The 72,089-nt window shown below is 46.0% G+C and overlaps 1 pseudogene; it reads left to right on the top strand.

Annotated features, from left to right (window-relative positions):
• The first annotated feature begins 1,631 nt into the window (after nucleotides 1-1,631).
• On the top strand, nucleotides 1,632-56,852 carry LOC135918716 (regulator of chromosome condensation-like; annotated as a pseudogene).
• Nucleotides 56,853-72,089: the final 15,237 nt, after the last annotated feature.

A 72,089-nucleotide genomic window follows, 5' to 3' on the forward strand; every position in this document is an offset into this window, starting at 1 on the left:
GCCACCGGTTGGCGACCAGGTGCTCCAGCACCTTGCCCACGCAGGACGTCAGCGAGATGGGACGCAGGTTGCCGATGTCGAGTGGTTTGCCCGGTTTCGGAATCAGGATCGTTCTTGCCGTTTTCCACTGTCGTGGGATCTTGCCCGAATGCCAGCATTCATTGAAGTAATCGGTTAGGGCCTCTATCGAAGCGTCGTCCAGGTTGCGTAGCATCTTGTTTGTAACGAGATCTGGGCTGACTGCTGAGCGGGTGTTGAGCTCGTGCAGCGCTACCCGTACCTCTGATATGGTAATGTCTCGGTCGAGCCACGCGTTGGGCAGCCCGCCGTATGGCTGGTAGGTTTCCGTTGGCGTGTCTGGCAGATACTTGGCTTCCAGGCTCCTGATAACAGCGTCATTTCCTTGTTGTTGTGTGATGGTGTGCATGAGGCGGGCCAGGCGGTCGCGCTGGTTTAACTTGGTCTTTGTTTCGTCTAGGAGGTGCCGAAATTGATTCCATGTACTACTGCGATGCAATTCCCTGTCAGCTCGGTTACACATCTCGTTCCACTGTTGACGGCACAGGAGCATGCAATGTTGTTCGATGGCCCTATTTAAGTCAGCCACCTTCTTCCTCAATTTGGGATTGAGCCGGTGCTGCTTCCAACGCGCCTGTATCGAACGTTTGGCCTCTATCAGATGGGCCAGGCGGCCGTCCATGATGATGACGTCCTCGTCTGTTTCTATAGTCTTTGTGGCAGAGCGCACTGTATCGCGGAGTTCCGCCGTCCAGGTTTCGATCTCTGTGATGTCTTGTGCTGTGGTGAGGCGCCCCTTACGGAGTTCGTCCCAGTCTGTCCACTTATGCATAATGGTATTGCTCCGTAATTGGTTGGGTATGGTAATTTTGAGGATGTAGTGGTCACTGCCCAGGTCGACGCCCGTGTTGTGCCATGTTACTTTGCCCATGTGGTCATTTTTTATGAATGTAAGGTCTGGTGTGGTGGCTCATGCTACGGAGTTGCCGATGCGGGTAGGATGTGCGGGGTCCGTGATTAGGACACATTTGTGGTCCAGGGTATCCTGTAATAAGTCCCGTCCCTTGGCCGTGTCCTTCACATAACTCCACGCTCCATGGGTGGCGTTGAAGTCCCCTCCGATCAGCAACGTATTGTCTCTGGCTTGGGTGCTGGCTGTGTGTAGTAGGGTCTTGAATTTCTGTGTTTGGTGCTTGGGGTTACTGTAGATGTTGGCGATGAACAGGCTGCCTTTCCGTTGTTTGCTAGGGATGATTTCGGTGAAGGCGTTTTCCACCCTGCTGCGGCCGTGTTTGAGTTGGTGCTCGATGAACGTGAGCCCTTTGCGGACGAACGTGCAGACCCTCCGCTTGGCTAACGTGAGCGCGATACCCAGGGAGGGTGGGGGTCACCATCGCTGTTTCTTGCAGCAGGATAATGTCGGGTTTCTTGTTTACTGTGGTAATATGTTGTTGCAGCACTGCTTTCTTGTTGTAACTGTGGCAGTTCCACTGCCAGAACGTAAGGCCAGGTGGCGATCCTATTGTGGATTGGTGTTGGGACATAGTTGTGGCGAGGGTGGGGCTTGCGTCTGTTCTTGGAGGTATGGGTGTTTGGCGAATTCCGCTGAAAAGATGGGGCTGGAGGAACTGATCACCACGTCCTTCCGTACCATACAAGAGTGACCCAAAGCATGTCCACCCCTGTAAAAGAGATAGATTACCCAAGTTAATGAATCATTAGTGATTGACCTAAGGTGGATTATGGAGGGTTAAGGTTGATCAGAGTGTATTAAAAAAGCTTAAGGTGGATTAGAGTGCATGGGAAGGATGAAGATGCATGAATAAAGATTAAGGTGGGTGGAGGAGGATTAAGGCGTATTATGGTGGTTTAAGGTGAAGGGTTTTAGAAAGGATATAAGACCAATTAAGGTGGAGTAGGGTGCATGAACCAGGATTAGGGAGCATTAGGGTGGATAAAGGAAGATTAAAGTCAATTAATGCGGATTAAGCGGAATTAGGGTTGATAAAGGAGGATTAAGACCGATTAGGATGGATTAGGGTAGATCAATATGGATTAGGGACCATGGAGGTGGACTAGGGTGTATTAAGATAAATTGGGACTATTGTCACGTGGTGGTGACGTTGAAGAACACAGTAGCAATACTGTGAACGACAAAACTAACTTTTATTGTGTGAACCTGTGCCCACAAAACAGGCTACACTTATAGCACAACGAAAGCGGCGAACACTGTCGGCGATCGTCGAAAATCTGATCAGCGGGTCAAGCGCGTCGGCTTTTATACAGCAGCCGTCGAATGTTGCAGACTAATCGCTGGGACCCGCGTGCCTTCCACAAAGTTCTACACCATTCGTGTCAGGCGATGAAATCAGATAACACAAGGTTCGGCGACAAGAGACAGCGGATAGAAGCATCGATAACTTTCCAGAAACTTCGGATACTTGCAAGCGCGTCCCGCGCTGTGCGATAACATTTATTAGGCGGCGAAACGTGGTCGCCCGATAAAAATAAGTATTTCCACCATGAACATCGCGGTTGTCTCATTAGGTAGCTGCACCCGGGATTCTAATAGCGCTTGGGCGCGTTCTCGGCGTACGACGCTTGCGAATGTCTGCAGGAAGCCGCTTCGAAAGAGGTCCCAGGTCGTTAAGGTGGTTTCTCGGTTCTCGAACCACGTCCTGGCAGCGTCTTCCAATGCGAAATGGACATGCCGCAGCTTGTCGTCGCTTTCCCAGCTGTTAAACGTAGCGACCCTTTCATACGTTTCCAGCCAACTTTCCGGGTCCTCAAATGTGGAACCGCCGAACGTCGGTGGTTCCCTGTGCTGCTGAAGAATTATTGGGGCCGCTGCGGCTGCCATTGGGGATGTCTTCTTGGTCGTCTATGGACGATCTTCTTGGACTGTCTTCTTGGTCGTATCTGGTAGAAGGCCGTGTTCCGGGGGCAGCTGCTGTAGCCGGCGGCTTGCTCGGTGTTCTGGGACGACGTTGGTTTTGTCTTTGCGGTCCGGGCTTGGATTACAGCTTGTCGGGGGCGTCCGCTAAATGAACGTAAAGCACCTGCACCAGATGTCATGTGGGGGTGACGTTGAAGAGCACAGTAGCAATACTGTGAACGACAAAACTAACATTTATTGGGCGAACCTGTGCCCACAAAACAGGCTACACTTATAGCACAACGATAGTGGCGAACACGGTCGGCGATCGTCGAAAATCTGATCAGCGGGTCAAGCGCGTTGGCTTTTATACAGCAGCCGTCGAACGTTTCAGACTAATCGCTGGGACCCGCGTGCCTTCCACAAAGTTCTACACCATTGGTGTCATGGCGGTGAAATCAGATAACACAAGGTTCGGCGACAAGAGACAGCGGATAGAAGCATCGATAACTTTCCAGAAACTTGGGATACATGCAGGCGCGTCGCGCGCTGTACGATAACATTTGTTAGGCGACCAAACGTCGTCGCCCGATAAAGATAAGTACACGTGTCACTATTAAACAGGATTAAGTTGGATTAAGGTGCATGAATAACGATTAAGGTGGATGAAGGAGGTCTAAGGTGGATTATGATAGATTAGGGTTGGTAAAGGAGGATTAAGACCGTATAGGATAGGCTAAGGTGCATGAGGGGCGATGTTGGTCGATTATGTTGTATTAAGGTGGGTTAGGGTCGACTAAGGTGAATTAGAGCTCATTGAGTACTAAGACCGATGCGTCTACTATAATCCTCCTAATGCACATTAATCCACCGAATCCACCTTCATCGACCTTATTCTACTCTAACCCTCCTTAATGCACTTTAATCGTCCTTAATCAACCCTAATGCTTCCTCATTCATTTTAAGCACCCTAATCCACTATAATAGTCCTTACTTACTTCATCTTTATCCACCTGAATCCTCATTTATCTACCTTAGTCCACCCTAATCCTCCTTAATCTACCCTAACCCTCCTTCATTCACTTTAGTTCATCCTAGCCCACCATAACCCTCCTTAATGCACCTTAATCCCCTTTAATCCACCCTAATGCACTATAATCGTCCTTAATGCGCCTCAACGCACCTTCATCCACCCTAATCCACCTTCATCAACCTTAATTCAACCTAGACCTCCTTTATGCACCTTAATCCACCTTCATTCACCCTAATGCACCTTCATCGGCTTTAATCCACCTTCTCCTTAATACATCCGAATTCATCTTAATCCAATCACTAATCAATCATTACTTTGCTAATCATTAATCATCTGTTATACGCAGCTGCATGTGATTTGGTTCGCTTCCAGCCTTCCTTCGGTCACATGATATTTTCTGTAGCTCACAACGGGGCCTTGAAACAGAGGTCTAAGGCTTTCGCTTAATAAGCCACACAGAAAGGGATGTGTCACAAGCAATACTAGATCAGACGCACGAGTAAAGCATCTGATGATGTGGCAGAAAAATTGTCTGGAGTATAGAACTCGCCTCAAAGTTCCCTTTACATCGGTATACCCTGTTCATACGGCTTTAAGAAAAAGCGAACCTCCTCATAAACGTTGCCTCCAGCATTATCGATGCTGCTGTTAGCATTTCTCAAAATTTTCAACCCCACTGGGGCGCGCGACTGGCCCAAAATAACACGCCTCCATAGAATCCTGCGGCCCGTCCGCGGGAGCCCAGGAGGAAAAGCGCACCGTGCGCAGCTGGCGGGCGAGGAGAACCAAGGAGGAAAGCGCCGTGAGGAGGAGAGTGTGGCTACTTTCAAATTATCAAGGGGTTTTACTACCACCTAAAGCCCCTAAATGATCTAAATGTAACGACATCTCCTCTCTCCTCCTGTGCCGGCGCTCCTTCTCTCGGCTACATCCGGGCGCCGACAGTGGCGGCACCTCGCCCGGGCGCAGTGAGCAGACGCTCCTAACCTTTGTCCGTTTGGTGCACAGTGCACTACGCGCCTGAGGATTTGGTTGTTGCAGTTATAATAGGACAGGTGCATAAATGAGGTATTCCAATGAGTGCCGGTATACATGTTGCACTGCTTTATCGAAACTCCTTTTACTGCGATCACTTCCGTTGCGGTGTCAACGGTGGAGGTGGTGTGCTCAAGCGAGCTAATGGAGTGTTTTGTTTCGATCGGTGCCTTTTGATCAGCTTCATTTGAACTTCAACGCCACCAAGAGAAATTGGAACAACATACGCTTTGTATGTGGATACTGGATATTTACCTGTTACTTTTTAAAACACAGGCGTGGATTCTAGGCTCTATAGGAACCGATGGTGGTCAGGGGCGTAGCCAGGGGGGAGGGCGCTTATGGGGCTTCAGCCCCCCCCTCCTCCCCCCGAAATTTTTTTGTGCTGTCCATGCACCGCCCACCCAAGCAACCTCCGGTATCGGAAATCATTCAGAATTTTCTCGAGAATGTGTTTTTCACGCTCGAAAAGACATTTCAGCGCGAACCTTGCGAACTTGGGCTGGATTTCGCGGCAGCACCCATGCACCGGGAGTCACATAACACCAAGCAGCCCCACCCGAGCACAAAGTTTCAAGGGCGTTTTGATGGTGAACGGGCTCGCCACGGCATCATGCGGAGGCCGCGGAATCGACGCAGCGCATGGATGTCAATTCCGAAATTTATGGGTTTAAAGTTCTCATAAACTTTTGAAGTCGCCCATCAGTATAGTGTATTTTGTTTTGACTTTACCCATCGCCGATTTCACGTCTTCATAAAAGCTTTCGACTTCCTGGTCAGAATGACTGCATGTAGGGGCATAGACTTGTACCACCTTCAATTTGTACCTCTTATTAAGTTTCACAACAAGACCTGCCACCCTCTCGTTAATGCTATACAATTCCTGTATGTTACCAGCTATTTCCTTATTAATCAGGAATCCGACTCCTAGTTCTCGTCTCTCCGCTAAGCCCCGGTAGCACAGTACGTGCCCGCTTTTTAGCACTGTATATGCTTCTTTTGTCCTCCTAACCTCACTGAGCCCTATTATATCCCATTTACTACCCTCTAATTCCTCCAATAACACTGCTAGACTCGCCTCAATAGATAACGTTCTAACGTTAAACGTTGCCAGGTTCAGATTCCAATGCCGGCCTGTCCGGAGCCAGGTATTCTTAGCACCCTCTGCAGCGTCACAGATCTGACCGCCGCCGGGGTCAGTTGCTTCGCGGCTGCTGGGGACTGAAGGCCGGGGTTTGATTGTTGTATTCATATGGGAGGTTGTGGCCAAGTACTGCACCAGGGTGGCCAATCCTGCTCTGGTGAGAGAGTGCGTTACCGGTTCTGGTCGCCGGGATCAGGCCGCACTCCAGGCCTGTTTGTGCAATTTTCTCAACACACGTTTTTTTTGTATTTTCCGATGCGACCTGCACACCCGTACTTAAATGTAATATGTACGTAATAAACAAGGTTAAGATGGCCAAGGCTTCATGTGTGCTGTCTTCCCGCAGGTTTAATGCTAGAGGTCACGTAATCTCTAATTTCGGAGATACATTAATTAAAGGGAGAGGCAGACAAAACATTTTCTTCTCTCTCCTTGCTCTTTCATGATAGTGTCGTCCCACTGCAGGCGACACTATCAGATGCGGCGATGAAGTAGATGCAGAAGCTTCGCAGATTTTACCTTGTACCACTGATGTGAAGATACCGTTCACAAGGCATGAAACCATCTTTAGTTGCTAACTCTCATTTTCAACAAAGCACCTTGTTCTCATTGAATGTTTTGCCCAATAATTTGAAAACATTTCACTACCCTTTCGGTGTAAAATCCATCTGTGACATTACCTGTTTGCGTAAAAAGTTGAATTTCTATAGAGTCGAAACCCCCAATAGCGAAATTGCCAGGGAATGCAAAAAGTTTCACTTTCGCTGGAATTTCCTTGGTGTGTGAATGACACAGAAAAGACATGGAAAGGGCTTGAAAAACAAATATATTGCCAAAAGTCGGTAAGCTTACTTTGCCAAGTCTCACCTTGCAGCAACTTGGAAGCTGCGCCTTCACACTGCAAAAAGTAGTCCATTGCCCGGTCATCATTGTTCTTGCTGAAAGACGGAACAAATTGTGTCGAAGGTGTGTCGCACATCTTGCAGGATCGTCTTGATGCTTTGGTTCTTGGTCGTCCTCTGCGTCGTCAGCTTCACACATGTTACGTATGATGGCCTTGTCACTAATCTCCTTGTGCACAGCGTCTTCATCCGCACAGACGAACTCAATAGAAGAATCTCGTAGAATAACCCAGTCTCATCCACATTGTAGATGTCAGAGGGCTTGTACTGGTCCAGTACTTCTGTTGGTCAGATGCCACGATGTCACCGGGTTGACAGCTGCTGCGTCCTTGGAACTGACTTTGGGTGCTAGGTCGTGGCGAGCTTGAAATGCTTCAAACAGCCAGCGCTTGTCTTAAAATTGTCATGCCAGAGTGTGCACGCAACGCCCAGCGCCTTCGGTTGTAGCACTCTGTCGGTTGGTGGCACTTTGTTGGCATGCTGTTCACAGAACCAAGCAAAAGCCGCCTTGTCGACATCTGGGAACACTGCAACCGCCATCATTTTGTTATTTGCACTTCCACCATGTCCGAGCACACCGAGAATAAAGGCCTTGTTTTTCGCAATTCCAGTCAGTGACACTCATCTTCTTCCTGCCTTTTTCAACCTTGGCACTAATTGCAGCTTTATCTTGTACTTCCAAAAAGTGGAAAAAATTTGGAAGCTACAAGATGGAGGCGGCATTTTGGCAGGCTGGCAAAACAGATTGGTTCGATCTCCACACACGCAGCTGATGCACCCTAGCACCAATGGTACACACGATCATGTGTGTTGTACATAAAGCCCAACAAAGGGTCATAGGTGTCTTCACGTGTGGATGCAGATTTGGTTCAGTTATAAATCCGCATTTGCCTATGCCATGATGTCACATAGGATATAAATGCGCCCGGTGCGAGGTCACATCCGCTTTTTGTTTGCATTTTTTAAAATCATATTACATTTCTTATCGGGACACTGCACAGCATGCACCCGTTGCATAGGATGAACCACCATCATCGCTGTTGCCAGATGTAGCCACTGCACTGCTGTTTTTTTATTTTTTTTGTAAACAAAAATCGTGGCGGCCCTGCTAGCATGCTGTGCCAGTAGTTTATGCAATTTGAGGGCACAACCAATGCATTTGTGAAGCTTTTCAACTTTGTTAGTGTTATGTTGAGTAGATAATGAGGACTGTCATTTCAGAAAATTTGGTTAATGCGGCTTCGCTGTCGAACAAAATTTAGTTGTCGTGAGATATGAAGCGCATTGACATCAGTGATGCTGGGGATTCAAAAATCTTTTGTTGCCTCGGGATTTCGTTATCGTATGTTTCGACTGTATAATGAAATTTCGGCATAATGAGGTAGTGTTGCTTTTATGAGCTTCATTATATGGAGGTTTAACTCTGTCTTGACTGTAATGTGTAAACGCGTCATGCTCTTGGTCACTTGGTGATGACCGTATATATGTAGTCTTTCACTACAAATCGACATCACATTTACCAGTTAGCACTTATGTATATTGTCTTCTCTAGCCCTATCCAAAAACGCTCTGCCAAGTAGCCCAAATTAGCATATAGTGTGGAGTGTGGCACATTTCATAATGTACCTTAATGAAACCAGGGCCTGCACTATCCGAAATGCTGTTGCACTAGATCTGTCAGTGATTGGTCAGTGCTGTTATGGTCCGTCTCATTAGTGTCATTTCCTGTCAAGAGGGAATGGGCTCCAGAGTGCTGTGAAATCTGGACAAGCTCTTGTGCAAGAGAAGCCTTTTGCATGCGATCATCTTTGATAGCATTGCTTCATGCATACCATTAGTTAAAATTTTATCTGCAGCTAAATTGTCTTTTGGCGTAATGCACATATAGGAGGGTTCCTCAAGCATTATAACGAACAATATAGATTAAGTCAATGTTTGCCTTTAGTGTGAGCTCACCACAGAAGAAGATAGACCGCAGTGCCAACTCCACAATTTGCTTGGCAGAACTTGTCAAATGTGGATACTGGACATTCAGTTCATTTCCTCGCTCTCTCCCTCCACTCCCCTTCTGTACCTGGCCGGCTTTTCTCCTTGCGTAGTGCAATCTGCCGAGGCGCATGGTCATCATTCAACAGCTTGCTTCCACATGTGGATGCGCTAGAGGTGGAGGTTCACGAAAGTTCGGACCCGGCAAGGCAGCGTGCGTAGACTGTGCTGCTGTTAGAAACTCGGGCACTCGGCACCTCAATTAGACAGCAATCAAAAGCAAAAATGTATACACACACGTGAAAAAAAATTGCAAATAAACACGTACATTGCCTTTTCTGCTCGTATTCAAAGCATTTCTGCAATTGCTTAGTGAAAGCAGATGAGAAATGTACAAAAAGGCACAAGAGAAGTACTCGTCTGAACGTTTGCGAATGATGCTCAAGTAAAAACCGTAATAAAGGGCACCCTTGCATTGAAACCTTCTTTTCACTGTCTTATGGCATTGCTTGAGACCATTTCCTTAGCCTGCGCCATAGTTTCCTTTCCTTCCCGATTTTCGTATTAATTTACTTTTTTGATCCTGTTTCTTGTACTAATCCACGAACCTCCCCTTACTAAATTCCTTGCATTGAGCTGTAAGGTTTAATAAATAGATGACTATGCATGATAATTGAAGAACAGTGGCAGCTTTCAGTACACTGGGGCCATATTATGTAAGAATTGTTTTCACATTTTCTTACTAGCTTGCACGTCAATGCTGAGGTGGCACGCTCGAAGCACGCCATCCGAGCAGCGTCCGAGTCGGTGAGGAAATGCAAGAAATATCTAACAAGAAAAGAATCCTTAAATAATGCGACCACTGGCTTCTTCCCCATTTGACACAGGTGTGGTCATTTGGGTGCAACGATGAGGGCGCGCTAGGCCGCCAGACATCAAGCCTGGATGGCACTGAGACGACACCGGGAACCGTGGAGCTCCCAGAGCCGGTTGCGCAACTGACAGCGGGTGACTCCCACTCGGCCGCGCTCACCGTCACTGGAAAAGTCTTCCTGTGGGGAAACTTCAGAGATTCCCGAGGACAGATGGGCCTTGTCACGGAGGGCAAGGCCGAACAGGAGCCAAAGCTTGTTCACTCCAACATTGTGCAGGCAAGGTTTATTTCTCGTGGGCCATATTTACCCACTTCTGGAGTGCAGCCCATTTTACACAGAAAGGAGGGTTCGGAAATTGCCTGAACTTCACAGTATACCAATTTATGTACAGTACCAAAATCATATTCATGTCATTAGCATCAGAGCTATTGTTGCCATAGTCATTGCAAGATGGCTGCAGGATAACATTTTTTGCCGGTTGGCAACATCGGTGTGCCATTTTCACAACAAAAGCTGACTGTTGTACTGTGGAGTTTCATTAATATTCGATTTAATTTGATTTAATAGCAAAACCATGTTCACTGTATTGGCTACTGGCTGAGCAAGCGCCATTGGCAATATAAGTTGTCAACAGAAGTTCTTCTGCAAGTTGTTGAGAATGGAATGCTACTTTCATTACGCAAGCTCACTTTAAAACCAGGCTGTCTACCAACTGAAAAAACCGGGAATTGTCAGGAAATTTGAATAATCTGGAAATACTTAGGGAACTTGTGCTTATGTCAGGGAAAATTAGCTGTAATTTCATTGAAAGGGAACGAAAGTCATGTTAATGCTGGCTCCAGTAATAGAGGAATCGCTACGAATCGTCATTGACACCGTGTCATCGGCACGAGGTATTGCCAGAGTAGTTAACGACCGATTTTCCAGGCACCCAATCTTTCGGACATGCCCGATAATTCGCACGGCTTCGCGGCACCGCCCATGCTCCATTGAGTCGACGCATGTTGCCCTGACTGCAGGTCGGAAATGGCATTCATCAAAGCCACTACCGCCACCATTTTTGATTATCTTGCCGCCTCGAACGGGTGCTCTCACACGCAGATCCGCTGGCAGCCGTAGTCACCCCCGCGCAACGTTAGGCCAAGTTGCTTCGGTGTTCGCTAGCTTCTTGCCATGTGGTGCCGTGTTTTTCACTGAAAGAATTCACCGCTGCCAGCAACGGCACCGACTCAGCCTTTGGAATCCTCGCGATTGGCTTCGAAGCTCGCAAAGCACAACGTGTTGCGTAATGCCAGTCTTAGAAAGTTGGCTTTGCTCAATACAGAAATGTTACACGGTGAAGGATAACAAGCGTGAGAAGGGGCAATTGTCCCGAGACACAGTATGTATTCCTTAATTATACACGCTTGCACCCCCGTCTCCTGTCACAGTATGAGCACCGAGATGCCTAATAAGTGTACTGGCAGGCCTTAAGAGCTTTTTCGGACGTGCCTGTGGCAATTTGAGCCCTTAACTCTTTCGTTACCCCAAGAAAATTGAAGGTTTTTATAGGTCTCAGGGGAAAAAATGTTTAGCACTAAAAATAATATTGCAGCACACATTGCAGCATAGTTGTGAATAATGAAATTCTCTTTCCAAAAACATACGTTGCCAAACAAAAAATTTGTTAGGTAACACAAGTTCTAGAAAGTGCCACTATATCTGCTAAAACATAAATATGAAAGGAAATTCCGAATATGCATTTCAAAGATAAATAAACCAGGAATAGTGTCTGAAAAAATAAATGCTCAGTACACCGTTGTTCTTCGTATACAAAAAAGAAACTAAGACCAGTTCATCGCTCGTGCCATGCGGTGAACCAGTTCCTGGATTTTGTGAAGCATAGGTGCACTCCGCACTGTCCCCACAAAATGTCATCTTTGCAGTTCTCGAAACACATCTTGCAGTTCCGTCTTTTCGGCATCTTCTGAGAATGGTCCGATAAGAAGTCCAGGGAACGTCCTTCACCAGTTCGTCTAGAGCCATGCACCTCTTCCAGGAGCTATTGCTCTCAGCGTAACTGGGCAACTGCAAGATTGTGCATCCAAGCATATCTACTTGCATTTTTGCAGACTGTCTTTATCACTTCTGCAGAGAAGAAGAGTAGAAAAAAATCCCACGCCATTGCAAGCTGTCTTGCGCTGATCTGCAGTGCTGGGCCGAGATGTGCTACGGGTGGTCTTCTTGGCGTGAGTGGAAGTTTCTTTGCTGTCGATGGCAGCACATCATAAACAAGCGAAGTATACACCCTGAAGATAATCAGGAGAGCTGTCAGGTCGTGCGGAAAGATCGGCAGATAAGTGCGCACAAGAAAGGAAACCGCTCAAGGCCGTAACGGAAACTTGCCGGTGAAAAATGGCAGATGTCCCATGCTGACTCAAAATGTCGTCACCATCAGAGCTTGAATCTACCTTGCTCTCACCTTCGAAATCGTAACTCGAGTCCTCATTACTAAATTGAAGTGTGGGTGCAGCATAGTTTCGAGCACAACGCTTTTCTCGCGACGCAGCCGTGTGGGATAACGTCATGGGAGCCACTTTCAATAACTTCGCAGTGACAATGGCAGTGCCCCTTCCCTGTATTTCACGAGAAGCGAAACCAATACTTTTGGAAAGTGGTTGAAAATGCCAGGTCCACATGCTAAACATGCGGCGGACCTTCAAAAATACACTTTGGTGAAATAAAACGACTCGGACTCCACACCAAAGCTCACTAGTGAACAGCTGGCTTCATTTTTGGTTAATTATCACCGCTCAGCACTGTAGGATGGCAAAGCCAGCCATATAATTTAATTCTTGACTTACTGGGAGTCATTTGATTACAAAATTATGATGATAGTGCACTGTAATCGTGAGCGACATGATTTTTTTCTCAAACGTGGCAGAAGGTGGCGGCCACGCCTCTTTTCGCTACAACATATGCGGATTCGTTCGGAAAAAGGTCCGTCAAGAATCGCAACATCACGGGAGCTTGAAAATTTTAGCTGATTCTGAATGTTCAGTGCCATTACTAACTTACTGGATGGCCTTAAGTCGATAAAACAGCTCCAACATGTCGAAATGGGTGATCTAAAGTATTGATCACCTGGGATGGATCTTAATATGAAGTGAAGGGCAGTTAAAGATGGGCAGTTCGAAAAAAATTCGTGCATGATTTTTAGGATGTTTTCGCAGCCCCTAGGGAGACCGAAAAATTAGACGCTGACTGCAGAACTGGCCAAGAGAATGCTTCAGATGATCCATGGGGCTAATGCGTGGCGGAAAGAGGATGAGAACAGAAAGGACCGACGCACTGAGGAATTAATGAGAAAGGAAGCGTGCAGCCGCTTCTTTGAAGGAGCTTGAGCTAAAAAAAAAATTGGCTGACGTCGAGAGGCAGCGGTCCCTCATCCAAACCAAAATAAACTCTTTAAAGCAGTGAAACCCAACACTGAGATATTGTGTACGGGCCGAGATTATGTCAGGACAGTTGAGTTGGACTTCCCGGCTGCTGAGAGAGAATCTTAGTTGTGACAAAGTTCAGGCCTCGTAGCGATCAGCTTGCTATGAGTTGATAAAAATAGCTCATATTCGAAAATATTTACTTTGTATGCATTTCTTTTTCATTGGTATTTCAAAACGTTCGACTCGATTTGGAATAGGTTTCACCACTTTTTCCGCTGTGCTTTTTACTATCGCATTCTTTGTGTTTTCTTTCTGAATAAAATAGATATGACTCCTTACTACTCAAACTGGATTAAATCATTTTTTTTAACATGCTTGCTAGAGAGTGACAGCATTGGGCAACATAGTGTCAGCCCTTCTTGACATAAAACAAAGTTCTGGCTCATTCAGGAAATTTTGCAAAGGTGCTCAGGGAAAACTGGAAAACTCAGGGAATTTGGAAATGTCAACTTGGTAGCACCCTGAAAACGTTACTGTAAACTTTTGTTAATTCGACTCCATTTGATGAGATTTATCGGTTGATTCGAGAAGTGGGTGGCACATTGGTACATGCCTACAACCAAGAAGCGGGAGGTACATATCGCCCCAATGCCAGCTAGGTCTTGGAGATTGCAGATGCAGATGTGTGATCATTATGGTTTCCGTACTACAGTAAAACCTCTTTATAACGAAATTGGATATAACAAACTAATGGATAAAACGAAGCAGTCGTGATTCGCCTTGAAATTCCCATAGATGCCCGTGTATTGAAAACCTTGTTTTCACGAAGCTGAAATTTCCTCGCAATGGGTATAACGAACCATTTCTCTAAAGCGCAGCTCTTTGGCGTCCGTTCCTGCATTTCGTGATGCCGTTGTGCCTCTCCATAACCAGCTGCGTAGCCGGGGCCAGCACGCTGCTGTAGCTGCGCGACCTCCTGGTGCCATCTCTCGCACACGGCATGAGCCTTGCTCTCTTAACTCCTCCTCCAATTCCACCCATGTGCCGCGGCAATCAGAGCGCTGGCTTGGTGGCGGCTGAGCTCGATGTGCTGCTGCCCAAGCCGAAACACATAGCTGCCGCCATTCACCACTTTGTGTACCCCTTTCCCCCCTCCCTCCTCCTCCGTGGCGGCGACCGGGCGGTGTTCTCCGGTTGCCGAAGCACCAGCTCAGTATCAGCTCATGATCATGGTGCGCGCTTCCCAGGCCAAAACGCAAAGCCACCTTCAGTTGAGTCGCTGCCATCTCTTGCGCATATTGTACTCAGCTTGACTGGACCGGCATGCATACCCGATGGAGCAACACGTGCCACCACTGCCAGACTTTACGGAGTCTGCGCGCCAGGACTGCCGCATTACGTCGACGCTTGGATGGCACCGCCCACACGTTCCACGGCCACGACCTATATAACAAGCTCGTCGTACGCTGATCACTTCAGTGGGCATGTCAGCGGGCCACCGGTCAACACCATGTCAATCCCGTTCCTGCTTTTTGCGCACATCAGTAATAATTCATCCACGGTAAAAACTAGCCACCGTTGCCTCGTCCTGCTGGCGTGCCCCAAAAGTACCTGTGCGGTGTACCTGTATGTACAGGATATTTTGGTTTCATTGCTGATGCTCTGTGGTGATGTAGAGGTTAATTCCGGGCCGAACACTGAGGAGCTGCTACTGCAACTTCTGGCTGGTCACAAGAGTACGCAGGAAAGATTGGACGCAATCGAGGCAAAGCTTAAGCAGGTGGAGGAATCAGCGGCAATAGTAAAGGAGGTGGGCACGAAGATCGCTTATATGGAAAGAACAATTAAAACTCTGGAAAGAGAGTTAGTCGACATTGAAGACAGGAGTAGGAGAAACAACCTAATTGTATTTGGCATTCCTGAGCGCCGCGATGAAACGTCTACGTGAATTATGGAAGATGTGGTTGATGGCTTGTTCAAAACTACACTAGGCGCACAGGTATCTTCCGTAGAAAGGATACACAAAATTGGCCGGAAGAAACCAGATAAACCAAGACGAGTAAATCTTAAACTTATTGATGACCGTGAAAAAGTGAACATTCTTCAACACTGTTTCAAGTTAATAAAAGCAATGAAAATCTCTGTTGGTGAAGACTTCTCGGCAGCCACAAGGCAAGTAAGAAAATACTTGTGGTACAATACGGCTGACATTTGAAGGCACGGAGGAAAGATCAAGTCGATATAGGACAAAGTTTGCATTGACTAAGAAATGTTTCAGAGGGACAGTACCTAAAGGAAAATAGTGCTTGTCGTTACACATTCACTCGCGTCTGAGAAGACAATGTGACCCGACTCTCCTGTTAAAAGTACATTTTCTTGTCTCAACGTGAACGCACGTAGTATAATTAACAAAACAGCAGATCTGGAAAGTATTGTTAAGGTCCATAACCCACAGATCATAATTGTTACTGAAACTTGGTTACATCGAGGTATCAACGATGTCAAAATCGCTCCAGCAGGGTATATGGTATTTACCGTAACGACAGATTCCCGAGGTGGTGGCATAGCCGTACTTTTTAAGTAGTGCTTGAATGTGTCCCGACTACCTGACCCTGTTGGAATGAAAAGCGTTGTTGTAAAGGTTGTTGTTCAAGATTTTCATCTTCTAATTGCAGGATTTTATCACCCTCCAAACTGCAGCCCTGCATTTTTTGCAAACTTGAATGAATTTCTATGTGAATATAGGAAACAATCTTGTAGCATTTTGTTGGCAGAAGATTTTAATGTTCCAAATGTCAGTTGGGCTAACGAGTTCCCAAATACACGCTCTCTTACTGCGGAGCCCTTTGTTGACATAGTTCTGCTACACAATTTATCGCAATTAGTGAAACTGCCTACTCGTGTTCACGGTGGAAGTGCGTCAACTTTACATTTATTCCTCGTTAGTGACAAAGTTATTAGTATGAATCCAAACGTGCACATTTTTGAAAGAATTTCAGACCACAAAATAGTCTCCTTTATCATGGAATTGAAGAAAGTTTCAAGCTGAAACAGACGGAGACCTTTGTACTCTATTTTTCTCGCGCCAGTGATGTGGATGTACTCGATGCATTGGACAATTCATTCTCTTCTTTGTTTCCCAATATGAATGTAATGGTACATCCATTGATACGTTATGGCTGCTCTTCAAAGATTTAGTTATGCACCGCACAAAATGTTTCATTCCACACAAAAAGGTTGTGTAACGTACTTGCAAGCCTTGGATGACTAAAGAAATAGCCAGTGCAGGCCATAAAGTAAAGAAAAGCAAGGAAGCGGTATCTAGAACGCCCTTCCCCTGAGGGCGCACGCCAGTTATCTGAACTGCAACTGCTTCTCAAGAATGCTATCAAAAAAAGTAAAGACCATTATCAAAGTGTACGTTTAAGAGTTTCTTGTTACGTCGCCGGCAAAATTTTGGCGTCGCTTTTCGCCTGGCACTGCCGTAACGGATCGAAAGAACGTAGCGGATGCATTAAACCTTTACTTCTGTTCCGTGTTCACCAGGAATGATGATGTAATTCCACAATTCAATGCTTTTGACGAAATTTCTGCAATAAATAAACTATCTATTAGTGAAGAGCGTGTACTGACACTTCTGCTCAATATAGATATAAGACATTCGCCAGGAATTGACGGCATTCCTGCTTCTTTTCTCTTCCATTACGCTGAATGGTGCGCAAAGTACTTATGCTTGATATTTGACAAATCATTGTGCCGTGCTGAACTTCCGAATGATTGGAAACATGCTAAAATCACACCGATACCGATAACCGACGACCGGTCTCTTGTCTCTTCCTGCAGGCCTATTTCCTTATTATGTACATGTGCGAAGATACTCGAGCACATTATCTTTGCAAATATTTCCACTCTTGCTGAGGAAAACTGCATTATTGATAGCTGACAGCATGGTTTCCGTCGCAAACATTCCACGGTAACGTAGTTATTAGAAATTGTCCAAGACCTCGCAGCAGCATTAGATTGGGGTGATCCAATAGACATGATATTTCTAGATTTCAAGAAAGCTTTTGATAGAGTGTGCCACCAAAAACTGCTTTTGAAACTTAAACCTATTCTGAAAAATGATACATTTGCTCGCATGGCAAGTGGCATTCTTATCATTCAGGCATCAAACAGTATATATTGATGGAATCAGTTCGGACCCTGCCCCTGTAGAGGCCGATGTTCCTCAGGGCTCCGTCCTGGGACCATTACTTTTCTTGGTTTTTATAAATGATATTGCTGCCAATATATCGGTTAGAACACGTCTGTTTGCCGATGATTGTATACTTTACCATGAGATTTTGTGCCACGACGATCAGGAATTATTAAATATGTCTTTACGTAAAATTCAGGCTTGGTGACCAACTTTGCAAATGTGCATTAATTATAAAAAGACTAGCTATGGCTGTGACACACAAAGGCAATTCTTTGAAGTTCTACTACACCATCGATAACACCTTATTTCAGGTTACAAAATACAAATACTTAGGAGTCATAATTTCATCCGATATGAAATGGAATGACCACATAACGTACACTGTAAATAAGGCAATGAAACAACTTGGATATTTAGGAACACTTAGTAAATCCTCTACAGAAATTAGACTGCTCGCGTAGAAAACTTTCATTAGATCAATTCTAGAATATGCAGCAATTGTTTGGGATTCGCACACAAAGTGCAATATTACCAAATTTGAGAATGTCCAACGCAAAGCGTCAAGCTCATATATAATTGCTATAGTTGGAAAACATCCCCATCAGCCCTTTTGCAAACAGCCAATTTAAAGACCCTACAGGCAAGACGACACCACGAAAGACTAAATATGTTCTACTTAATTTGGCATAACCAACTTGGAATAAACAGAAAGGCATATTTTCATTCAATTACCCAGCGACAAACCCATTCTTTTCATTTAAACAAGGTGAACGAGTTCTTGTGCAGAACAAATGTGTTCAAAGCCTCATTTTTCCCGAGCACAATTCGCACACAGAATAACCTACCTGCCAATGCGGTTGAGTGTTCAACGGTGTCTACTTTCTTGAGTGCATTCCGCAATAGCTAACGATGCTTCACATTGTCGGGGCATATTGTTTGTACTTCGCTTTGTGTGTCTTATGTCGGTTCTTCTAATGCCGTACTTGCTCGACCAAATGTACGTTGTATTCCTATATACTGTATTGTTATGTACCCCACTCCAGCCTAAAGCCTGACATCCAGGCTGGCAGCATGTAATAAATAAAAATCTCTTTGCTGCGCAATGTTCCTATGCGCCTACGCACTGCCTCTTGCAACCTTCCGATAAGCGAGGCAGCTGTGCCAAGCTGTGCTCCGTTTGCGGCGGCTGGTGTGAAATGTTCCGCGCCAGACAGATTGTCCGAGGCTCTCAGACAGTTTATATTATAATATAAATATATATATAACAATAGGATTGACGGACTGGCCCGCTCTTCCGCTGCGGTGCGTGGGGCGGCACCGACTGTGGTTTTGTTGTTGTTTGTCATTGTCTCCTTGTGCATCAGCGATATCGGTGTTTCTATCGATTGGTTCGTGCGAGTTCACCACCACAAAGGAGATAGACGGCGGCAAACGGAAGCGCGAAACAATATCAATCGAGCAGAAGGTGGCTATGCTGAAAGCCATCGAGTCCGGCATGAAGGAGAAAAAAAGTTGCCGAGGATTTCGCCATAGTGTTGAGCACGCTGTCGACGATTTTGAGCAGTAAAGAAGCCATCACCAGTGCTGTCGCACGTGGCGTAAAAGGCAACAGAAAGAAGCTGCGAGCCCTTGCTTTCGAAGCTGTTCAAGTAGCTGGTCTTCAAGTGATTTTTGGACGCAAGAGCAAGATGCACTCCTGTGAGTGGGGCATTGTTGCAGTGCAAAGTGAAGGACTTTGCGTGCATCATGGGGCGCAATGATTTTGTGGCGAGTGTCGGCTGGCTGCAGCGTTTCAAGGAGTACCACGACCTAGTGTGCGGGGCTAGTGACCTAGTGTGCAGGGCTGTCATCGGGGAAGCGCAGTCTGTGAATTGCGAAACTGCAGTGGCGTGGGTGGAGACAAGCGTTGGACAGCTGCTAGAAAAATACAGTGCCAAGGATTTGTTTAATGTGGATGAGACAGCCCTGTTCTACCAGATGCTGCCGCAAAAAACCTTGGCCCCCAAAGGTGAACGCTGCGAGGGTGGTAAGCAGAGCAAGGTCCACGTAACTGTGTTGCTTTGTGCTGACCCTCGTGGTCGGCAAAAGTGCATCACCACGAGGCTTCAAAGGCAAATGAAAGTTCGAGTGAGTTACGTCTCCAACCGTAAGGCTTGGACTATGAGAAATTTTCGCAAATGGCTGCGGGAGTGGGACGAGCAGCTGGGCAAGCTGAACCGGAAGATATGCCTCTTACTGGACAACTGTATGGCCCACCACACTGCCGCTGTGCTAAAAAAATCGAGCTATGCTTTTTGTCACCAAACTGCACTGCACTTGTGCAACCTCTCGACCAAAGAGTTATCATGAACTTTAAATTGGGCTATCGCAAGCGTGTGATCGACCGGATTCTGCTCAATATGAGCATGAAGCGCGAGTCCACAATCGACTTGTACATGGCGATCGAGATGCTACAGGCAGCTTGGATGGCTGTACCGGCAAGCACGATCGCCAATTGCTTCCGGCATGCCTCATTTGGCATCAGCAGCAGTGGTTACAACGAAGATATTAGTGCTACTGCCAATGAGGGTGCCGCGGGCGAGCAAGTCCTAGCATCATGGGACGCTCTCCTTGACACCGGCGTTGTGCCTGACTGCGACACCTTCTGCACATACGTCAGTGCCGATGCTGATGCAGTGATGACGGAAGAGCTACCGGAGCCGGTAATTCTGTGCGCACTGTCGGGGGTGCCTAATGACGACAGTGACGAATGCCGACGACAGGCCGGAACCTGATATTGGGAAACTCAACGTACGTACTTCCGCCCAAAAGCTGGATGTGGCACACCTGCTGCGCCGCTTCTTTGGCACTCACAATGACGGCGAGAATGGACTCGAAATAGCGGCTGCAGCTGAAAAAGCCGTCATTCGCCTGAAGCTGTGGCAAAAATCTATCAAGGACATTTTTTCTGTGAATTGAGTAGCCAGCTAGTAGGCTGTTGATCGATCAGTGATGAGCCGTTTAGCGTGAATAAAGTAGAAATTCCTTGCCGTCTTTTTTTCGCTTGTTTTTTTCCATGCGATGGCCGTTTTCTTTTTCGCGTGGTGGGTTGTTGGGAGATTTGGTGGTGAGTACATTTTCTCTTGCTTGCTAATTGTGGATAGAAATGGATAGTAACTACAACGAACTAATGGTTATAACGAAGTAATTACGACCCCCCTTCAACTTAATTATAACGGTTTTACTGTACTGCACGTACCCGAAACAGGGGTCTGGCTTAGTGGCCAGTATGTTTAAAATGAACAACAAATTATGAAATGTGAGCCTATATAAGATTTGTCATAGTGTAGTGTGGATATGCGAGAGCACATGCGCATGCACCACTTTGCGTCATGCCAAAGGCACAGGAATGAAATGGGCAAATGTATGATATTAACAGCTTCGATTCACAGATTCCAACGTGTCGGTTTATGTGCACAATTTTATATTCAGCCCGCTCGATAATTCAGTCAATTTCGTTAGTGCCATAAAGACCGAACTAATGAAAGTTGACTGTAATACATGCTCAACTATTCTGTAGACGTTCAAGCATCACTAGAGGAACTGGCAAATTAGTTAGTCGAGGTGAGGGCTACCGTTTTGCTCAGAATTGCTGCAAAAACACTGGAGAATCGCTTCGGGGCAAACACATATGCCAATAAAGTCAATCAATGATCTCGCAGGAAACTCCTCAAGGTGCTATCATTGTGAGCATCAATTCTGTGTTCACGAAAATGCCCATCCCTGCATATTGTTATAATTACCTAAAACGTACCTCTCCATTGCTGTGGGCTATATAACTGTCAGGCTGAATGCACTGCTGTTCCAGCTATTGTTACTTTGGCATATTTGGTGTAGATTTTTGTAGATTTAGAATAAAAACAGGAACAGTGCAACACAGGACAGAGCGCTGACTAGCAACCAAATTCTTTATTTGCAGAAGCAGCATATAAAGACATTGAATGTGACATAAAGAACAGAATAAGAGGGATAAGCGTCAGCCAAGAAGATAATCCGTTTTGTTGAGAGCGTGAGGGACGCATAACTGACGCACGGGTCAACACGTTTGAATATGCAACATACCTCAGATTTCCCACACACACTTTTCTATATCTGCCAATTATTTCGCACTTCTTAAACATCGGGGTGCAACAACACGTGTTACAGTGGGCAGCCAGATGACTGCACGGGTTTCCTTTCAGTGAAGCGGCATGCTCGCGCAGGCGATCATTAATACACTTCCCCGTTTGCCCGATATATTGTTTACAATCAAGCGGGATTTTATTGACGACCTGCGTTGTACAGTTGATAAAGCCGCGAACATGATTCTTACAACAGCTGTTGTGCGCGACAGTATCCTCCCTGTTGATTATTTTGCACAACCCGCTCAGTTGATTAGGGGCAGTGCACGCCACCCTCACTCCTGCCTTGGCGGCAATTTTTATTACGTTACGGGATACACAGTGTACATAAGGAATGAAGGCAAGCCTAGATCTCGATAACTTTTTGTATTTGTTTGAGCGCACCATCGAGCCTGCTGGCTGCATTGTGTGCAGTTGGCACTTGGGGAAAAAAGTAGGATTTTGACAAGTCAATTACAGTAGACTTCCACTAATTTGACTGTTTAATTTGATTTTTCAGTTAATTCGATCTCGACCGAAGGTTCTGGCACGCGCCCATGCATTTCTACGGGCCCGAACTTTATTTATTTTATTTATTTGCTTCTTATGTGAAATGGAAATAAATACTGTTTTCTCGAAATTAATTGACATATGCCAGGCATCGGACCAGTCGACAATTTGTCGAAAAGCATCGTTCAGCAACTCCTGGTCAGTAATAATGTCTATCTCTGAGTACAATACACAGGCATCAGCACAAAGCTTAACCATAACTGGAATACCATGCAGCATATCATTAATGAGTAAAAGGAACAAGAGAGGTCCAAGGACCGAGCCCTGGGGAACACCAGAGTCTACCGGAAGTCGTTGAGAAGAATGGTTATTAAAAACCAGAAATTGTTCTCTACCATCAAGGTATGCTGGGAGCCAATTAATTAGTCTGGAGTTTTTAAGTATCTTGCTCAATTTGTAAAGTAGTTTTTTGTGAGAGACCCTGTCGAAAGCCTTTGAAATGTCCATGAAAATAGCATCTATTTGTTTCCCATTGTTAATTGCTTTCGCAAAGTCGTGCACTGTTAAATCTAATTGGGTAGTTGTAGATTAGCCTTTTCTGAATCCGTGTTGATGCTTTTTTAATATATTGTGGTTTTCCAAGAATTCTTAGATATGCTTATGGATTACGTGTTCCAAAAGTTTACATACCATAGATGTTAAAGAAATTGGACGGTAGTTTTGAATGCAGTGCTTTTTTCCTGTTTTATGTAGTGGCTTCACTCTGGCTGTCCTCCAGTCACTCGGTACTTGTTCCTCGCACAATGACCTTGTGAACAGAACGTGCAAGTACTTTGATGTCCATTCTGCATACCGTTTTAAAAATGTGTTTGGAATGTTGTCCGGGCAAGAAGATTTCTTAGTGCTCAGTTGTGAAAGCGTGTTTAGTATACCTGGTTCGCTTATTTGAACGTCGGGTATAGGCGGCACAGACATTTCGAAAGGTGGCATTACATCATTATCATTTGAATAGACGGACTTAAAGTGTTTGTTAAACGCATTTGCTATTTCTTTGCTTTCGTGAGCTGCCTTACCATCAACATTAAATAAATCGCATTCCTTGGAGGTCAGAGAAATCGAACGGCAAAATTTATCTGGAGCCACGGTTATGAAACTTGGTAGCGATTCACCATAGTAGCGTTGTTTATCGGCATGCACTTCACTTTTAAGCTGAGAAAAAATGTTGTCGATCTTTTGTTTTACTGGCTGCACGTTTTCGATTTTAAATTTTTTCTTTACACATTTCAGTTTCCTTTGGAGCCGCAATGTCTCGCAGGAGATCCAGGGATTATTGTCGACCAAGAAGAAAAGTCACAACGGGACAAAGCGATCAATGCACTCTTTAACTATTTTTTTAAACCTGCACCACAGCGACACTACGTCTTTCGCGCTACTTGAAATGTCATCGAAATTAAGCAAAAGTATATCAATAATTGATACATCATTGGCTCGAGAGAAGTTTCGGTAAGATGAACATTCATATTTCTTATCTAACACGGTGTCTGTAACGGTGAGTAGTACAGCCTCGTGATCCGATATACCAGGTACTATCTCGCAATTCGTTTTCGCACTAATTGATCCACTGACAAAATAAAGGTCAAGCGTTGACTGACAACTGCCTTGACTGCAACGGTTTTGTTCCACAATTTGCAATAAGTCAAAGGCAAAAGCAATGTTCAGCATGCTTCATTTCAAGATTGTTATTTCGATCTCGAAATTGGCCTTTGCCAGATGATTCGAACTTGACCAGTCAGCACACATGTGCCTGACCGTTATGCCATGGTGACCTCAATGACAGATGCTGCCTTCTATGGCAACGTCTGTCTTGGCAGAGCTTAGGGAGCAGTGCATATGTTGAACACGTCATCTCCGGTTGAAAATGCTTATTTTCGAGTTGCCTTAGAAAGATGTACAAGCGATAACTGTAGGTGACAATGTCTCACTAGGATATTACCCGATTCTGTTGCGCACTTTCTATAAAAGAGAATTAGACCGAAAATTGCCTTCACGGGGGGGGGGGAGGGAGGAGGTATGCTTTACCGCATGACACTTGTGTACTGCGGCGAAAGTAAATTTTGAAATCGTGCAGCGGAGCTGACTTAAAAAGTGGTTGCCATTGTGCAACAAATATTTAACCCTTGCCCATTTTTTCTTGCTAAAATATCCGGAGCGTGTTAGATTTCTTTGTTTCGAAGCTTTAAAGAACAGCTGAATAAATCGGTGCCGTTATGGTCCTTTTTTTGCATCTTGTTTAATTCAACATGCCGAATAATTCAAACGATTTTGTTGGTCCCGTCAGTCGAATTAAAGGAGTCCTGAAACACTTTTTGAACACAGTAGGAAAATGTTGCCGATCTGTTAACGAGGCTACTGTAAACATGCGAATGAAATATTGGACTGTATGCAGCGGTGTTTTTTAAGGTCCTGTGTCAAAAGCAATGAAATATGCCTTGCTCTCGCTTCTGCAATCTCATCATGCAGCACTGTCACAAGCAGCTGGACCCGCTGTAGCTATTGGCTGATTTCTTGATTGTGCGAATGTGCTCAGTTGTATGCTTATTGCTCATTTGATTTAAATAAATGAAACATATATATATGTATGATATGTGTGTGTGTCTGCTATCTCTGACAGAATAACGATTTCATCTTCGTACTGCCGGTCTAAAGACAGTTGCGTGTTGCTGCATCTGCTGCGCATGGTCTCCAAGACAAGAAGCGCAGCATAGATACTGCGATTGTCATGGAGTGTCGCCACAAGCAGTCTCGCATTCCACTTTTTTTTTTGGGGGGGGGGGGGCATTGGTCATTGCACCCCCTTGCCGTTACCCCTGTGTAGCTTCCAGCGTGCTAGTCACTAGTACAAATAAATCGAGACTGAAAGCCAATGATTCGTTCAATAAATACGTCTGACCTCACTTGTTATTGAAGGATTCGCAAGTTTTTGCAGCAGGAGATTGTTGAGGTGATGTAATGCAATAGTGATACCATTCTGTGATTAGTTAAAGGGTTTCAGGGCCCCTTTAACAGAAATCAATTCTATTGCGTAAATAAGGCAACGCCAAGGGTGCCCACTGTTTGAAGGCCTTTGCAATATTGGTAGAGGATAGTTGGCTTTTCTAGCTACCAGGGTATCGACATGCACTTCGTTGCTGAGTCGCCAAATTCTTTTTTTCAAAAGCTTTTGAAAAGGCTTGCGTGACACTGGTAGAACTGGAATGAGACAGCACGTTATTTATTTGTAGGCTCGATCTGAAGTATTCGTTGCTTGCGTGACGCAGATTGCCTCCGGCAGTGATCATGTGGTGTTGCTGACGGATAAGGGTGATGTGCTGACTATGGGATGCGGAGAGCAATGACAGCTGGGACGAGTGCCTGTGCGGACGTCCCTGTGCAGAGCATGCACTCCTTCACTAGGGCTGCTCAAGCCCACCAAAGTCTCCATACCGAAACCCAGCGGTAAGTAGACATCCGAGCTGAATTTACTTTATGTCCATTACTTTGCCAAATATCTTTTTTTCAATTTCATTCCTATTCAAGAAAAAAAAATAGCTGTTATATTTCACCTCAAAACTAAAAAAAACATTTCAAACCGGTTTCAACAGGTTTGGTGTGCTCAACCTAATATTTCTAGGGGAAACACATAAACTTCTCCTGTATAAAAACTCAATAGTGCTCTTGTGCTACATGCAGACTCCACTAAAAGGTAATGCGTGCTGCAGTTCAAGTCAAAATGTACTACAGTAAAACCTCATTCAACCATACCCACTAAAACAGTTGTTTTGTTTTAAAAGTAGTAAAGTCAAATCCCCAACTCAGCCGCCATTGAACATAATGCGTTTTCTATCCGCATAAACCATACCAGCTTATTGCTTTTGTATCGGTCAACACATGGTGTTTCCACTTTTCATCGTATAATCACGGTGGTGCATAGTCCCCATCGGGCGGCCCGTCAGAACAAGCCTCAGAGATCGGAACAGTGGCCTCCAAGTGCTGCCCTTTGCATTTGCGTGTGAAGCCAGATTGTCAACATCATTTCAGTGTCATGCAAGCAGGGACTTGCGTCATGCCGAAGCTTGGATAAAGAACACCAAGGGCTCAGCATAGAAGAAAAATTGGTCATCGTTTGGGCTATTGAATGTGGCACGAATAAGTTGGTGCTGGCATGCGAAAGGGATCTGCCATTGACTACGGTGTGTGACAATTGGAATGTGAAGAAGGTCCTTGGCACCTGCCGTGGTCGCTCAGTGGCTATAGTGTTGTGCTGAGCACGAGGCCGCAGGACCGAATCCCGACAACGGCGGCCGCATTTCGATGGGGGCGAAATGCGAAAACACCCGTGTACTCAGATTCAAGTGCACGTTAAAGAATCCGAGGCCGTCGAAATTTCCAGAGTTCTCCGCTACGGCGTGCCTCATAATCAGAAAGTGGTTTTGACACGTAAAGCCCCATAATTTTAATTAATATTTAGGTTGCTCAGCAGCGCTGCTACGACCGCCGAAAAAATGTCGGCTACGAGGCTCACCTTTTCGTCATCATTCTCTGTTGCCAAAGTGCCGCCTAACGACAGTGATGAGGAGGACACGGGAAGTGACAGCACGGGTGGTTCAGGCCTGACAGTGGCAGAAGCTGCGCGTTACGTCAGCCTCATGGATGCAATCGTCGTGACGAGAACAGCACCCTGCGATGAAAAAGGCGCTCCGTGACTTCTGCAGCGCTACTGTGTCCGTGCACGGAGAATATGCAATGCCAACGATGATTCTGATATGCGAGTGTTTGCCGACAAGAGGGGGCTAGCTGAAAAGCTGACTCGCAGCTTCACTAAGTTTGAAGCCGCGGCATAAAATGAAAATAAGACTTGTTGCGCGAAGTGAATAAATACTTATTGTTTTTGCCCTTTCATTGCGCTCTCTCTGAGATCCGTTTTTGACATGTAAGTGGGTGATCTCATGCTATTTTGGTTAAGCAGTACTACAGTTTAGTACATACTTTTTCCGACCTTCGGCCAACTACGGTTTAACAAGGTTTCACTGTGGGTGCGAAGTAAATGTACTGTGGAAGGCACACTTCAGCAGCAGTATGTCACTTCTATCCCATCTACTTCAATTTGTATACCTGTGTTTTCAGAAGTGATTGCCCAGCTAGGAAGTGCTTTATGTGCAGGCCTTTCAGCTATTTGAGTCGCTAATTTCAATTCCTCATGAGTGTATTACTGTACTAACATGCCTGCCTGCTGACAAGCTGCATTGAGAACCACAGCAACGGGGCTTCACAACATGAGCTTGTGTGCGCTTACAAATCTGGTTTCATAGTTGATGCACAAGTGCAGGAAATGCATGGGTGAAATGCCCTTTGGATGGTGGACAAGTGAAACTTTTTTTTTCTCACCCCTGAACAAAACCTAAATGACCACAGGTCCCAAATTGCATTAATCAAAGCGACCATCTCTGCCATTTAGATTATCTCGCACCCTCGAACCAGTGCTCTTGCATGCTGATCCGCTGCCAGCCATAGCCGTCACAGCAATGCTAGGCCTAGCTTCTTTGTCGTTCGGGACTAAACTTCCGGGTTTTTTTTGGCTCTGTTCATTAAACGAGCCCTAAAGCACCATTTCTTTATCGAAATCGTGAAATTTACTTTAAGTCAAAAACTATCGTATTTTTGCATGTATAACCTGCAACCAGAATTGAAAAAGAAACAGTAAAGTTGGGGTGCAGGTTATACGAGATTATTGCCTTCAGGTGTGGCTTCACGGCAGTGCGCTTTGCTGCCTTGAAGCCACACTTTAAGCGAGGTTTCTCGTCATTCAGAATGAACTAGTCGTGCATCCGCAGATGAAGACTGTTCTTGCAAAGATGTGAGTGTTCTATGCAGTTATTTCCGCAGGCTATACGTGAATTTTTTTTAATGCGAATGCTTCAAATGACTCATTGATTGAAAAGGCCAGCATCGGTAGAAGCGAAATGGCAGCTGCATTCCCAGTAGCTGAGAAGCCATGTCACGAGTGCGGCTCGACGGAGCAGAGCGGGTGAAAGGGAACAGTCTGCTGCTGCAGTGGCACTGTCGCAACGCCTCGTCACCCTCACTCTTGGAAGCCAGAGCACAGTGCCCGAGCCAGCACCGCAGGCTCTTGCTGCTTGCTGGCTCGGGCAGCATGTATTGCTATGGCACATTACCCACAGTGCAAAACTTGAAGCACTCTTTCTTTATCGAAGTCGTGAAATGCATCTAAAGTTAAAAACTATCGTATTTTTGCGTGTATAACCTTCAGCAAGAATTAAAAAAAAACATTAAAGTTGGGGTGCAGGTTATATCAGATTATTGCCTTGAGGTGTGCCGCTCAGCGGTGTTCATTTGTACTTTAATGCTTTCACATTCACAATTCATAAGGTCTTAGGTGTCCTCAGATTTATTTTTCTTTCCAGGTTGTAATTGGGGGGTGCAGGTTATATGCGGTGGCTCGTTAGACACGAAAAAATACGGTACACTATTTGAAAAATAGTTTGCAGCAAAGCATACTTCAGTGCAGTAAGCAGAAACGGAGCGATTGGCTATGAGAGAATGGCTGTGATCCCCCTTTGTGGTGCTCCGCCTTCAATGCTTTGCACTGCAAAGGCTACAGCGGAGTGGGTGGGCCCACAACACTCGCCCTACTAAATGTCACCCTGGTTAAAATTTGATTTTGGGTGTTCATGTAGGCACCACTGTTTGAGATGTCAGTGCCACAGCGAGCCGCAGTGCGCTCAGCGAGTGAGGTCATCGCAGCATCCTCAGCACCCATGGTATCTAAGCTATGTAGCAGATCGCAGCTACATGCAGCTGTTTGCGTTGTGAGACAGAGCTTGAGTGTGTACTCATGCTCATATGCTCCAGTCTGGTTGTGCTACATGATGCAGGCTGGCTTTGTTCTGCACCAGCTTGAATCATGGATAACAGCCACATCCAACTGGTTCATCTTGAAGCGCTATCAGTAGGTCAATACAAAGAGAAGTCTGCTAAGGTGTCTAATCAGGAGCATCCAGAAGTGAGCGTGTGTGTGATCTGACCTTAACCCTTTACTGCAGAATTCTGTTCTCTCAAGACATTATCCATGGAATTGTAGGGAAGCATAACAGTTGCTGTACTCCCATGGAAACTAACGTTAGCGAATTTCTGTGGTTTGAATTTGCAGAAAAGGGGTACGTTGCGTATTTGCAACAACATGCAAATAAAGAAGTTGAAAGGGAATGGTCAACTTAGTGCAATTCATATTCAGATGTTTATTTGCTTGTGACAATCGTTGGTGCCCCTATGATATGGCGTGGAAAAAAAAGCAACTGTACTTGCTGATGCAGCACAGGGGGTTCCCAGACTTCGTGCAGTACGTCATGCAGATTCCCACGCAGCCAGGAAACAATGGAGTGTTTTCGCGTTATTGTCAAAATTTAGAACGTAGAAGCACAGATGTAAGGCTGTTCCCGTGACGACACGACACGGCAGCATGCGGATGCACCACGTCGTTTTGAAAAAGGAAAGGGGGGAAATCTGACCAGAAAACATCTTGCACGCATATTGAATCGAAATGGACTTACACTCATGGTTGTCATCACTACTGAAATAATCGCTGCATTCACTTTCGGGAGGAATTCCTCGGCCATAAAACGTTTGAAACCATTTCACTTTTCCTAAAAAAATTAACTATGTACACATTGTTGCATTTGCGCAACATAGCAACGTTCCGTCGCCAGGAACAGACTGTTCCAAAAATAGAATGTCTTTGTTTTTTAATCTACATAGTCAGGAGGATGTGGAGCTCAGCGTAAGATTTTTTTTCGCTTTGTCTTATGGAGAAATACATTTACAATTGGCAAAACTTACATGTATCACTGCTAGCGTTCAAGCACAGCCTCCGCCATGTTTGTTTTGGTAGAAGATGCGAATGATGAGCGCAAATGGCAGCACAAAGCGGCGCGTTTTTCAGACGAATGTTGCAGAACTGCAACAGCGTGTACAGGCAGCTTCAAATGGACTTTGCTTCCGTTTTTAACGCCGTTCATTGGAATGTTACGTAAATGCAACAAGGCGCAGTAAAGGGTTAAGTTTCGCAAGGTTTGAACATAGTTGAGTGTTCAAAACTGATCGAAATTGGGGAGGCTCGACAGCTATGACACCAATAAGCAGGGTGGCCACAGTTCTTATGCAGGCGGCCATAGCATGAGCAGACATAGTCGGTATCTTCTGGAACTGCGTAATTATTGTTGAATTCAAAAGCAAATTTTCGCTTTCTTCAGCCTGTTTATAACAATGCATCAGTAAGTGTACGCACTAAGAGGAAGAGGTGGACAGATCCAAACATCCATCTTGATTTATCTCCATCCTAAGCGAATAGCAGCCATCTATTGGAATTTCGCATAGGACGACATATACAAACCACCAGCAGCTTTAGAGACGGTAAGAGGGCATTGTTCGTATAGTTTTTGAGAAATATATGTAAGTTCATGCTCAGCTTGGGAGCTCCACAGGCCATGCACATTGTAAAATTTGGCTGAGATGTTCACAGCAGTGTGTGCTACAGCGCACTGCGTTTTCTTGCCAAGCCTGACCGGTGGTTCAGGACTCTTCTAAAATGATCTGCCACTGCAAGCAAGGGCGTCGACCTTGTCATCCTTGCCGATGGCTTTGAAGGGTGGAAAGCACTGCAAGGGTCAAACATTACATAATGCCGATTCCCAAAAAGTCAGCTTCGCCTGCATACAGTGGTGCTACGTGGTCAAGCATATACGGTTTATTGTGGTGAAGCATACCAAGGGTGGCAAGGGGCCATTGTCGAGAGAGACATTATCTATTCTTTAGTTACACACGCATACACCCGCCACCTCCTCTCGCAGCACGAGCACCAGGATGCCTAAAAAATGTACTGGCAGGCCTTCAAAGCTACAGTACAATTTCGCTAAATGGAAATCAGTTAAATGGAACTGCCCATTAAAGGGAAGCTGAATAGTCTGCCGAATTCAATAAGATGCTCATATACGGATGCGGGAGCCTTATAAACCATCTAGGTAAAATTTTGTTTTTTTTTAAATTAAGAGCGACGTAATCGTTGGTTAAAATTGCGCTGTAGCTCCGCCCCCCGTTGAATGCCACGCGCTGCTACTGACGCTGACGATGCGAGCAGAGACCGGAAACCGCGGTGTTGTGACGTCAACTCTAGTGTTTTGTTCCTTCGCAGCCTGCGCGACCGTGCCTGACCGCGCTTGTTTCTGCGTGCGTGCCATCGTAATCTGGTTCGATCGACCCTGCATTCCTTTGTTGGTGCGTCTGCGTGTATGTAGAGTGGTAGTCAACGCGCAGTTGCTGTATATCGCCACAGAATGAGAGAGGACTACTTGCCACTAGCAGGCTTTCTAAACGCAGCGCGAAAAGATCGGAGAAACGAAAACAAAGACGGCACAAGTGCAGACTGATAACTGGTGTTTGAATTTAACCCGCCGTGGTTGCTCAGTGGCTATGGTGTTGGGCTGCTGAGCACGAGGTCGCGGGATCGAATCCCGGCCACGGCGGCCGCATTTCGATGGGGGCGAAATGCGAAAACACCCGTGTGCTTAGATTTAGGTGCACGTTAAAGGACCCCAGGTGGTCAAAATTTCCGGAGTCCTCCACTACGGCGTGCCTCATAACCAGAAAGTGGTTTTGGCACGTAAAACCCCAAATATTATTATTAACTGGTGTTTGAAGGCCTTATGAATACACGAACTCGCCCAAACCTGGTTTTTTATTTACTGCGAGCTCCTTCGTGTTAGCACGCTGAACGGAAGGTGCATGTTTATCTCCCGCCCTTGACGCAGGTTTCGTCGCAAAGCGCTGCGAATTTTCTATTTACACGTGTGTTGTAAAACAGCCTGCATGCAGCTACCATAACGCAGTGCAAATTAAGAGTTTGCATGTGCTGGAAAGCCGAAGCACGCCAGGACGCTCCGCTCCCCCCTTCTCTAGGGCACAGCGAGAAACTGACCGTCTCACGTAGCCGACGGAATTCGCCGCCTTTACGACTTTGGTTACGAGTAGTGTGCGGATTGCGCACAGATGAAGGTCACTACACGTACTGCATGAAGCGGGAAGCTTTTCACGCGTTTAAACCGTCTTTGTAGATAGCCGACAGCTTTGAGCAGCGCACAGATGCCAACGATCGCATCCCCGCTTACATTCCACGAGGAGGCATGCAGGAACACAACACTACAGTTGTTTGACCGTAAACGAGCTCACTAGATCGGCGAAAGATCGGCGAGATCACTAGATCGCTTTGCAAAAAACATACTCACCAAAGAGCATTTCCAACACGAGGAGATCCCAAGACTTCGCTTTCGTTCGCGTCGAAAGCACTGCTCGCACCAGCATCGTTTGCTTATTCGAGAGACCGGCTCTTCGCAATCGGCTCGTACATGTAGGGAGTAACGCCGAACTCCTCAGAAAAACGCAGTCTCTCTAAATTTTTCATTACAGCACCAAACTACCTGGCATCGCGCTTCATGTGTAGCGGCAGCGGTCGGTCACTAGAGTTGACGTCACGAGGCGCCCGACAAAATACAGGCGGAAACGAGACGCGCGAGCTGGGCGTGTCCGCTGCTGCACTTTTCGTCGAAATAAAATATATTTGCGCTTTCTTTCGCTTAATTTCGGTACGATATTCGAATTCGGAGGGTTGAAAACCATTATGTACACATGTTCACTAATTTTTTCTGGAAAACCTTTCACCTTCCCTTTAAACGGAATGACAGCGTCTAAATTGGTTGGTTTTATATTTATATAATAGAAAAAACTTTCGTTCCTGTACCGGGAGTACATGAACTGCAGACGTAACTACAGAAGCAAGCTCTAAAGTATTTGTTTCTTTACAGAAAAATTTTCAAAAATCATTTTTAAGGCACTTGTCCTATTAGCAAAACGCCATCCGTAAAGAACGGTGGCAATTAGATTCAAGCCAGCAAAAATTTAATATAAGTACGTAATGTATAGCATGCGCAGTCCTGGCAGCTTCACGGCACTGCCACTCGCGCCATAGATGACAGAAATAATTAGCGCCTTGTAGCATGCCATCAGAGAAATTGTGATCCATCACCACTACCTTATGCTAATGCAGCCACTGATTCTAGTAGCAAGAGTGATGTATCTGTTTTAATGAGTCCCGGTGCCTCCTATAAACCAAAACTAGCGAAGCCTAGTGAATCCAGAAGTTGCCGACCGCGCCCAAACCACGGATGAACTAGCTGCTACGTACATATACTCCTTGATGCCTAACATCGATAACAGCGTTAAAACGGTGTATTGCATACTGTGCTGCACGCCTGCACATCTTTCTCATTTAATGGAACTCTTGTTTATCGGAACATATTTATCCAGTCCCTTGAGGCTCTGTTTAACGAGTCTACTGTATTTAACACAGGCCTGAATGGTTTGAGCCCTTGGGGATAGTAAAAGGTATACATGAACTTTTTTTCTTATAGATTCAAGTTCCCTAAGGAGTCTGAAAAAGGACTGGTTAAACCGTAGTTGGCCAGAGCTTTGAAAAAGTGCGTACTAAACGATAGTGCTGCTTAACTGAAATGGCATGAGATCACCCACTTGCCTTTCAAGAACAGAACTCAGCAAGAGTGCGATGAAAGGGCAGAAAACATGCTGTATTTATTCACTTTGCGCAACAAAAGTCTTATTTTCATTCGATGCCATGGCGGCCTAGCAGCAACGACAGCGGCTTCAAACTCGCTTAAGGGGGACATAGGTCTTTAGGCCTAAAAAGTTACCAAAAAATTGAGCTTCGCGAAATAGCATATTTGGATTCTGCATCTACCAAGATTCTGCATCTATCTTAATCTGCCAAGCTTCTTATCTCGTATGCTGATACTTAAGCCCAAATATATTAATTTTATAACTATAGGGAGGGTGAGTCATTTGTTTTTATTTTTGCAAAATACTGATTTTGAATCCACAACAAGACGTTTACCATGATACTTCAGTAGCTATCGCAAATAGAATAATTATTTTTGCATCATGAAGTTAAATGTTTGGAGCACACAACATAAGGAGCACTTCAAGTTTCTTTTATGTTTTCAAAATTTGTCTTGTGTGACCAATGCATGGCCATGTTCAAAACAATGGAGTTCCATGTACTCTAAAGTAAGAAATATTGACCCAATCATGTCATGTGCTTTCTGCTATTTATTCATGTCATTTGTATATTTTTGTGGGACTGTTATTTATCTGTTGTAGTTAAGAAGAAAAGACATTGTTTTCTTAATTATGTAATGAAATTTTAAAATATGGAGAAGATACTAAACAGGCATGCCAACTTTTATCAAGTTTGGTTCAGAAATAGTTAAGGATAACTCTATTCACCATGTCCCCCTTAAGCTGCGAGCCAGCTTTTCTGCCAGCCTCCTTTCTGAAAGTACCCGAATCAAGTTGACGTAATGCCGTACGTAAGGATGTAACTTCTGCCACTGTTGGGCCTGAATAGCCCGTGCTGTCGCTTGTCATGTTGTCCTCATCACTGTCGTTAGCTGACCCTTTGGCAACCAACGCAAGGATGGCGAAAAACTAAACCTCTAAAAGTTGAGACTCATGTCCAACATCTTTTTGTGGTCGCAGCAGCACTGCTGAGCAGCTCCGCCTTCGCATTCCAAATGCTACACACAGTAGCCAACGGTAGATCGTTATCGCGTGCCAGTGCCGACTATTTCGTGCCATTGTTCAATAGCATGTTGGATGTCCAATTTTTCTTCTATGCTGAGCACGTGGTTTGTGTCGAAGTTTCGGCATGACGCCACAATGCAACTCTCTGGCATGGCGCCGAAATGATGTTGATGTGGCGTCGCCTTTCCAAGCACCCTTTGCGTTTGCGCTTGGAAGCCGTTCTGATCTGTGAGGCTCGTTGTTCTACCAGGCCAACGTACCACTGCACCAGTGATTGTGTGACGTACCCCCGTGATTGTGTGATGAAATATGGAAACACTATGTGTTAACCAACATGCGTACAGTAAGCTGGTGCAGTTTATGCAGATATAAGACGCATTATGCTCAGTGGCCGCTGAGTCGGAGATTTGATTTTACTACTTTTAAAACGAAACTACTGTTTAAACGGATACAGTTTAATGAAGCTCTACTGCAGTACAGTCGAACCCACATATAACCATCTATCGGCTATAATGACCACATTTCAATTTATTTACGATTTGCTGACCATGCCTATTGAAACTGCTTCCAGATATAACGAACATTCTTTAAATCGCCATATTGTTACAACGAACGCTTTGAGCCCAGTCACAATAAAAAGAGAGTGCATGGCAGCTTGCGCCCCGCACTGGACAAACCGTCACGATGGCACAGCCTTCGAGATGAGTGAGCAACAGCCGCGTGCAGATTTCGGAAGCCGTGAAAGTTGCCCGTGTTTAGGCAGGTCTCCAGGGAGGAGGAGGAGGCATACAGCGTAAGCGGCATGGTGCATGCACTGGTGCAATATCGTATGCCACAACGGCAGCACTCTTGTTTTTGCGCAGTTGTCTGTGCGGCGCCATGTGCATTACGCTTATTTCAGCAATTTGGAGCGACCATCAATGTCTTTCCATGATGGGAACAACAGCCATTCATGCGTTCCTGTAATTGCTGCTGATATTCACGCAGCCAGAGTTGGCTTGCTGCCGCCATTCAATGTTTTGCAAAGCATCAGCAGTTACTACACTGTTACCAGATCACGGTTCAGTGACGCTTTGTTTACGCGTTGCTGATTGCTGGTAACGGTTTGCAATGAGATGCCCGAACAGGCATGGATAACTTTAGTGGACCTTTGCAGAATGATGGCATGCCACAGTAGTTTCCGAAACTTACGTTCTGATGAACTAGAATCCTTCGTTCTCTTATGCAGAATACGATCATTTTCTTGCTGGTAATAAAATATATTGCAAGCTCTCGACCAAACAATGGTGGCTGCACTTGCAGTTTTTTAATGACAGGTGCTTGGAACTGGGTGCTGTTTTGAAAGAGCTATGGTGCCACATTTCATTTTTTTAGATGGAAGCTTCTAACGGAAATTCGCAGCTAGGCATGAGAATGCACCAGGAACAAAAATGACTTAAAATCTCCTTTTAGGACCAAAGTGCTACCAAATAGCAACTGCCGATTCCAGCTTCAGTGCGGTCACTTTTTGAACATTTTCAAAGCCGATTCCATGTATAACGAACTACTGATACGACCACTTTTCGCAGAACTGGCAAGTTAGTTATCAACAGGTTTGACTGTATTACGAATCATTGCGCTTTACTGTTCGACTTAAATTTCTAATGTTTTCATTAACTACATTGGAACTGAATTGTGTGTTGCGTTGCTAAGTACGAGGTTGCGAGATCAAATCCTGGCTGCGGTGGCTGCATTTAGATGGGGGCGAAATGCAAAATATCATTACTAATATAGATGATAGTTCAAGTGGCTGAGGCGTTCTATAGAGATATATACACTACACGTGGCACCCACGAAGCTAATGGAAGAGAATAGTCTAGAGGAATTCGAAATCCCACAAGTAACGCCAGAAGTAGTAAAGAAAGCCTTGGGAGCTATGGAAAGGGGGAAGGCAGCTGGGGAGCATCAGCTAACAGCAGATTTGTTGAAGTATGGTGGGCAGATTGTTCTAGAAAAACTGGCCACCTTGCGTATACCATTGCGTATACAAAACTGTATACGCAATGCCTCATGACTTCGAGCGTACCGGATTCCTGGAAGAACGCAAACATAATCCTAATCCGTAAGAAAGGGGACGCCAAAGACTTGAAAAATTATAGACCGATCAGCATACTGTCCATTGCCTACAAAGTATTTCCTAAGGTTATCGCAAATAGAATGAGGAACACCTTAGACTTCTGTCAACCAAAAGACCAGGCAGGATTCCATAAAGGCTACTCAACTATAGACCATATTCGCACTATCAATCAGGTGATCGAGAAACGTGCGGAATATAACCAACCCTTATATATATAGCTTTCATTGATTACGAGAAAGCGTTTGATTCAGACGAAGCTTCAGCAGTCATGGAGGCATTATGGAATCAGGGTGTAGACGAGCCATATGTAAAAACACTGAAAGATATCTATAGCGGCTCCACAGCCACCGTAGTCCTCCGTAAAGAAAGAAACAAAATCCCAATAAAGAAAGGCGTCAGGCAGGGAGATACTATCTCTCCAATAATATTCCCAGACTCCTTACAGGAGATATTCAGAGACCTGGATTTGAAAGAATTAGGAATAAGAGTTCATGGAGAATACCTTAGTAACTTGCGATTCGCTGACGATATTCCCTTGCTTAGAAACTCAGCGGACAAACTGCAATGCATGCTCACTGGCATGGAAAGACAAGGCAGAAGGGTGGGTTTAACAGACTCGGAAAAGAACAGCAGTTTCCGATAGGTAGCGAGGCATGGGAAGTGGTAAGGGAATACATATCCACTTTGCGCAGGTAGTGACAGCGGATCCGGATCATGAGACTGAAATAATCAGAAGAATAAGAATGGTCTGGGCTGCGTTTGGTAGGCTTTCTCAGATAATGAACAGCAGGTTACCATTATCCGTCAAGAGATAAGTGTATAACAGCTGTGTCTTACCAGTACTCACCTACGGGGCAGGAACCTGGAGGCTTGTGAAAAGGGTTCTACTTAAATTGAGGACGATGCAACGAGCTATGGAAAGAATGAGGGGTGCAACATTAAGGGATAAGAAAAGAGCAGATTGGGTGAGGGAACAAATGCGAGTTAATGACTACTTAGTTGAAATCAAGAAAAAACAATGGGCATGGTCAGGACATGTAATTAGGAGAGAAGATAGTCGATGGTCATTAAGGTTATGGACTGGATTCCAAAAGAAGGGAAGTGTAGCAAGGGGCGGATGAGATTAAGAAGTTTGCAGCGACAACATTGCCACAATTAGTACATGTCCGGGGTAGTTGCAGAAGTATGGGAGAGGCCTTTGCCCTGCAGTGGGCGTAACCAGGCTGGTGATGATGATGATGAAAATGCAAAAATGCCTCTGTCCCATGCATTGGTGGCATATGTTATAGATCCCTTGTTGGTGAAAATAATCCAGTCCCCCGCTACGGCGTGCCTCATAATCAAATCGTAGTTCTGGCACATAAATCCCCAGAATTACATTCAATGCAGAATTGAATTGTATTTAATTGCCCTCATAATTAATTTCATTTTTTTCCTTCATGTACGTATCCATTGCCCAGAAAAATGTTGGGCCAATAGCCAAAGCTAGTTTAGGTGCATATTTGTGTACAATTGCAGCAGAAGAAATGAAAAAAAAAATAGAATGTTCATAGTATTGTAAGCTATAACAGCCATTATGCATTATGATTGTAAAAGAAAATGAAATAGTCAATACTGTTAGCATAGAGGCCATCTAATGCTAATATTAAAAACAAAAAAGTGCTGTGGATATTAACAGTAAACACACAACAGAAACTAATTATTCAAGTACATGTGTATTGTTGTGTTGTGCAATGTTAGATCACTCAATCTTTGTGAAATAAATTATTTTAATGATGTATGCAAAGTTGTATGCTATTTTTTATCTCCAGTGGCACCAAATTTTCTTCTTTTCTTTTCCATTCTGTTTGCACTGATCATTTCTTTGTGCATATGTGACATATGTCTTGCAAGACACTGGCAGTACTGAAGGTAAAGCAAATAATTAGAGGAAGCTGAACAGTCTGTTGAATTGAATAAGACGCTCATATACTGATGCGGGAGCCCTGTAAACCATGAACATAAAATTTTGGGCGAGATTTTTCATTTAGGAACAACATAATTGCCCGTTAAAATTGCACTTTCGCTCCGCCCCCTGTCGAGCTCCGCGCGCTGCTGCTGACGATGTGAGCGGAGACCGGAAACCGCAACCTAGTGACGTCACTCTGGTGTTCCGCTCCTTTGCAGTCTCCGCGACCGTGCCTGACCACGCTTGTTTCTGCATGCGTGCCGTCATAATCTGCCTCGCTCGAGCCTGCATTCTTTTGTTTGTGTGTATGTAGAGTGGTAGTTGACGTGCGCAGCATCAATTGAAGTGGTGGGCCAATCATGCCGGCGTTCTGTGCAGCCTACGGTTGCACAAACACCAGCGGCCGCGATGATGTTCCATTACTCCCCGCAAGACAAGAAGCTTGCAGCTGTGGGAGGCTGCTGTGAATCGAAAGAAATTCAAGCGCTCATGAACGACAGTGCTGTGCTCTAACCACTTCCATGACGACGTTTACTACCAGAGTTTATCTGTAATGCGTGAATGAGTGAGAGCACGACTTTCTGTTAGCAGGCTTTCTAAACGCAGCGCGAAAAGGTCGGGGCTATGAAGGCACAAAGGCGGGACGGGTGCGGGCGGGCGGACGGTAACTGGTCTTGGAAGACCTTATGAATGCACAAACTCGTCCAAACCTGGATTTTGATTTATTGCTAGCTCCTTCGTGTTAGCACGCTGAACGGAAGGCACATGTTCATCTCCCACAATTGACGCATGTTTCGTCGCAAACCGCCGTTATTTTTCTATTCGCATGTGTGTTGTGAAACAGCCAACGTGCAGCTACCATAATGCAGTGCAAGTGTAAAGTTCTCATGTGTTTGAAAGCCGGCGCACGCCAGGACGCTGCCGTCCCCCTCGCGCACAGAGAGAAACTGGCTGTCTTACGTAGCCGACGGAACTCTCCGCCTTTACGCTCCGGTGACGAGTAGCGTGCCGATAGCGCACTGATGAAGGCCACTACACGTGCTACGAGAGCCGGAAAACTTTTCCTGCATGTAAACCGTTTGTGTAGACTGCTGACAGCTTTGGGGCACCGCACAAATGCCGACGATCGCATCCCTCCTTACGTTCCACGAGGAGGCATGTGGGAACATAACAGTACAGTTGTTTGCCCAGAAAGAACTCACTAGATCGCTGAATACAGCTTTGCAAAAAACAAACTCGCCAAAGAAAATTTCTAACACGAGATGCTAACACTTCGCTTTCGTTCGCGTCGAAAGTACTGCTTATTACCAGCATATTTTGCTTTTTGTAGAGGCCGGCTACGTATACATGTAGGAAGCAATGCCGAACTCCTCAGAGGAACGCAAGCTCTCGAAATTTACCATTACCGTCTCGCCAAACCACCTTGCATCGTACTTCAATAGTGATGGCAGCGGCCGGTCCGGACAGACACCAATGTTGACGTCGCGAGGGTGCCCAACCAATCACAGGCGGAAACGAGGCGCGCGAGTTGCCCGAGCCTGCTGCTGCACTTTTTGTCGAAATAAAATATGCTTGTGCTTTCTTTCGCTCAATTTCAATGCGATATTCGAATTCGGGGGGTTGAAAACCATTACGTACAGCTCATCACTCATTTTTTCTGGGAAAACTCTTCAGCTTCCCTTCAAATAAATTAGCCACCAGCGGAGCTCCTAGCCCTTGTTTTTTTCCTCCCCTTAGATCATTTGTGTTTGTTTACCACTGGTATCCATTGTTGCATCATGTCCAGGTTGCAAGACACGAGCCTTCGACAGGATATGGGCTGGAGCATATGCCACATATGCACGGCCGCGTGAAACTGGCCAGCTGTTGGGTTTTGGTCTAAACAACTACCACCAGTTTGGTGTACAGGCACACAGGTCCTACGAGAGTGGCCAAATTATTTCTGTGCCTCGACCATTGACCACCTGTCAAGGGCATAAGTAGGTTATTCGTTTGTGTACAGTCATGCAATGTTACTATGAACAAGCTTATTAGCAAGGCATAACCTGTCGTGGTGGGATAGGGGCTACGGTGCTGTGCTGCTAAGCATGAGGTCGTGGGATCAAAGCCCAGCCACAGTGGCTGCACTTCAATGCAGCGAAATGCAAAAACACTCGTATCCCTTGCATTGGAAGCACATTAAAGATTCCCTAGTGGTCAAAATTAATCCGGAGTCCCCCACTACGGCGTGCCTCATAATGAAATTGTGGTTTTGGCGCATGAATCCCCATAATTAAATCATTCATGCACAATGCGGGGTGTGTTCACACCTCAAAGGCTGACCGGCACTACCACGTGCCATCCGTCTCTGGAATGACCTCCCTGATAACATAGCCTCCATATCTAATCTCGACACGTTCCGCTCTCAGTTACTCATGCTTTTCCCATCTAATACCATTCACGAGTGACCAATCTAGTGTAAGTTATCGTGCATTTTTTTGCCATGTTGTATATCATTTTCATAAACTGTATTCCTTTGCTCTGTTAACAGTAACAAGTGTTCGTGTGCCTTCATATATTGCTTTGTATTCCTATTGCCTTCAATATTGTGTAACGTGTTAATCTTTTGATAGCACTGTTCCTATTGGAAATTTGTACTTTTTATACCTTTTACTGTTTAATGTGCCCCCCTTACTTTATGCCCTTCCATAGGGCCTGTAAGGTTCTTTTGAATAATAATAATAATACCTGTGGTTTGGGACCTCTCAACCTGATATGGGTGGTGCACTTTGGGCGGACAAAGCATACTGCCTGCACCACGTGTGCACCCAATTTTTCGTTTCAAGTGTCGCGTGTGTCTCTACTGCTGAAGTTAAGCTGCACAGTTTCTTCACTTCTCTCTCGTGCATTGCTGTGAACCAGTTGACAATGGCGCAGGTGAATCGAACGAACCTGATGTGACCTGACGCTTCTGTTGTCCCACGTGGCAACTTGTCAGCGGAGGCCAGCACCACACGCTGCTCTTGAGTGAGGAAGGCTCGATCTTCACCCTCGGCCGCAAGGACTACGGCCGGCTTGGACTCGGGGAATCTGTGCCTGCTGGTAATGAAGACCAGGTGGCCCCTGCCCCAGTGCCTGGCCTCTCTGGCTGCGTGGAGGTCTCATGTGGAGAGGCATTCTCATTTGCCATTGATGGCGAAGGTTGTTCTATATAAATTCTTTTTTTTTTCAGGGTGCCCTAATGTTTGTTTTCTCTAATGTTTCGTACTAGAACTGCTCAAGCGAAATCTGGTGTTAGTATCACTGTGTGCCAGGGGTACAACTGAGCATCTGGTATGGGTATACAGTCGCTGACCATTAATCTGGATGCTGAAAATGTGGGCACCTTCACGGCACCGCCACTCGTTCAATTGAAGTAATGTATAATCATGACCGATGGTTCGGATGCCCTGCCCTACAGCACGCCGTTCAATTTTTTGGGCTCCAGCTGCCTGATAAGGCGCGACATCGAACACGATGACAAGCTGTCACCTATGTTTGCTAGGTTGCCAGCACTGAAAGGGTGTGCTGGGTATGGCATAATAGGTAGTGGTAAAATCCACACAGCAGCAATGGATGCCTCCAAGTTACAATAGCCGATTTCAAAGGCTATGTTTTGTTAGCGGCATGTGATGGCCGCAGTGTTTTCGATTCAGCCAGTTCAGTATCTCTTGACTATCTTACCCTGACCAAACCGCAAGCCAAGCCACTGAGCTTTGAAGTTGGTGCTTGGCATTCACGTCTTTGCGTTGTCAGTTGTTTCTTGAGCTAGGCCTGGTCAACTGCTACATTTGAGTCTCACTGTTCTAGTGTTTGTTGCTTGGTGTGCTAGGCTTCATCTGCTTCTACAGGATCCGTCCATACATTACGTAATATGAAATGCCTTCTGCGCCATAAGGACCAACCAATGCAAAAAAAAAAATTCGTTGACAATTGCAGTGCTCCCTGACATGAAATTTGGGCAAAGAGCTACAAGTGCTTTCATTTGGCCATATACTGTATTTATGCAAATCTTACAGGCACTTTCTTTCCGATAAAAAAGGTCCAAAAATTGTGTGCGCATTAGAATCAAGTACGACCCTAAATCTGCAGTACCATATCGCCCTTGGCATTTCCAAATAACCACTTCACACATGCTTCGAGCCTAGCTGTCACAGCTTCCCCCATGTGCTGCTGTACGTGTCCTTAGGTTAGTCCACCATCTGACATCCTGTTTATTTCGTGTGCTCTATCAGCATGGAACTGCCAACTGTGAAGACATGCCGAGTTCATCATGACGCTGCGATTAAAGGAAAGTGATCACGTGTGCGAAGACGGACACAAATAGGGCCAAACCACGGGCGTTCGGAGTTCCCGAAACTTGCCTGCAAGAGTGGCGCAAGCAGGAGAGGTTTTCTACTTCAGCGGATGCTGCATACGGCATGTCCACGCAAACCCCCCCATCATGAAGTTATCTGCAACGGGGGCAGAGCTTACGCGTCTAGGTGTACCGCATTGCGTTCTCGCCACTTAGTTTGCATTGAAGTGAGAGGTAACACAAAGGTCAGTTTGCTAGCTCCTGCTACTACACTTCCTCGCTTCACGTCTTGATAGCGAGTTTCCACAGTCATCGAATGGGATGTGTTATGTTTGCTTGTGCGTTCCTGCCACCATGCTTGTTAATTTTGTTAGCAACCGAATGTTTGCAGGCCAACAAGACTACTATCCTGACTTCGTATAGCTGTCTAATAATTTGCTATCTTTTCCAAATGAGGGAAAGCTGTATTTCTGTATGAAACGAGGTGCATGGTGCTGTAAAGGACTTTCCTTTTTTAGGTTACGGCAAATGCGTGTGTGTTACACTACAATTGAGGGCGCGTTACAATCGAGTAAATACGGTATTGGCTAGTGCGGACAATCTGTCTCGTGTGGCACATTGTACACGGAATGTAGTATGATGCCACTGCCTTGCTAATCTGGAGATCGTGAGAGGCAGCGCGTGGGTGACACCTGGGCCTGATTCACAGAAGCCACCACAGGCAGAAGACCCTTGCCCATGTAGCACTTTGTTTTCATATATGGTACTGGTGGACATGCTTGACACATGCCATCAGTCAATAAACGATGGCACGCTACTCTGGCACTATCTCGCAGCGGTTGTCGTTGCAGAGTCAGTCTTCTGCGATACTACGCCTTTGTTCTTGCACATTTGCCATGATCTCCTCCGCTTTCGGCCTCATGATCCCGCTGCACCCTCCTTTGCTTTCTTCCTCGCATTCTCTTCGCTATCGCCGTCTTTAACCCTGCTGCGCTTAGTGTGCACTCTTTCATCCTGCGCTGTGCTCATTCGTTCCGAGGGATGCTTATGCCAAACGCAGGAACGGGTGCCTAAGAGCTGCGCTCTAAAACATGGAAATTATCAGACTCTCACAATGGCGAAGAAAGCAGCTATGTTTTAAATGCGAAGTTGCTCGAGAGTTTTCATTTTCTAAGCAAACTCGGACTGTTTCAGACTATATGAAAAACAAGGGGAAGGTCTTGGAGGCAGCAGAAAAGTGTCTCTAGGGAAGCAGAAACATTTCTGTAACTGCAGCCATCCATAGCTAGAAGAGGCACTGAACATATGGCTGAGTGCCATTGTAGCTAGGAGGATGCCCGTGTCTGGCGATCTGCTCCGGCGAAAAGCCGAGATGGTGTCCCTGCGCGTGAATATTACCTGCTTTAAATTCAGCGGTGGCTGGCTGCGGAATTTCAAGAAAAGGTACGACCTGGCATTCAAAGGAATGTGTGGCGAGAACTATTGCGCTGACAAGCTGTGTGCACTGCTACACCAGTAATCTCCAGACGTCTTCAACTCCTTTATAAAATGTTGCCTGACAAGACGGTTACCCTGTCCGGCGGACCCTGCCACGGGGGAAAACGTAGCAAGGAGCTTCTGATAGTTATTGTGGGAGGCAACATACCGGGGAGGGAGAAGCTTCAGCTCCACACTATAAGCAAGTCAAAACATCCGAGATGACATGGGAATGAAAGCCTCTTTTTTATTTGTAGGGATAAATCCATGAAATTTGGCCTGCAGGTGCGATTTGTTATGCCGGCATAACTGAAATGACTTTAATGCTACCTTGTAGTTTTCGAGTTACAACACTTGACAGCCTCTAGTGGTCATCCTTATATTAATTTCACACAAGTATGCCAGATAATCAGGCTCACGAAAGCCCATTTTGTGCAATAAAGCTATTGGTTTATTTTTTTAAATTCCGAAATGAGGATATGTGCTTTTGAACTTTCCTATGCATATTATCTTACTGACTAACGACTTTTGCAATAAACAATTGTAAATTTTTTTTCTGAGGTATAGATAAAAATGGACAGCTTCATTTCCCACGTCAATGTTTCAGGATCTGATTGCAAAAGACAGAACGATAGTCTTCATTCGTTATGAAATGGCACTGGGATGATTGAAAGCAACTGCACAGAAAATGAAAGCTGAGAAAACAGAGCTCAGTTTCATTTGTTCTAAACATTTAGATATCTTATTGGAGCACCTAAAACCAACCTGGGATTTAGTACTTTGTCTGTGAGGACACATTTCCTGTACATTTTGATCTAGTTTCTCGCTTCTTTGCAGCAGTTTCGTGCACTTTAGTTGCCTTTTTGATGCGTCGTGCATTCATGGATCGTGCAGAGGTAGATGACAATGCATTCAAAATGTCCGCTCTTGTCTCCTCTCGTTGTGCAACCTCTTCATTGGTGAGTTGGAGCTGGAATTCGCTGCTGAATATTTGACGTGAAAACTCATGCTCTCGCCGCCGATGTCGCGACCACACGCAGACATGCCATTACCTCAGCCCACGGTCATCATCATCATCAGCCTGGTTACGCCCACTGCAGGGCAAAGGCCTCTCCCATACTTCTCCAACTACCCCGGTCATGTACTAATTGTGGCCATGTTGTCCTTCCAAACGTCCTAATGCCATCCGCCCACCTAACATTCTGCCGCCCCCTGCTACGCTTCCCTTCCCTTGGGATCCAGTCCGTAACCATTAATGACCATCGGTTATCTTCCCTCCTCATTACATGTCCTGCCCATGCCCATTTCTTTTTCTTGATTTCAACTAAGATGTCATTAACTCGCGTTTGTTCCCTCACCCAATCTGCTCTTTTCTTACCCCTTAACGTTACACCTATCATTCTTCTTTCCATAGCTCGTTGCGTCGTCCTCAATTTGAGTAGAACTCTTTTCGTAAGCCTCCAGGTTTCTGCCCCGTAGGAGAGTACTGGTAAGACACAGCTATTATATACTTTTCTCTTGAGGGATAATGGCAACCTGCTGTTCATGATCTGAGAATGCCTGCCAAACACACCCCAGCCCATTCTTATTCTTCTGATTATTTCCGTCTCATGATCCGGATCCGCCGTCACTACCTGCCCTAAGTAGGTTTATTCCCTTACGACTTCCAGTGCCTCGCTGCCTATTGTAAATTACTGTTCTCTTCCGAGACTGTTAAACATTACTTTAGTTTTCTGCAGATTAATTCTTAGACCCACTCTTCTGCTTTGCCTCTCCAGGTCAGTGAGCATGCATTGCAATTGGTCCCCAGAATTACTAAGCAAGGCAATATCATCAGCGAATCGCAAGTTACTAAGGTATTCTCCATTAACTTTTATCCCCAATTCTTCCCAATCCAGGTCTCTGAATACCTCCGGTAAACACGCTGTGAATAGCATTGGAGAGATCGTATCTCACTGCCTGACGCTTTTCTTTATTGGGATTTTGTTACTTTGTACGGGATTTTGTTGATTTTCTACGGTCGCATTGTCACCATAGCCAACACGACCGTTGGCTATAACTCCACACGCGGACGCGCTTTCCTGGTCATCCACGTGCACCGGTTATGCCTCATCGACAAGGACGGTGGCATCTGCTTCTACGAATAGTTTTCTCCCTCTGTTCCACGCCCTTTGTGGTCTCCAGTACGCATGGGCCGTTCCGAGCTTGCTTTCTTTGGAACTTTTCACAGAGCACGTGTGTTAAGTTGCCACGATCATCTACCACATTGATCTAAATGCTCGCAGGAGAGGTTCGTCAGCAATTCAAATCTACAACAGTCGATAGGAGTGCGCCCTGTGCTCCATGGGACTACTGCGCCCAATTGCAATGTCGCTAGTGTTGGGCTTTCGGTGGTGAAATACATCGCTGCAGCTGTCTTAAGCTCCAATCTCTCCTTTTTACGATGATACCAAGATGCGTCAACCATGCGTCAACCATGGAGAAAGGGCGTCAACCATGGAGGAAGGAAAAATATTTTCTTCCTCCATGGCGCCAACGGATAGTCGAGCGATGCGTGGTGCGAACGGTGCCTTCCGACTCCCAATTTTTTTTCGCAATTTTTTATGACAGCACTCTAGGAAAGTGCCATTTTCTCAATTTCTACCACGTGTTTTGTTATATTTTACCGGGAGGTAAATAAAGGTCCGTCGATCATGAAAAAGTTCAATAAATCAGGAAATTAAAAACCTAGACAATTTTACTGTTTCCATTGCCACGTCCTCCCTTAGAGTTTGAATCACTGCCTGTCCAGTGCGAGGCAAACTCCATGGCATGGATAACCCAGGATCTTTTTGAAAAATATGTATGGAAGCTCGACTGGAGATTCGAGGTTCAGAACCCCCCAGGGTCCCGATATTCATAGCAGGCACGTACCCAGGATTTTTTTTCGGGGGGGGGCCCACCACCTTCATCATCATCATCATCATCATCATCATCATCATCATCATCGTCGTCGTCGTCGTCGTCGTTGTCATCATCATCATCATCAGCCTGTTTTAAGTCCACTGCAGAACGAAGGCCTCTCCCTACGATCTCCAATTACCCCTGTCCTGCGCCAACTGATTCCAACTAGCGCCGGCGAATTTCCTAATTTCATCGCTCGACCTAGTCTTTTGTCATCCTCGATTGCGTTTTCCTTCTCTTGGTACCCATTCTGCAACCCTAATGGTCCAACGGTTATCTAACCAGTGCATTACATGACCTGCCCAGCTCTATTTGTTCCTCTTGATGTGAATTAGAATATCGTCTATACCCGTTTGCTCTCTGATCCAAACAACTGTCTTTATGTATCTTAATGTTATGCCTAGCAATCTTCGTTCCATCGCTCTTTGCGTGGTCCTTGCTCTCAAACATCTCTGTCAGTCTCCGACTCTCTGCCCCATATGTCAGCATTGGCAAAATGCACTGATTGCACATCTTACTTTTCAATGATAATGACAAGCTTCCAGTCAGGAGCTGACAATGTCTGCCGCATGCAATCCAACCCATTTTTATTCTTCTGTGAATTTCCTTCTCATAATCAGGGTTCCCTGTGATTAATTGACCTAGGTAAGCGTGCTCCTTCACAGTCTCTATAGGCCCTCTGGTGATCCTGATCTCTTGTTCCTTTGCCCGGCTATTTCTTATTATCTTTAACTTCTGCATATTAATATTCAACCCCACTCTTACACTCTCTCTGTTAAGGTCTCCAATGATATGTTGTAACTCGTCTGTATTGTTGTTCAATAGAACAATGTCATCGGCAAACCGAAGGTTGCTGAGACATTCGCCGTCGATCTTTACTCCTCAGCCTTCCCAGCTTAATAGCTTGAATTCTTCTAAGCAAGCAGTGAATAGCTTTGGAGAAATTGTGTCTCCCTGTCTGACCCCTTTCTCTATAGGTATCTCCCTGCTTTTCTTGTGTAGAATTAAGGTAGCTGTAGAACCTCTGTAGATATTCTTACGCGAAAGACGAGTCAGTAAGACGAGAAACTATTTATAGGTTATATTTACAACAACGCTTGCAGCGCTGACCGGTTAGATTCACAGCGCGAGCCCAGTTCGTTCTTCCTCCTCTTTTCTGGAGTGCTGGCACCCACGCGCCTCGTTCAAACAAATACCACACGCATGTAGCAATATTACTACGCCAGTTAATCACAGAAGCAAACAAAATCATCGTCATGCGGGCTTATCAAAATGGCGTCGTGCTTGATAGCTCCGGATCGTCCGCTGTTCTTGAAGAGCTTTTCCATCGGCGGAACCAATGAGGTATGCAACAGGCATGGACAAAGTGTACGGAGTCTGAGTATATTTCACTCTTCAAAAGTCTGCGGTACAGTTCTTTTCACTACTGAGCCGGTTTACTCATGAAACTTCAGTGCCAACTGAAGTGAAGCTTGACAATAAATAGTTGCAGCGAAGCAAGCATTTCAGTTCAATAAAGAATTAGGCTTTCGTCATTCCACTGTAATAGGCGAGGGAAAACGTGTAAAATTAAGCGCTAATAATTTTACTTTTTTGTGGTTACCGCCTTATTTGGGTAACAGGAAAAGTTTGAAGTAGGGATTATTTGAAGCCTCGCGGAGGAACAGTGGTTGGTTGTAATGAGGGCGTGGGCGAGGTTTCACTGTAGACCTAAGTTGTCTCCGACTATAGTAGCACTTCTTGTATTAGCTATGGAAGAATTACAGCGAAATATATATTTGCGGAACAATCACAGTTCTTTTGGATTCCTCGTTTACTGCTCCAAGTGCGAAAACGACTCGTGTTGTTATTTGGGAAATTGCGTACCGCTGTGTGGCCGCCAGTCCCATACAACCGCGTAGAGCGCAGGATACTGCGATGGTAGACGTACTGCCCCCACCGCGAAAGGTTAGAAAAACACCCACATAAGCACAATAGAGAAGCGGCTACGTGAGGCGGTTCGACCGATAACTGTAGAAGCGTCATTCAAAACACGTAATTGTTCTCCGCTTCCGATGGCGCTTTCTCTACTTTCCATTTAAATAAAAAGATGTTGATCTATACATATTTTATGAAGCAAGGGTTATATTTGTTAGATTTATTGTTAAATTCGCTTTTCCTTGCAGTTTGGTTGTTGCCTTGGCTCTCTCCCTTACTGGATCGCTTGATTTCTCAACTCCTTGCGATTATTGTTTCCAGTTGCCAATTTTGCACGAAAAGTGCTATACAATTAGGGAAAAACCAGACGAGGTAACGGGCGACAGTCATCTTGATTATCGTTTTGAGGGTTATTGCAGGTTTTCGTGATGGACGCTGTTTCACATTATTTTATTTCCCACATTATCTAACCCATATCACGTGTATATGATTCCGGGCATCTGCCAGCGTCGCGACGAGCTGTCATTCAAGGAATTGATGAAGCAAAAGGAAAAGTTAAACGCAATTGGCGTTTTCTCAGCCCGCAACTCGTTCCACGAGATTACAGACCAGCTGACTAACAGCCGCATCCCTTTCCTGGTCCCAGGATGAGCCTAAACAATGAAGGTTGAACTAACAAAAGCAACAGCTATGAGCGTGACAGTTGAATGGATGGTGACAAATGAACGCATCTCGAGTTGATCTCGCGGGCGCCGAATCTATGAGAAAACTGGCCTTCACATCCCAAGAGATGCTGATAACTACCGCCATCCAAAAGGAGTGAAAAAGGCAGCATAATGCTGACCGGTGAATAGCTGCCAAGTCTCAACATTGATCTGGCAGCGCTTTAGGAATGTGTGAGGAGTGGTGGCGTGGGTGGGGAGGGGGGGGGGGGGGGTATGCCATCTGATTTCGGGGGGGGGGGGGCCGGGCCCCCCCGGGCCCCCCCCTGGGTACGTGCCTGATTCATAGACAACTGCAGTGCCCATGGGCACATAAACAACCTCAATGTTATTCATATGGAGTAACATAACATGGGATAAATATTGGAAAGAAATGTGAAGTTGAAATGTTGAGGATTTCTTTTAGTGTGCCGTCAACAGAATGTGGTAAAAAAAATTGAGCTTCTGCACGTGATGTCGAACTGTATGTCTTTTCTTTGATGCAACACTGCTGAAGTTGATTCAACAGTGCTTTGATGCAACAGTGCTGAAGTTTTGGAGTCCCATGTGTAGAAAGTAAAAATAAAGGGGAGGAAAACTTGCTCCACCAAGGTATTGTAGCCATAAAGCAAATTAAAAATAAAATGTTGATATGTCAGGTAACCCAAAGGTAGTTTTAGAAGACCAAACCAATTGGTGGAAAAAAGAAAAGTTGGTAGGGGTTCCAGATTAAGGTCGAATAGCAGTGCTAGCGAGAATTTGGTAACAGTGTCTGAAAGTGGGTTATTCACCTTGCTTGCTTATGGCTATGGTGTCGGGCTGCTAAGCACGAGATCGTGGGATCAAATCCTGGCCACAGCGGCCGCATTTCAGGGGGGGCAAAAGTCGAAAACACCTGTTGTCTTAGATTTAGATGCACGTTAAAAGAACCCCAGATGGTCCCAATTATTTGTGAGACCCCCCCCCCCCCCCCAAACTACGGTGTGCCTCGCAATCAAATCGTGGTGTTGGCACGTAAAACCCCGTAATTTAATTCTTTTTTCTGAAAGAGGGGAGATTAGACAATCACGTAGCTTCAGCATCCTGTTTTGCCATAGAAAAAAATTTATAGAAACGAGCGAAAAGAGCAAGAACTGGTGCCACGATTCATTACTGCTGCCACACGCGCATAGGAAGCACCTCTTTGGACAACGCTTATTTGAATTTCAGGTACACATATTGAGCAGTTTTGAGCCCTTAATGCGTCCAGAATGCAAAATTGTTGAATGTACTGTTATTCAAACTAGCAGAGTGATTGCGTCCCCTCCCCCCTCCCCAAAAGAAGTGCAACCCCTCTGTCCTTTTTGTGGCAAAATGTTACTCCTCAGAAGTTTCTCGGGAGATCTCTATTTTAACCTTTAGTAATTTAAAATTTGCCATATGGCAGTGATCAGCCTTATTTACCTTAAGATTCCTACCGTCGTTGTGGCATTGCACTGCTGAGCTAGAGGTCACCGGTCCTGGCTGTGGAGGCCACATTTTGATGGGGGCGGAATGGAAGAATGCTCGTGTGTTGTGAATTAAGGGCACGATTAAAAAAAAGCCCAGATGGTAAAAATTATTTTGCCCCCTTCCCACCCCACTAAAGGATGCCTCCTCACCAGTTCATCATTTTGGCATGTAAAACCCCGAATATAAATTTGTTTTTTGTTTGTTTTCTTATTCTGTATGTACATATACAGTCGCCGACTGTTTATTCTGACCTCACGGGGTGCTGAAATGTCCGAATACACAGGTGTCCTAAAAAACAGATTAAGAAAAAAAAGGAAATCCTTTATTTCCACGCACTTATTCGGGTTTGGCAGTAAGCTTGAAGAAATCATGAATGCGCCGTTGCACGCTGTTCCATTTACCGCAATCCGATATGCCTGAATCTCGGAGAGGGTCTTGCGGTCACTATAGGCAGCTGAATGCACAGCCACTGCTTGTGCACGCTCCGCATGCTACGGCAGCGTAGCACATGGTGCGTCATCTTCCGACTCGGAGTCATCGTCTGGCGGTGCAGCAGAAACCTGACGAAAGATCTCGCCGTCATCGAGTTCTGCGCATGTCAGTACAGCAGTGTGAGTACCTGTGAAAATGTCAAATGAAACGGTGTCCTGAACCACTGCACAGGTCTCGGCAGAACACTTTCGGCGTCAGTAGGTTGCACATCGGAAGGCGACAAATCCTAGGCCTCCCGGCACCCGCTTGCCGGCGTTCCCCAGCGCAGTCTGCACGGGCACTGTAGGTGCCATAAGACACTTGACGCGATGTTTCATATGTCGCATTGCAACACCGCAACCTCGACACAGCACACAAAGCAAAAATCACCACGCTGTCATGCCGATACCACTCGCACAAACGAAAAATGTGGCCTACTTGCAGCATCGTGCACGAATTAACAAGCAAATCAGCTGCTGGATTGTCTTGACATGGCTTACTGAGCTGAGACCGGAACTGCTGTAGCCACGAACCTGGCAGACACGGTGATGATGGGTGGGGATTTGAAATAGCGCCACTTTGTGGGGCAACAAGGAGGCTCCATACTAAACAAAAATGGCGTTCAGCAAGTCGAACCATGCACCGGTCAGAGTCGGTGCATAATGCTCTCGATAGAGTTGGCTCAAAGAGTGTCCGAAAAATCAGATGAAAGGTTGCAAGGTGTCCGAACTTTTGGCAGTTGTTATACGTTATGGTCTGTGGGGAGAATGGCGGTGCCGCGAAGCAGACCGAATAATGGAGCATGTCCGAATTTTTGGAGTCCGAAAAATCAGTCGGTCACTGTAGACTCGTGTAAGGCCCACACCCCCAACTTACCAGCCTAAAATCTGGAGAGAGAAAAAAATTTAATGGAGAAGCAAGTGCATTCGGTGCCCGATGCCATGCGCAAACATCGACGAATTCTTGTGCTCTGTGTACTTCCGCAGGCTGCTACTATAGATGGCGAGAGCCTGGGTATGTACAAGTCACCGGCTGGGTTGGCACCACTTTGACCAAAAGGTTCGAACCCGTGTACGGCTGCACCTAATCAAAATTATACAAATAAAGTGTGGCTCTTACATGACTTTATACGGTATTTGGCAGACTCATTAATAGACTGAGTGCTTTATTTTGTACAACTTTCCGTTACGAGTATGCCTAACGCACTAGAGCTTGAAAAGGCTTTACTGCATGGTACATAATGTAGCACTAGCTTTGGTTTGTCTGGCCTTTGTAAAGTTGCCTGTTATATATATGAAACTTGATATAGGGGGCGATGACTTTTAAGTTTTCAAGAATAAAAAAACATTGGCTAGCAGATAATATAATTCTAGGCCTTCAGATAGATTATTTAAAGGTGGACGCTACTTCAACAAAGCATTGAAACGCATATTCACGTAATTTAAATATTTTTAATTCACTCCTAGGTTAGTTTAGAGCACATATTGCATCTTCAAGGGCTGTATGGTAGCGGAATTAAAAGACGGGAGAAAAGGACACAGGGACACACATAGCGCCAACTTCCAACAACTCTCGTGAACATATTGCAATTTAAAAATTGTAGCCGGTGAGTTTGCAAAGCTTATCCACCAGAAATGAATTTCCGGAATGACACCAGTTTTGAGATATGTGCCATAACACCCGCCGTGGAAATGTATTGTTCCGCTTACTTTTTTAACAAAACTCTTTTGTTTATTGAAGTACAAAAGTAACTGGAACACCCATGTTTATCCCACACTTCGAGAAATATCTGGAAACTGGTGCTATCCTGGAAATTATTTCAAGTGGGTAAGCCCTGCAAGCTCACTGGCTACAATTTGTAAATTGCCACATGTTCTGTAAAGTAATTAAGACATCCATTGGGCCAGATTTGTTAATTAGATGAATGTGCTTAGATTTCTTGTGCTAGTAATGTCCACTTCAAATAATCCAGCTCAAGGGCAAGAATTGTTACAGTAAACTCTCCATGATACAACCTTCACGGGCTCATGGGAAATATTCGTATCAACCAAAATTCGTATGATTAAAACATACACAATCAAGAAAAAATGAATTTATTTTTAGCAGGAAATTCCTAATACAGTGGAACCTCTTGATACTTTCCGACTCGTACATCGAGTTTTCATGGTCCCAACGCAAATCCCGTTGAATTGCGTGCATTATGTTCCCCTTGATACCTCCCCAATCTGTAATGTCCTTGCATCTTACGTTAAGTTTGAATGTGGTGGTCATGTAAATTTAGCAGCGCAGCCAGCTTGTTCGTTGAAATAAGAGACCGAAGTTTGCAGTAAGCAACCACTGATTGCAATAAGTGACTAAACTTGTCAAGCCAGGCGCTGTACATGTGCACAGAGCAGTATGCGAAGTACCAGAAGCGAAGTGTGTATCAGTTAAAGCCTACAGGGAACCACGTACACTGGGCCAGGTCCACCGAGTTCAGCATTGCATTTATTTTGAAGCCAGCAAGGGTCTTACATGTGTAGCATACCGTATTTGCTCAAATCTAACGCGCTCTTCCGATAAAACGGGTCCGAAAATTCCATGCGCGTTAGAATTGAATACGACCTTAAATTCACGTTACCATATCGCCATCGGTGTTTCAAAATGGCCGCCTCGCACGCGCTTCGAACCTAGCTGCCGTAGCTTCCAGATGTGCTGTAGTATGTGTGCTTAGGTTAATGCACCATCCATCTTCCCGGTCTCCCCGTTTTCCGCATTTGCTCCATCAGCATGGAAGTGCCGACTGCAAAGACACGCTGAATTCATCATGATGCTGCAATTAAAAGGAAAGTGATCACATGTGCGGAGGTGGAGGGAAATGGGGCCGGATCACAGGCGTTCAGAGTTCCCCAAACTTGCGCGCGTCACTGGCGCGAACAGGAGAAGCTTTCTTCTCCAGCAGCTGCTACGTATGGCACGGCCGTGCGGTCCCTATCTTGAAAGTCATCTGCGATGGCGACAATCTAGGAGCACCACGCTGTGTTCTCGTCACTCAGTGCACTTTGAAATGACAGTCCGCTCAAAGGTAAATTCGCTCGCTCCTGCTACCGCACTTCCCTACTCCAGCGTTTTGATGGAGAGTTTCCGCGGTCATTGCGTGAGACATGTTCATGTTTGCTTGTGCGCACGTGACGCCATGCTTGTTAATTTAGTTAGTAAGTGAAAGTTTAAAAGCTTATACGGCCGATAAAACTACTATCTTTACTTTTGATATAGCTGTCTACTAATTTGCTACCATATTCGATGTTTCGCCTTTCGGCCGAAACTGGAACTTTTTTATTTACAGCCACCTTAGTGTATTGGGAGTAAACCTTTGTTTTTCCAAATGAGAGATAGTTCTATTCCTGCATCAAAGAATGAGGTTCAAGGTACTATAAAGGACTTTTTTTTTTGGTCACGGAAAACAGGTGCGTATTACAATCGAGGGCGTGTTAGAGTTGACTAAATACAGTAATTGCTTGCTCTCTTGAGTCAGCTTCGCCGTAATGGAGCCATGATATGCGGTGAAGCATAAGCAAATTATTGCAGTCAAGCATATTAAGAGTTGAAAGGAACCACTGTCACAAAACATTGTACATGACCCTTAATTATACATACGTGCATGCACCATCCTTGTCAACAGTGTGTGCGCTGAGACATCTAATAACTGTACTGGAAGCCATTCTAGAGCTGTTTCTGACATAGCTGTGGCGATTGGTGGCCTCCCTCACAGTTACATTTTCCTGGCTCTTACATTTTTTTTTTTGCGGGCCTTTAAAAGACGTTTATGAACGGGGTTCTACTATCGGTGTGCGTTTTCTTCTTGCCCAAATCAATGATCGCCTTCTAGAAGGCGTAAAAGTGCGTGCATGTGACCTTGTGAATGTTTTCGCACGCCACTGAATGCCTCAGCATGTAGAGTGCAAGGAGCGTTTTGGCTATTGTGGTTGCGGCCGCGATCGTCGTTGCTGCAGTGGTCTTTCTTTTTTCCTCGTTGGTCAAAGCATCGGGCTGTGATATAGCCCGGTCCACTCGACGGGGGACTACGCAGCCGCGTGATTTAGCAAGTTGCCTGGCGACTATGGATCCCGCACAGATCCCGCTCTGCCGGCTTGACTGTGCTGGCCACTAAGCTGGCTTGGTCGCCGCTGCTATTCCTCATGTGTTTGCATGATCAGCAGCTGTGCGGCAACGCGTTCGGAACAGCCGATGTTTTTCGTATTGTAAGCAATGTATTTAGGACAGGAAATGCTTGAAAATTATATCACACTGAAATTTGCACCAGCCATGATTGTATCACCATGATTTTACTGTATCTGCAAAGGCAAATTTAAGAATTCCAGAAAATTTAAAAATGTTCACCCCATATAGTATGTGAAATGGAGTGTACAAAGTTATACTGAGGCTTCAGAACTGTAACACAACTCTCTCTCTTTCTTGATGGTGTACTAATTTGCAGGACGCTTGTACTCCTGGGGCTTTGGCACAAATGGCCAACTGGGCCATGGTGACGACGATGATTTGTTTCAGCCGAAGGTTGTCGCAGGGAAGCTCGCAGGCAAAAAGGCTCTGGTCGTCTCTGGAGGTGGCCAACATGCTGTCATCCTCGCCACATGATACAGGCAGTTTCCTAATAAATTTTTTTTCTTTCATCGATACATTTTGTTGCGTTTCTAACATGACGTGACACAGCGCAAGATTGATTGAAGGTTTTAAAGATTTTAACAATTGGACATTAGCGTGTGGCTGACGCTACAGCGTTTTATTACATAAATTGTTAGCACTGGTTTGTGCTTTTAGGATGGTGGCGACATGATCAATAAATTGGTTTGACTGATTGCCATTATCTTGATGTCTGTGGTGGTGTCCCGTTATTCGGCACAAGGTTGTGGGGCCTATTCTTGGTTACGGAGATGCTAGGCAATGTAGTAGTTCGAAGGGTAGATCTGGCTCCTTGACATTTTTCAGGCGAATGTTGCAATGACAGCGCATCTTGTCTAGGATTGATAATTCTTCCACAAGGTTTCTCGAGTTTAAAATTGTGTACTTCATGTGGGAAATCTCTACAGCAGGGGTTCCAAAGCTTTCTGGCCTTGGGCAACCTTGCCTGCCTTACCGGAGTGCCGCGGCGGGACTCTCTCCTCCCCCCTCCCACACACACACTTTCTACTTTCTAAATGATGTGCTTATCCACAGCCTTGTGACGATCGTTGTAACAAATCTTTATCCCGAATCTTTCTTTTGCCTAAGTGCGGAAGTGGTGGTTTTAATTTTTAAATTCGAACTAATGCAAATATCCACACAAAAGGGGAAGGGGATGGAGTTGGTTCCCTTCAGGCTGCTCACAGAAACCAAAGGCCGTTCGCTGAACCCGGCTTTGGGAACTGCTGGTCTACAGGAACGTCAGATATCAGAACATGTCTTTCATGAATGGTACAGCTGGAAAATATATGGCTACTTCAAATGTTGTCATGTGTAAAATGTGAAAACACGAAAGAAAAAAAAATTTTTCACTTGCTGTCAAGTTGAACATAGCTGTGATACGAAGAGCAAACACCCAGATTTCTACCAACTTGTCTTGCTAAAACGCTTTACACGTATTATTGAACCTTGATGTGAAGATCCAATCTGGAATGTTTTGAGGCACTTGAAACTAGTTTTAAATATTTTCTTGAGTGCTTTTGCTCTTGATGCACACCGTGCCTGAAGTGGATAGATATGCTGTGCATTGTTTTAACTTCTATCCGTAGTGGTAGCACGAGCCACCTTCGAAGGTGGAAAACTGGCAGAGTACATAAAGTGCTATTTTTTCACCTGTGTGTGCCTGGTTAGAAAATGTATTGCAGTTTCGAAACCCAGGTCAGACCTCCGTAATTTTTTTTTGTAATGAAATGAAGCTACAATGTGTCTCGCCAATATTGGTATGTAATGAATTTAATTATCCTTTCAGCAAATAGGAGATATAATGAATGTATTTGTGTAGAACGCGGTTTCGTCTAACACGATTTGAATTTTTGTGACTCCTGCTCACTAGATTTGGAACTCTTATATGGAAGTACTCGAGAACCACGTATGAGCAGTACCTGGGCCCAACATAGCTTTTGATGCTGCGTCAAACAGCAAACCCATTGGAATGATTTCATAATTCTTGGAAGAAAAAACTACGCAGCTTCATTAAAAATGATGGAATTGTGTTGGATGAATTTGGTTTGTTTTCACACTTGAAGGGATACCGAGACAAAAATATTGTCCTGCACTTATTTGGGGTAGTTCACTGTAATTATGCTATGAAGACCCAATACTTTGACAACAGCTCATTAGACTCTTCACAATTGTAAAGCTAGCCTTTCAGCGAGGCACTTTGCCCTATTTACGGCAGCATTGCCATTTTTGCAAACGTGACAAGCTCAGTTTGTATTATGGCTTGGAAATTGTAGATGTGGCTCTAGTAATGAAACCATGCACAAGAAGCAAGCACCAGCATATGCAGCTAGCACTCTGATCATTTGAACAATCAACGGTGCTGCCTTTAGTTGAGCAAATGTGCAGTGCAGAGACGTGTGCTTGGCAGACTATGAAAAGGGTTTAAATATTATATAGTGTCCTTTATATAACCCATTCGAAAATTGTGCAGCATGGCTCTGGACGTGAGAGACTCTTCAGATCACCAATAGTGGAAGTTGCAGCCCTGTGGTATCGTAAATATTGCAATTTAAGTGCCTGCCAGTTCGCCTGATGGTTGAAGGACATGCAATGACGGTGTCGCTGAAAGCTACCATGTTGGTCCTCCCAAATGTTCGCGTCTCATGGAAATGCAGGACACACTTTTCCCCCTTGTCACGTCATGTAGTGAATGGAGTTGGCTTTCTGCAGCTCAGCCATATTTTGTGTGTATGCATCAGTGGCATTGGTACGACGAGATTGCCACATCGGCACAAGTTTCAGTGATGCGAGTCTCCTGTGTTAGGTCGGAAGCCTGCTGCACTTGGCGTGCATTTTGAACTGGTTGCATGCAATTATGTGTTGTGCTTTTGATGAACTGGCATTCCACAGCATATTTACTGGGTTGACAGCTGTCCAGTAAAGCAGTGACAAAAAATTCACCGTCAGTAAGCTCTTAAGGAGACAGACAACTAAATTGCATTCGACTAGAAAAACTCATCTTTGAAAACTATGTATGTTACATTTGGTGGAGAAAAGGTCGACTATTACTGAAGAAAATAGATGCCAATCTTTTCTCTCTAATCTCGCTTCGAAGCTGTGGTGCCTGTACATCAAGTGCAACATTGCTATATCTAAGCGTGTATCTTCTGCGTGGACCAAGATCCTTCCTATGCTTGCAAAGCATTTGCATCCACTATTCCTCAAGCTTTCTGCAGCTCGGGTGTACGTTTGGGTCAGCAAATTGTCTGGAGAGCATGCGTGTCTAGGATGTTTCAAACAAATGCTATTGCGCGTACAGGCAAGTCTCTACTGCTTTCGTCACCAGTGAATGAGACATCTATGGCAAGTACTTCATCTAAGTGCTGCATGTGTACTGATGGCTACAGTGTTAGGGATTGACCATACAGCCTGCTGGGACTGGGTAAAAGCTGCCCCCCAAAAAACCACGATTACATGGTCGCCCCTGCCAAGATGGATCCCGATGCCTGTGTGGGTATCCCTCGGGGGTTTTTGAGCAGGGAAGGAGGTAGTACTGTCACTGTCAAGGCAACGACAGAGAAACCCAACTTCTGCATCGCCCGCTTACCACCTAGGTACCCCACACTGACATCTCACTACCATAGTGGAAGTATCCTTCAAAGAATTTGGCAGCCACATCTCTATTGGAGCGCTACCAAATGTGAAGCATTCTTGTTTGGTGGTAGAAGAGCACTCGCGAACTGTGATAATTTTCTGAATTGAAATGTACAGGCTCGTCCTCTTAGGGTGAACACGGCTCACCGTGGCCGTGCTCCGCTGGGCGCCAGTGCGTCCGGCGCGGTAGCGCACCGAAGCGAGGCGGCGCAGGCGCACACGGACCTCGGGGAGGTGCTTTGCGTCGCCTGCTACATCGCTGGAGGGCGCCGCTCTGGCTTCGCTGCAAAGTACACTTCGCTAGACCCAGGTGACTGAGCGACTGAGGCGGCGTTGCGGGAAGGCGCACTTCACTAACTGGAGCATTTTCCAGCTGGTTCGGTCTACAGCTTGTCAAGAGGCTGCTTAATCGAGATACTTTAACAGAAAGAAGAAACTAACCATAGAAAATCACTTAGCATGTTCTTATAAGTGATGACGGTAAAAATAGTCTTTTCGCGCTCTTTATTAGGCTGGGGCGTAGAGGCGACGCTTGATAGTCGTGTCAGAGACGTCACCCAGCCTGAGGCTGTTCTTAATTTCCCGAACGGTGGAGGTCGGGTTTGCAGTAGCCGCCGCAACAATGGTCATGTATTCAGCTTCAGTGGTCACTCTTTGCCGGCCTTTACGGGGAGCATCCGCAATTCCTCCATCCTTCTGGTAAGCCGGGACGATTCGATTCGCAGTTTTCAGTGGCCTTTTTGTCATCTCCGATATAACGCGTTGAGAGTAGTTTTGTAGGCACAGATCTACAATGCGTCGTCGTTCTTTTTCTGGTATCCGCGACATGGCTAGTTTCAGAATGTGCACCGGGGAAATAAAATTATCCTGCCCCGTTACAGCGTTTTTATCGCCGAAGTGCCATGGCAGCCAGCAACCGAACAAAATGCAATTCATCATGCAAATCGACAGAAATGCGTTTAATGGAAACACCTTTGGTGTCTTTCGATTTGACGAGTCATCCCATAATCTTTAACTCGTGAGTGGCCAGTCACGTGGACGAGCCTGTACGCAAGTTGTGCAGATCAAATGTTTATATGAAATTGCATTGTTAAATGATAGTGATTATGTACAATATTACTTTGTTAGACTATGTACTACTGTGCTCAGTAGTGTCACGTGGTGGTGAAGTAGAACACCGTAGCAATACTGTGAAAGACAAAACTAACTTTTATTGGGTGAACCTGTGCCCACTAAAACAGGCTACACTTATAGCACAACGATATCGGCGAACACGGTCGGCGATCGTCGAAAATCTGATCAACGGGTCAAGCGTGTCGGCTTTTATACATCAATCGTCGAATGTTCCAAACTAATCGCTGGGACGCGCGTGTCTTCCACAAAGTTCTACACTATTCGCGTCACGCATACATGCAATCAAATTACACGAAGTTCGGTTACAGACAGCGGATGGAAGCATGGACAACATTCCAGAAACTTCCGAAACATGCAGGCGCGTCCTGCACTGTGCGATAACATCTGTTATGCGGTGAAACGTGTCGCCCGGTAAAGACAAAGAAGTACACGTGTCAGTATGAGCTACCACATGCAACTCCTTTGCCAGGTTCTTTTGCATTGTAGTCCATAATGAGCACGGTAGTATAATAATACATATGCTCGTATGTGTACAGTGCTCAGCGATTGAAATGCGGTACTCTGAGCACGTGGTTGCTGGCACTTTTTGCACCACAGGTAGGTACTGGGGACACAGAGCCAATTCAGTTTTGAACTTATATATGCACACACACATACCTACACGCAGGTATCCTACATTGCCCGTGGAGTGCATTATTGTAGGGGAAAATAATTTTACTGTGTCTAAGGCATAGTTTCACACATGTCATACTGAAGTATGCAAACGCATGACATTCGTCACTAAATATAGGCACTGTGAAAATAAGCTGGTTTAACATTATTGTGTGTAGAGGGCATGATTTATTGCAATAATAAGAAAATATGAAAAAGTACAAATACAGAAGTCAGATTAGCATGCAACAAAATACAGCTGTAAACAGAGTTGGTAATGAGAACAAATTAATTGATATTGAAAAATGAACCTCTGCAGAAGCCTGGAGAACAGATCTGGTACGGTGGCAAGCAGTCCCACTATTGTATTATTAGAAAAAAATGATAATTCAAAGGCACATGCACAAGAGTTGAAATGAAAGGTGTTAAGAAGAGGCATAGCCTAAGGTACCTAGGTCGTTCGGATAGCAAAGGCCATCATAACTCTGACAAGAACACTGGATCTGATCTTGAAGTCCTAATTCTTGCGCAAATGAGCTGTGTGTTTCTGCATGTGTTCTAATTCCTGTGTGTTTGGTTTAGTAGCAAGGTCCCCAACTGTGCAAGCTTATTAAAGGGCTGGACAAATAGAGAGTTGCTTCCAATACTAAAGGTGCATTTCAGAAGTTTGTTCACAGAAAGTTTAGTACTCGACTCACCTTTGCTGTCAAATGGGCATTTCAGGACGGAGTGACTGCAAGATCCAATCCTAAATGGTTGTATTCGGTTAAAACATAGAGAATCGAGCCATCCTTGTAATAGTCGATAGCCAATGGTGTTCATTTATTACTAAACCTAATAAAATTGCATTTAAAAAGTTAGGCTTCATGTTCCACGTGGCAGACCACGGAAGTACAGCACTGAGATGTTTTTAACTGCTCTGAATCACCCACCGTGGTTGCTCATAGGCTATGTTGTTGGGCTGCTGAGCACAAGGTCGTGGGTTCGAAATGCGAAAACACCCGTGTACTTAGGTTTAGGTGCACGTTAAATAACCCCAGGTGATCGAAATGTCCGGAGTCCTCCACTACAGCGCGCCTCATAATCAGAAAGTGGATTGGCACGCAAAACCCCACAATTTAGTTTAACTGCTCTGAATCAGTGATTGGGCCGATATTCCGATACACGCAGCAATCATCAGCATATAGCTGGACACGGCTGGAAATATTGTCAACAAGGTTGTTTATATAAACCAAAAATGAAGTGGTCCTAAGAATGAGCCTTGTGTGACTACAGATAGAGAAGCTACATAGGATGAACACCCACCATCTAGAATAATGCATTGCTGTCAGTAAGATAGGCTTTGAGCCACGCAAGTATGTCGGCAGGAATTTTAAGGTTAGACAGCTTTACTAAAAGAACAACATGGGATGTACATTCGAAGGCCTTTCTAAAACCTAGAAATTACGAGGGACATTCCTAAAGTAAGTTTAGTCGTTTTTTTTTTTTTAAGAGAAGATGGCACACCAGGTGAAACAAACAACCGCCATAGGAATCCACACCAATTGCTGGTTCAACGATGGAACGAGTGCCAGTGGCACTCGTTCCAGCGCCGAAGCAGAGAGAGTACCAGCAGACCGGCATGCCCAAGATTATTCGAGCACAAATCGTGATGGTAGACAGACGTGTGCTGACACCGTGCTCGCTAATGGAAGTGCATGCTGTTATCCGGCATGAATGGGCACCTGCTCCCTGCTTTGAAAGCCACACTCTCAGGAGGTCAGTTTCAAAACAATGCTGAGGTGGAGCAGGCTGTGCGACAATTCCTTGCATTACAGGACACCGAGATTTACCAGAGTGGTGTCTTCAAACTGATTGCACGCTATGACAAATGTCTCAATGGCGGTGGTGACTATGTGGAAAATAGTGCAACGTGTATAGTCCATGATGCTATAGTGTATTTCTTTTTTTGTGGGGGGGGGGGGGGCAATAAAGTTTCCATGTGAAAATTATGAAACTTGCTTTCGGAACGTCCCTTATACGTAATAAAAACTGTGGGGTTCTGAAACATGATGCCGCAGTACAGGACAACATGATCGCTAATGGCTGGCACTGTAAGCACTGACAAAGTTCCGGCTGTTAGAAACAAACAGGTCAAAATGTTTACACTAGTGCAGGCTAGCCTCGTTGGAGCAGTCACAAGCGGAGGTAAATTGCGGGTGTTCGTTTTTTCTTGAAGGGCAGAATGGACTGTTACGTTTCGCCTACGACGCGCCTCGTGCACCGCCTATAGAAGCGCCACTGATAGCCACCTAGTGGGCCCTTCCAACAATACGCGCGGGAGCAGTAGCAGACGACAACGCTTTGCAGTAAGGGTGACTGAAGTTCGTGGCTGCGATTTGTCCTTTGTTCTGGCGCCAGACTGCTTCTTCTGCGGTGACAGCTGTAAGCAAGACGCAGACCTCTGTGGGAGCGGGTATGAACAAGATGTTACCGGTGTTTGGGGCAACATGGTCTACATACGTGCCAGGTGCGTCCCGCAGACAAACGCCATGAAGACCATTTACATGAGGTGGAGCTCATGTAAACTAGCCGACAAATTTTGTTGACTAATGCGATGTCTCGACCATGTCTTTTTTTAATTCTACCCTTGCCGTAATGCTGCTTCTGTACCTCAATAATAAGCACCCGTCGTTATTGCAGACTTAGATAACAAATCCGCATGGTGCGATGTCTGCATATGCCTTTGTGATTTTTCTGCCGATGAATACATGTGACGCCGCCGAATAAGTGTAGTGAAAGTCGCCTGAAGAAGAATAATTGCGAATTTATTGATAGAAACGCGTACTGTATAGTCAACGAAGCCACCAAACGCACGGGTTAATAAAAGCGCGTGTTAGCGTTGTACCGCCGATGAACTGCCTTTCGCGCTGCAGTTTTTGCAACTTTAGATTCCCTAAGGGAGCTGCTTGGAAACGTACAAAGCTATAGTCTGACTAACTTTGCAGTACTTTTTTTTAAATGTTACTAGAGAGAGCTACCACATGATATATTTAAAGGCACAGCAGCGCCAGTCAAATTAGATCCAGCGCTGGCGGCAAGGCCGGGTTTAGTCCTATGCGGCGTAAGCATAATAAGAAACAATTCAGTTGAGTACAAAATTCACTTTCAAGAAGCGAGTACGTTGTGAAACAACAAATCACTCGGCGTGTTAAGTCTGCTCAGACCACTTCAAGGTGTGATGACTTACCAAACGTGACGCGAACTATTCAGCGAAAAATGGATCAGCGAGAAATGGAACCAAAATACCATATGCAGCAACTATTAGCAATTCTCGCCCTGAGCTACCTATTTTCTAAATACATTTCCCAAAAAACCACAATATCTAAGATGCCCTCGGGAGAAATGAATAAAGCTGTTAAAGAAGCACTTGCTTGGTGTCATTCCAATAAGACACAGCGTGATTTATACCCTTTACAAACGAGGTAGGGTGAAAACCTCGCAGCTCAAAAGAATAAAGAATTATGCATGAAGCAACTAGCAACAGCTAAACATGTGCGAAACCACGCATAAAATAGATGTAAAAACATGAAGTGCGCGACAGCTGGTGCGAGGATTTACCGGGCCACATAAAACTAACAATTTCAGTTCTTGCAAACTTCTGTAGCTTTAACATACAACACAATGCGCTCATGCAGTCGTGCTGCCTAGCTAGCCCAACGCGGTCAAGAAGCGGAAAACAATATAAGCGGCAAACGGCATTCCGAACTTTAGCGAAATGCCTTTAAACTGCATGTTCCACTGCAGACGAACTTCGTCGCTTACGCGTCTAACTACAATTGAGTAAAAAAATAATAAAAAAAAAACACCGAAGCGACAAAGGAAAGGATGAGAACAAGAAATTTCGCGCCGAAGCGACGATCCATTGCCACGGTTGCTCCTGCTGATGAGCCCCCCACCCTGCAACAATTCTTCTTCGACATTCTTCGGAAGCTTTGGCCATCACACACATGCGAAGGGTTTTGCCTATTTTGCTCTGAAAATACAAATAAGACGGAGAAGCACTAGAGACGTTTAGCGTGTCCGGTATTCGGGCAAGCGCGGGCGGTATTCCGGTTTAGCGGGGGTGCCAACCTGAGCGGCCAGATTGGTGGCGCCAGCTGGTGGCGCAAAGCTGAACCACACAAACACAGAGCTAATTACTATATTCTGCTTAGCTGCTGGCGTAAATTTTCGACAGTGGCGTAATCGTGTTCACAATTACGCCGCTGCCAAAAATTTGCATGGGTGGTGAAGCAGGATATGGTGAGTTACTGCAGTTTTAGCTATGCGTTTGTCTGGTTGAGCTCTACAACACCAGGCGGCTTCACCGCTCACGTTTACGCCCCGACCATCCGGTAATCCGCCCAAACCGCTCCCGTTTACCGGAATAGCTTACCAGCTAAAAGTCTCTACTATCAGCGACGCCACAAACTACGGCGTGCTACGGCGCGCGGCTAGCTCCTCTCCCGTACGTTCTGCGCAAGGCCGCCACCAGTGGCACGGCCATCGGCTTGCACGCCGCGTATTGGCCTCGAGCTCCACCACTGGAAAAGCTGGCGCCACCGTCGGCGTGACGTGCTAGGAGGGATCACGTGGACATAGCGGCCGCGTCGGCTGCTTCGGGCGCGCCGAAGCGAGCTCAAAACGAGTTCAAATTCCCTCGTACGCTGCGGTCCTCATTTAGTGGCGACATTTTCCCGCTTCGAGTGTCTCCTTTACAACGCTTGAAAGCACTACAATAGGTAGTGGCTGCCTTTGAAGGCGCGCAACATGGTCGGCTACTGCTCGGTGCTGCAGGGCCGGACGTACATAACGGAGGCCGGTGTCAGCCTTATTCACACGTAGCCGCAGGACAAGAAGCTGCGTGAAGCTTGGCTCGTGAAACATAAAACCGGCAAACAGTCATCGGCTACAACTCGGGTATGCAGCAAGCACAGACGCGAGGAATATTTCTGCTACGGCGCCCGGTCTGCGATGTTCCGAAAACGCGCACTGACACGCTCGCCCGACTGATGTCATAAGGGTTTGGTCTATGGACGTGTCGATGCTATAGATACTGGCAAGTTCAGTGGAGTGCAAAGGCAGCGGTAAGAAGCACACTTAAAAAAAAGCATGGCATATGGTCATGTTTGTGTTATGAATTAATGCACTGGATGAAAAAAAGGAGCAGCGGGAAATTGCACGCTGAGAACACCGATAAACATACAGTGCGACGCAACTCGAGAAATAGTATTGAAAGGTTGAATAATTTAGAAGAAAAAAAAGATTGAATCGTCGCGACAATGAAATTATTTTTGAACAGCTCTGATAGCGCCCACGCAACAATGGTTGCTTGTATGCTGTCAAATGCTCATATTCTGCGGTCTACAGCTCATGGCACGGTGCGAAAACGCGCGCGCGGAGAAAGCGACACAGTGCGCGGACAAGCATGCAGACGCGCAGTCGGTCGCTGCGAATCTGCGCGATCGCTGCATTGAGGCTTCGTTCTGTTACACTCCATTTAGTTATACAAACACTATAAGAACATATTTCACATAGTTTGCTCCAAGCGTTTACCTACCTTTCACGCAAGAAGCCGGTTCGTGAGACTCCATCGCGGCGACCGCGCGCAGTGGCGTTCGCTGTACGTATTCGGTAAAGAGATAGCGTCTGAAAACGATTGTGTGCTTTCAGTTTACCCAAGATTATTATTTAGACAGTAAGAAACTTCTATTGTTTCGAAAATACTTACAGAAATGTCCGGGAGAGTTCGCGCGTGGTGTTTTCAGTGAGCGCTGACAGCAAAACCTATGAGGAGCGCGCCACGTGATCCCTCATACTACGCCAGCGAGGCTCTTCCGATAGATGGCGACTCCGTAACTCCTCACCGCCAATAGCCGGCGCAGATGCAACGGACGCTGGGGCTTCGTTCAAAGCGGCGGACATTTTGGCCCGTTCAGCGCTGCCGCAACGCCTCCCCGCCAAGCGCATCCAGGCATGTTTCAATGCCACGGGTCTTCGTGTGTGCGTGTGTGTGTGTGTACATGCTGGTGCACACGCTTGTCAGAGCGCGGCAGCCGGGGAGAGGCGCTCCCCATCTGTGAAGCGAGGAGGTCTGACCGGCGCCGGCCCGGCGGATGCGTCACCTTCTAGTCTCAACGTGCCCGAGCGGCGCCGTCACGTGCGCCCCTTCCAGAGCCGTTGCTTCTTGCCCTCAACTCCGAGAGTATAAAAGCAGCTGCCCCCGGACGCCAAGAGAGAGGCTCCGATATCTTCCGTCGAGTAACGTGCTCTCCCGTCTCTCTACTTCGGTCGACCTGACCGGCCGCTCTTTTGCGATGCTAGAATAAACAAGTTGTTCTGTTAGCAGTCGACTCATGCTTTGCCAGGACCTTCGGATGCTTCCAGTTGTGCCCCAGGCCGCCAGGCCAACGCTACCCATGGGGCTTGCAACCCATTTGCAACAACTGTTTGCCAGCGGTGAGATCGCAACAACGGAGGCCAGCAGCGAAGATATGCGGTTGACTGTATGCTGAGCAGCACAACGACCATCCGGAAGCAGTGCAACGAGCCCTGTGTGATGACTGGTTGCCTGCAGCGGAACGACTGCACTGAATTCTCGGCTGCGAGGTTTGGTGAGTGCGAGACTTTCTTCTTCTCAGTTTTGCCAGGCTTTTGTTAGTGTCAGAAACAGAGCTGGTAATTGTGGTTGTCGTTGCTGCCGGGTTAGTTTGCGGCAAGGCAATAGTAGGCAGTAGAGAAAGCAGCATTCACAGCAGCCATGGATTGGAAGTCGTTGCGCAGACCGAAATTGCTGGAGCTTGCAAGAGAGTTGGGTCTGGATGTCTCAGACAAACTCAGAAAACCAGAACTGCTAAGGGCTATTCTTGAGTTAGAAGCTGAGGATGACGAGCTGTCGGAATGCCTTGAGACCATTGAGGAGAGGAAGACGCAAAAAGAGCAAAAAGGGAAAGACGAGCGTGAACGAAAAGAGCTAAAAGAGAAAGAAAATGAGGAGCGCGACCGTCAACACGCTTTAGAAATGAAGCGTCTCGAGGTAGAGATGGAACGCGCTCGTAATGGAAGTCAGGCACACGGTGCAGGAGAACGAGTATTGTTCAAAATAACTGACCTGATGCGGCCGTTTAAGCTTGGAGAGGGCATTGGTTTGTTCCTGGTTAACTTTGAGCGAACGTGCGAGAAGCAGAGGTTCTCTCGGGAAACGTGGCCACAGCGCTTGCTCACTTTGTTACCCGGCGAGGCGGCCGACGTAGTCCCTCGCTTGGAGAGAGAGGAGGCAGAGGATTTCGACAAAGTGAAATCGAGTCTGCTAAAAAAGTACAGGCTGTCAGCAGAGGCGTTCAGTCGGAAGTTTCGGGAAAATGAGAAAGGCAAAAGTGAGTCAAATGCAGAGTTTGCCTACAGGTTTATGTCAAACATGCAGGAGTGGCTCAAAGAAGAGAAAGCGTTTGGTGACCACGAGAAAGTTGTGCAGTGTGTCGGGCTGGAACAGTTTTATAGTCGGTTACCTGAGAACGTGCGGTACTGGGTCTTGGATAGGCCAGACGTTAGTAAGGTAGCTAAAGCCGCCGAGCTAGACGAGGAGATTGTGACGCGTCGGGCTCGCGGAGCTAAGGACGGTCAAAAGGGTGAATTTGGCTCCAAGTTTAAGAAGCCGAAGTTCACGCCCATGAGAGCAAGGGGGGACACACGTAGTGCGGATGCGAGTGAAAGCAGTCCGACCGAACGTAAGGAGACGGCGGCAGCCGAAGCCGAACGCAGAAAGCGGTTCGAGACGAGGCAAGCGCGGGTGTGTTATACGTGCCAGAAGCCAGGTCACTGTTCCGCGCAGTGTCCAGAAACAAAAACAAGAGTCGTGTTTTTGTCATTATGCAGCACTGAAGAGAACATGAAGCTTCTCGAGCCTTACATGCGACACCTCCTCGTGAACGAGAAAGAGTGCCGAGTGCTTCGTGATTCCGCAGCTACAATGGATGTAGTTCACCCCTCTTACGTAGAACCCGATATGTTCACGGGCGAGTGCGCATGGATCAAGCAAGCCGTGGAAGCTCATAGCGTGTGTCTGCCCGTAGCAAAAGTGCTTATTGAAGGACCTTTCGGAGCGCTTGAAACGGAGGCCGCAGTGTCATCTATGCTGCCCCCCCAGTACCCGTACCTATTTTTCGAACAGGTCCGATCACCTCCTGCGCGAGAAGGGGCTTTTGTTTGGTGAGGCTAGCGTTCAGGCCTTAACCAGATCGAAGGTTCGGGAGCTCGCTGCAAAGGCGGTAGTTGCGGGGCCGACGTTGTTGAACAATGAGAAAGGGTCAGAGGCGCAGCAAGCTGATATTCAGAGCACGTCCGAACTGAATAAAATTGAGCCTGTAGCGTTGAAGGCACCAGATACTGGAGAAGAAATGCCCGACACGGGAAAGTTAGAAGAGCTATCTGCAGATTTGCTCATCGCGCCTACGTCAGACGGACTTAATAGGTGTCTAAAAGTCAGCCGGTCGGCTTTGATAGCCGAGCAAAAAAAGGATGGCAGCCTAGAAAACACACGCTGCAATGTCGAGGAAGGTATCGCCAAGAAAAACGCTCGTTTTGTGGAAAGAGGTGGGGTCCTGTACCGGAAGTATCTAGACCGCAGGGGAGTGGAGTTTAATCAGCTGATCTCGCCTCAGTGCTACCGTCAGGATCTGTTGCGCTTGTCGCATGGGGGTGCGTGGTCCGGACACCTAGGAGTTAAGAAAACTAAGGACCGTCTCTTGCAAGAGTACTATTGGCCAGGGTGTTTTCGGGACGCAGACCACATTGTGAGGACATGTGACACCTGTCAGCGGGTGGGCAAACCAGGGGACAAATCGAGGGCACCGTTGAAGTTGGTACCTTTCATTACGGAGCCTTTTAGACGGCTCGTTATTGATACAGTGGGACCTCTGCCGGTAACAGGCACGGCGTACAGACACATTTTGACTGTGATCTGCCCAGCGACAAAATTCCCTGAAGCAGTGCCGCTTGAAGAACTCAGCTCAGTTGATATAGTCAATGCACTACTGTCCATATTTGCGCGAGTCGGTTTTCCTTCGGAAATCCAGTCAGATCAGGGCACAGTGTTTACTAGCGCTTTGACGACAGCCTTTCTCGAAAGGTGTGGGGTAAAGCTGTTACACAGCTCAGTGTACCACCCTCAGTCGAATTCCGTTGAGAAGCTCCACTCCGTCATGAAGCGCGGGTTGAGAGCATTGTGTTTTGAACAACAAACTGACTGGGAGCTGTGTCTCCCTGGGGTGATGTTTGCATTTAGGACCGCGCCGCATGCGGCTACAGGGTTTTCGCCAGCTGAGCTGGTGTACGGTCGCTCGCTGCGGTCTCCGCTTCGCATGCTTCGAGAATCGTGGGAAGGCAGGGGCGACGAGCCAGTCGTGGTGGAGTACGTGCTTAGGCTCCTCGAACGCTTAAGGGCACAGGAGTTGTCAGGTGAAGCAATGGCAAAGGCCCAGCAGAGGGCCAAGGTTTATTATAATCGGACAGCCAGGGCCCGTCGTTTTCAGGTAGGCGATGAGGTCATGATATTGCGCACATCGCTAAAAAACACTCTACGTGCAGTGGGAGGGCCCAGCACGGATTGTTCAAAAACTGTCGGACGTTAACTACGTGGTGAGTCTGCCAGGAAAACGGAAAGCACAGCAAGTTTACCACTGTAATCTGCTCAAACCCTATAGACAACGGGAAGCAGTGGTGTGTATGATGGTAAACGTTCCCGAAGAGCTTCCGGTCGAGCTTCCGGGACTAGGCTCAGTGACGAACAGGGAAGACACCGATCAAGTCATCAGTGACTTAATCAGTAAAGCACCGCTGGCGCCTGAGCAGAAAACCGAACTACACCAGCTCTTACAAGAGTTTCAAGGTCAGTTCTCCGAGAGGCCTGGTAGGACTTCTATCCTTACTCATGAAATAGAACTTACCTCCCCAGAGCCAGTACGATCCAAGGCGTACCGGGTGTGACCCCGCCAGCGCGATATTATGGAGGCTGAGGTAATGAAAATGCTACAGCTCGGTGTTATTGAGGCGGGTGAGAGTGATTATACCTCCCCTTTGATTTTAGTTGAGGTATCGGGCAAGGAACCTCGTCCTTGCGTCGACTACCGCAGGCTTAATTCCATCACTAAGGATGAAATTTATCCGATCCCTAACATCGAGGAGCGCCTTGAGAAAGTTAGTAGCGCTCAGTTTATTTCCACACTAGATCTTGTCAGGGGTTATTGGCAGGTT

This window comes from Dermacentor albipictus, unplaced genomic scaffold, assembly GCF_038994185.2.
Source record: "Dermacentor albipictus isolate Rhodes 1998 colony unplaced genomic scaffold, USDA_Dalb.pri_finalv2 scaffold_21, whole genome shotgun sequence".
Classification (NCBI taxonomy): Eukaryota; Metazoa; Arthropoda; class Arachnida; order Ixodida; family Ixodidae; genus Dermacentor; species Dermacentor albipictus.